The sequence below is a fragment of the Gossypium hirsutum genome, chromosome A04 (genome assembly GCF_007990345.1).
Source record: "Gossypium hirsutum isolate 1008001.06 chromosome A04, Gossypium_hirsutum_v2.1, whole genome shotgun sequence".
NCBI lineage: Eukaryota > Viridiplantae > Streptophyta > Magnoliopsida > Malvales > Malvaceae > Gossypium > Gossypium hirsutum.
The window spans coordinates 4,268,759-4,340,847 of NC_053427.1; the positions used below are offsets into that span (position 1 = coordinate 4,268,759).

Below are 72,089 nucleotides of genomic sequence, written 5' to 3' on the forward strand. Positions count from 1 at the left end.
GTTACTAATAATGATATGTCCAACTCGAAAAAAACAAGGCGAAAAAAAAATTCTATGTTTTTCATGTTTTGAAAGATTTTGCATTTCATTGTTTCCTCTATTTGAATATTAGGTATTTGTACATGTTTTAAATAAGAAAAACATAGAAATAATTATTTTGTAATTTTTTAAAGAATTTTTAATTTTTTTTAGAGGAATTGATTCTAAGGTGATATGATATTAATCTAAGATATGACACCAGATAGTTGGATTTAAGCCAACTTGATTTTTTACCATATTAAAAAAGGTGATATTAATTTAAAATGAGCACAATACAAATAGTTTTAAACACTCTTCTTGTTTAGTATATTTTGGAGGTACATTAAAGAATATTTAAAAAAATTTAAATACTTTCCAATTCTTTATTGAATTTTTTAGAATTAGAACTAAACTGACAAATTTTGTGATGGCTAAATTTATTGATTTTTTTAGAATTCGAACTAAAATGAAAAATTTTGTAAACATTGAGGCTAATTTTGTTGATTTTGTTTTAGATTTAGGATCAAATTAATAGGATGTATAAATATTAGAGGCTAAATTTGTTATTAGATAAAAAAAGGGCTCACCGAGCTTTCCGTCGCTCATCTAACAACAACTAATGACAGAGTGATTAAAATATTAAATTTCAAAAAATTGAGTGGAAAAATGGAAAAAAACTAATTGTTAGGTGACCAAATAGAACCGAAGGCATAATTGGTGACTATTATTGTAGTTTACCCTTTTAGTTATTAAAATTAATTTCTTTTGATAAGTTCAAATAATGGAAAATATTTGATAATTAAATGAAGAGTAAATTACATTGGTAGTCACTCAACTATTAGTTTTTTTTTTGTCATGCAACTATAAAAAGTTATAAAAATGGTCAACAATTATTCAACTTTTTTCTATTTGGTCAACCAACTACTAGCCATTAATTTATACGTTGTGTCAATTTAGTCTTGATTCAAAACAAATTAACCCTCAACATTTACACAATGTGTATTTTTTTTTTGCAGTTTTACTTTTATTTGTGACATTGAGGGTTGATTTTAAAAGAACCAGAAAATATCAAAATTATTATCTTGGACTTTTGGGTGTTTTCATTTTTGATATATTTCCGATTAAATTTAGTTGATAGATTGTTTTTCTTCGCTTATTAGGTGAAAGGGTCACAAAGAAAAACAAAGAAAACAAAAAGACCAACTTACATAATGTGTAAACATTGAGGGTCACAATGTATAAATGTTGAGTGCTAAAGTTGCTATTATACTAATTTTAAAAGTTATACGTCACCTTTTATTCAACCATTCAATGACTAGTGACCAAAAAAGAAAAAAACCAAATAGTTGAGTGACCACTTCATAACTTTTCATAATTGGGTGGCTAAAAAAGAAAATTACTAAAAGTTGGATGACTTGAAATGTAATTTACCCTTAAATAAAAAAATGGATAATTTGTGATTGGTGTCCAAAAATTCCGAAAAAAGAAACTATATTTGCTATATAGTGGACATTAATTGACGTACCATAAAAAATAAAAAGAAAAGAACAAACAAATCAAAAACCGATATATATATATAAATATATATATTATTTAAAGGTTGTATTCTTTTGACTTAAAAAGAATAATTGAGGCTAAAGAGATTGTAATGATTTAAGCATGTTATTCATATATATAATGTTTTGGAAAAATATATAATATTTTACTTTTAGTAAAATCATAAATATAGGAAGGTTAGGAATTAACAAGTGTCCTATAAAAATATAGTAAAATTTTTAAAAAAATATACATTACAATTTTTAAGAATGTTTGTGAAATTTTAAAAAATACACTATCAATGTACAAAATACACATTATATATATATGTAATATAAACCAATGCGTAAAAAAAATTCTTATCCTTCTGGCTTTCTTTATATGAGTAGTTAAATTTTAGTTTTAATTCGTATACTTGGCTCAAATTTTAGATTTAATTTATATACTTTAATTTTTTATAATTTGACTTTTTATTTTTTAATATAATTAGTTAATTTAAATATTTTATTCTCAAAACTTGAAATATAATAATTTAATTAAAAGAATAAATAATCAGCACGAAGCATGGGTGAGAATCATAAATCATGCATGACTTCTATCATTAAGTATCCTTACAGTCTTTTTAAGCTGTTATTATTATATTATTGTTTTATTCGTGCACTGAAATTAAACCAAATGCAAATATAATACATAATTTCTTTTTGACTGGTCCAAGATTAAGTTTAGTAAAAACTATTTGCTGTATATTTATTATTAAGAAACATTATTGGTCTTAGTACGTCTCCTTTAGAATATTTACACTTAATTCGCAATAAATATAAAAATGAATATAATTATTTAAATTCTTTTGTTTGGAAAGGATAAAATATGAATATTTACACTTGAAAAGTACTTTGTTTAATAGGTTGGTTTGTCTTAATTTTGAATATGGAAATTAAGTTTATCTTGGAAAAGAAAGTTACATGAGAGAAAAACTTGTTAATCCTCAAAATTTTCAACATTTTTATAGTAATTTTGAAGGAGTTAATATTAATGTTAAGTATGACTCATATTTCAGTCAAATTCAAGAGATAATCTCTTAGTTAAACTCTGTTTATTTGTTTCAGTTGAACTTTGGTTAGTCTCGATTATTTTATTATTATTTGACTTACGAATTTAGTATATAAATAGGATCTTTTGCAATTCATAACACTTCTGGAGAATTTTGTGTTTACGTTTTCAGGATTCTTTGGTTTTGGGCTTTAGGGTTTAGTTTTTATCTTCATCTTTTGTACTTTTCGCTCTTTTTCCATTATAGTAAAATTATCTTTGCCCGTGGTTTTTTATTCTCTTTAGATGGATTTTTCCACATTAAATTTGTGTGTTCAATTTCTCAATTTCTTCTGCCATTTTTTTACTTGTTTATTGCTTAATCGGGCCGATCCCCAACAATCATCATATAATATTTTTATGTGTCACTAGTGAATTGATGATATATTTCTAAAATTTAAATGAAATTATTTTTAATTTTTCTGTATTCTTTATATTCGTTTTACGATAATGCATCACACATAAATCTATTTTAAATTGAAATCCATGTTTTAACATTTACATTAGCTTATATTATTTTGAGTTAATTCAATCAATCGTCTCTAAACTATTGTCAATATTTTTAAGGTATAATTTCAAATTGTTTACATCTTTTTTCAGGGTTCTTATTCTTTTTTGAGTTTTAAATTTGGCCCTCAGTTTAAAATAAAATGTCAAATCACTTTTTAATGAAAATCTTGACTAGAACTTTAATTTTTAACAGTGATAGTATGTCAACATGTGTGGTAATCTACGTGTACTTCATGTTAACATGATACTTTATCTTATATGCCACACCAACAAATAATTTAAATTATAAAAAAATCTAAAAAAATGAGAGCGTGAAGTACACGCGGATTGCTATACGAGCTGCCATGTCTAAAAACCTAATGTTTAGCTAATATTTCCTTTAAAAAAACAACAATTCAACTTTTTTTGAAAGGTTGGTGATCAAAAATGATTTTTTTAAAGGTTGTGAACCAAATTTAGCTGAAAAAAGAATAAGAGACAAATTGATAAAAAAATGTAAACATTAAGGGCTAAATTTGACATTATGCCAATTCTTAATTAGTTTTAAACTTCAAAATATGTTATTGACATGGTATCAAATAGGTTTTCCATTAGCATAGTAGTTAATTTAAGTGTTAAATGTCAATTAGGATATAATGTGGAGCATACTTAAAACATGCATTAAATTGTAAATTCGAGTATTTCCACATCCCAACAATAATGCTAGAAGAAATATGGATAAAATTTAGATTTTATTTTTTTAAGTATAGGGTAAAAGAATTTAGAATGACTTAAAATTAATTTTTGATAAGAAATTAACAAGATTTAGTCTACTAGTTCCTTGATAAGGCCTTAACTTTCCCTTGGGTCTCAAGTTTGAAACCTCTTGCGCACCTTTTAAGCAAAATATTTTATTTTCTTATTTTTACCCCATAACGTGCCGAATTTTCAAACTAGCCTAACCCAGTTTTTTTTTAAATTTAGTCCTTAATTTAGAATAGTCATGCTTCTACATGGATTCCTAAAACCTATTTTAATTAGGGAAAAAGAGTTCTATAAATAGGAAATATTTTCAAAACCCTAGAAATTTTATCTAGTGAATTTTTAAGGAAAACTCTGAACTTCATCATTTCTCCATCATTACCAAATCAATTTTCAAGAAAATGAATCCAAGATTTTCAAAATCGTCTCTCTCCTCCCAAGTAGACTGTCATTTTCCTCATCCAAATTAAGGCTTTTGTATCTTCGAATCAGGTGTGGAATCTAAACATAAATCATTATATATGATTAATTATAGTGTTACGAAGTAATAAGTCTACTATGTAACCCCTCATGTTATGCGAACCCCTTTGCAGGTGCGAACGCCCTTGCATGTGCGAGCCCTGTATGCGAGCCCCGTGTGCAAAACCCCCTATGTGTGAGCTTGTGAGCAAACCCCTATAGACGAACTATAGCTTGTATATAAATATGTGAACCCTCACGATTTTTCGTATAGGATTTAAGTTGCGAACCCTATATATATATATTACGCGAGGCATATATATCATGCACACCCTAAACATACTTTGTGAGCTTTATATAAAATGCAAACCCTAGGTAATATGTGAACCGAGTATATCATACGAACCCTAGGTACTATACGAGCTATATATATCATGTGAACCTTAGGTAATATGCAACGCCTGTATATCATGCAAATCCTAGGTACTATGTGAACCCCCTTGTGTTATGAACCCTCTGTATGTGCGACCTTTGTTAGGCGAACTGTAGCATATGTGTAGCACCCCAAACCCGGCCCAGACGTTATGGCCGGATCCGACATGCCACATCGAAGCGTTCAAAACATTTTATATTGTTGATCTAGAAAAAACCTACTTAGTGTTTTAAAAGATAATTTCATTATAGGTTAAAGTGAATGGAAGCTGTGCACCAGGTAGGAAACCGAAAAAGAGGAGGTGAGTCTATCAGACTACTTAAGTACCAAGCTCCCTTCGGATCCAATCCTAGACATGCACACCGCCATTGCCACACCTTAACGTCATGTATATTTCTAGGAAACCGATTTGATTAAGTCATTTTTAGGAAAAGTGATTAATTTTGGAAAATACTTTCATTGCGGAAGCTTTGCTTGTTGTCGTGTTATTTTGAAATCAATTGTTGTTTTTTTTTGAAAACGCGCCCTAAAGCTATCCAATTTCAACAGTTAAAATAAGTAATACCTATATTAGTAATACATATTAAAACCATAAAAAATAATTAAGCGGCCTTATTACATTTAAAAACCTAAAACTTCAAACGTAAAAAAAAAGATGTCTAGTTCACCAGAAGAAAATCAAACTTTCAAAACGGGTGGCCACTCCGAATTCCCTCACAGCTCCAAGCCCACTATGGTTGGGGATTTCCTGCGTGGATGAAAATAAAAGGGGTGAGTTTGGGGAAACTCAGTGTGTAAGGAAAACCCATTCAAAGCCCAAGTCAGCTCAAGCCTATTGGGCCTAAGCCCATTCAGGTAACAGTGGTACTAGACCAGAGCCCTTTTCAGATTACAATAAACTGGGCCTTAGCCCCTTATTCAGATAACAGTATGGCCCATAGGCCCATTTCAAAATACATGCAACATCAATAACATATGCAAGCCCATTTGGGGAGACTACTCAACCCACCAACCACTACACTCCACCCGTACCAGCCCTACACTCCATGTGGGGAATAGCTCAACCCACCCAGCCCAACACTCCACAGTTGCAGCCTTGCTGCTCAGTTAACAGTAAATTGAGGCAAAGCCTCCAGTACGTGGACAAACCACTTTCAGTACTTCCTTCGTCAATATCCCAATCCCATGCATCAGATAATAACAACATGGCATGCAGTAAATAACAACAGTCAAACATGCATTTAGGTCAATTTAACCCTAGGGGTATTTCAGTAATTTATCTACTAGGGGTAAAACTGTAAATTTTCCACTTTCAAAGGTATTTCAGTAATTTATCTATTTTAGGGTTTTTCATGCATATTCCTACCTTTCACGTACTAACAGAATCACTACCGAGGGTTCTTACCGAATTGGGCCCGTTGGCCCATCATTCCAATTTTGGCCCATTAAGCCCAAAAATATCGAGGGCACAAAAATCATGCACTTTGCAGTCCAAACATTGCAGCTTACCAAAAACAGTAATCGATTTACCTCACGAGCATTCGCACACTCGCAAATCTACAAAATACTGGTTTTCGGCATTTTGGCTTTTCGACTTTTTCCGATCCAGACTAAGAAAGAGGGTGTTAGTTACACACCTGTTTGCGACGATATGCTGACGAGATCCACACACGAACTGCCTACAATTGGATTACTAACACGTTAATCTAACTATTCAAATACGAACTACGTATTAACCCCTTACAATATTCGGCCAACCACACCTACAGATCATAGTAAGCTTATAAGAAATCAATAAGCAACTCATTAACAAATTTTTGACAATGTTTACCACATAATCATAATTTCACTGCAAGCTGTCTTCCTGAGCAACAGTTACTAAATCATTTATAACTGGAGCTACGAAACTCCAAATCAAGTGCTGTTAATTTTCCCTGAAAATATACTCATATATATTATATCTATAAAATTTTTATAATTTTTGGTATGGCCAATCAATACCATATTTTTCTTAAAGTTTCCCATGTTTCACTGTTTGACTAATCTGACCACTCTTCATTACGAATCAAATTTCTCATTGTACAGAATTCAAAATATGTTCTCATTTATTCCATTTGAAACTAGACTCATTAAGCTTTAATTACATAATTTATGCAACTTCTAACTCATCTCCCACAATTTATGGTGATTTTCCAAAGTCACGTTACTGCTGCTGTCCCAAGCAGATTTATTACCAAATCACTCTTTCACACCTAACTTGCATGCTTGTTATTTAAACATGTATATCACCAATCAATCATCACATATCTATGATTTTACTTAAGTATAATCTCCATTCCATCATTTTAAAGCACAACATGTTAGCCGATTTTTCCCCTTAGCATCTAAGGCACATGCATGCTCATTTGTTTGGCTCAACTTCACATATCTTCCATTTTTCATCAAAAGAACATGAAACAACAACCATTTCCTTCATTTTAATTCATGACTAAATGCTCACAACACAAGTAAAAACCAAAATATGCTTCAAGAGTTAAGGTAGAATCAAGAAGAACTCATGAACCTCAAAATAGAAGCAAGGTACCAAAAACTTACCTTCAATTTTCTTCCCCAAGTGACCGAACATTCAAGAGCTTTCTCATTTCCTTTCTCTTCTCTAACTTTAGGCTATGATGAACAAAGATGGACAAAAATTTGTTCTTTTCACCCTTTTTTTTTAAAATAAAATTTCATATTTCATCCATTTGATTCTTTAATACAAAAGACATGAAATGCCCATCATGGAACATTTACCTAACCCATTATCATGGAACATTTACCTAACCCATTATCATGGAATATTTACCTAATCCATTATCATGGAACATTTACCTAACCCGTTATCAATTTGTACCATGAATTATGGATATCAAGTGCTCATATTGTCTACAACAACATGATGGCTGGCCACTTCATGTAAAATGGGAGATTTGTCATGCAAATCCTCCTATTTTGCACTCCTATTTATTTGGCCACTTCAATTTAGCCTATAGCATTTTCAAACATTTTCACATAGGTCCTATTTCATAATTTCACTCACAAATAACAAAATTAAAGCATGAAATTTTGCCAACATTCACAGAATTCCCGAAAATTAGGGCGTTACAATATGTGTGACCCTACATGTACGAACCCTAGGTGTGAACCCTATATGTGCGAACTCCTAGGTGCAAACCCTACATGCGTGAACCCATATGTGCAAACATATATGTGCGAACCCTGTATGTGCAAACCCTGCTTATGTATGTGTTAGCCGAACTAAAAATGTTAATACGCATGAAGGTATTGTATATATGAAATTGTTTTAGATCGCTTAAATTAATTGTATATGTGAAATTGATGTGAATGAATGAATGATCACATGCCATTAAATGATAGTATGAAATATTGAATGAAGCATCGAATGATGATAAATAGCATAATATGCTAATTATATGTGCATAATTACATGAGTTTAGGTATGAAGGTCAAAGGAGTTCCATAGGAGATAGTGTTAATTCAAGTCCACACCGAAAGTCAGTACTGCACGAAGTAGGTGACAATGTCATCAAAACCGGATCAAGATGATAGTTTAAAAATCCATAAAAATGGGGTAACTGAGATGGAAAGTTATTGTAGTAAAAGTCATCGTCACAGATGACAAGTAAACGACCATCGTCATCAAAAATCAAATCCGAGATGGTTAGTTTTTATTATGTGTTTTGGTGTGTCGAGCGATGCTCGCAGACAGTTAAGATGGATTGGTTGGAAATTAAATTTATAATTGCATTTGCATCATGATTAAACTATATATGCATTGAATCACTACATGTTCCTTACATTAGCTTAACTTGTATTATGCCTGGTTTGTTATTATGCTATAAATTAAATTCTATACTGTTTGAATGATTTTATATAATGGTTTAAAAATTAGACTCACACTGAGCTATCATAAGCTTACCCATATTTCTTTACCTCTCAGGTAATACAGGAAACTAGGACTTTGGATTAGCAACTTATTTTTCTTTTATTTAAAAGTTTCATTATTAAAAGTTTTCCTTAATCATTTATTTTTGGGTTTGTAATTATTAAGTATTTTCTCGTTTTTATATCTTAGGTTTGGGATTTGTTTAGCTTATTTATTTTAAGCATGTCATTTAAGTATTACTCAAATATTTGCATGCTATTTAGTATAAGAAACTATTCTTCTAAATGTTTTCTGTTTCTTTACAAAATACTTAAAGTTTTGATAGATCTTTTCTTAAAAGCCTAAAAGTCGTTTTCTCAAAACTTCATATCAATTATACTGTAGATGAACTAATAAGTCAAACTGGTTTAATGAATGAATGTTTTTTCTAAAAACAAAAGAGCATTTCCATACAAATCAAACGCATCTAAAAAGAATGGTTTTACAGGATCACTTTGGTGATCAAATGTAACTGTAACACCCCTTGCCCGTATCCGATGCCGGGACAGGGCTCGAGGTGCTACCGGACTTAGGCGAATACTTCCATACTAAAATCGGCCATGAAATTTTGTTCGAATTTAAAAATTTCCATTGCCCATACATTTTGTCCCTTAAATGGCCTTACGAGGCCCAAACCATACATTTGGGGCGGTCCGAGACTAAACCAAGAATTCAAGAAAAACTTGGAAAATTTCATGCTTTAAGGCTCCACATGCCCGTTTGGGTATAGGGCACACGCCAGTGTGGAATTAATTTCTAATTCACACGTACAAGTATTTTCACATGGCCAGACACACGCCCGTGTCATTGGCCCGTGTCCCTCACACGGCCACGACACGCCCGTGTCTTAGTCCGTGTGCAAAAACTTGGGTATTCTGTTTCTGACGTCAGCAGCCCCAAATTGTCACATGACCATGGCGCACGCTCGTGTGCCTACCCGTGTGGACAAATACAAGGCTATTTTCCAAGCCATTTTGTCACCCTCACAACATACGCATACATACTTATACAATAGCATACAACAAGGCATACATGGGAACTTAAACATCCAAAAACATGTTATGATCATGTCAATTTCTCATGCAATAGATATCATAGATTTTACTCATATCTTTACCACATTCATGCCATAATCATTATAAACTCATCACATAAGACCATAGCACATGCATGCATATATTAATAGATTTACAATCTCAATATCTAATGTAAGCCAATACATTTGGCTAAAACAAATGTCACACACTCAAGTATCTAAACTCCTATACATACCATAGACTCAATGTACTTGGAATCACTTACACCAGTAGCGATAGCTTGACAGTGTGATAATATCTCCGACGAACTCCAACCTGAGCTAACCTGGCAACATTAGAGAACATGAGAAAGGAAGGGGGGGTAAGCTTTACGCTTAGTAAGTTCATATGAAAACAGTAAGCAACTCATTAACATGTTTTTATCAAGGTTCCCAACATATTCTTAAGTTCATGATAAACAACAGTCAATAAAATAATTATATCTGAAGCTATGAAAATTTTCCTTGAAACTAGACTCATTTACCTTTCTACCATAAAATTTCTAGAATTTTTGGTTTAGCCAATTAGTACATTTTATTCCTCAAAGTTATCCCTGATTCACTGTCTGACAGTTCCTGCCCTTCTATACTAAAGTTCAATTGTCTCATAGAACAAACTCGAATAATGTTCCCATCTATTTCTCTTGAAAATAGACTCATTAAGGATTCTAAAAATATAAATTATAACTCATAACTATTTTTGTACAATTTATAATGATTTTCTCAAATCAGAACAAGGGATTTCGAAGTCATTCTGCTCTGTCTCACACAACTTCAAATATATCATTATAGGAAATTCTTTTTCTTACATGGTTTCTTTTATAAAAAACTAGACTCAATAAGCTTTAATCCTGTATTTTATTTAGCCTCTAACTCATTTTCAACCATTTTTAGTTTATTTTCAAAATTACACCACTGCAGTTGTCCAAAACTGTCCAGGCTAATTTTACTCATTCACAAGTATTATTCACCAAATTAATACATCATATCATCTATCATGGTAAGAACACATAGCTCTACATCATAAGCATGGACCCATAATCTCAATGTCATCAAGTATCAAAGGTTTATTCCAAATCATGCCATTTTCATAGTGTCGAAACCATCATTTTATTTAAAATTTTAAATTTAATAAAAAAACGGGGAAATCGATTTTTTTGAAAATAAAATATGGAGTCGCCACCGATCCTTTTGTTTTGGTGTGATCGGATCACCTAAGGATAAGGTTATTTTAATAACACATTTTTGGTTTACTAAAACAACGATTTTGGTCTACGAATTTTTTGAGAAAACGGGTTCGGGAGTCAGTTACGCATGAGGAAGGATTAGCACCCTCACTACGCCTAAAATTGGTACCAAATCGATTAAATACTATCCTTATGTCTAAAATTAAAAGTGTTTTTGAAAAGTGGTTCCTTTTTTAATAACATTTGAATAACCCGAGTTGGTTGCCAAAAAAACCTTCTTGTTTCGAGTTCCGAAAGTTTATAATTCGAAAATTACAAAAGGGTGCCCAACTATTTGGTTTGACGAAAAATCGAAACCCAACACAGTAGGGCACGATTCCTCGAATTTCCAAACATTGAACATTGCCTCGCCTTAGAAAATACGAGTGAAATTTCGAAGAGATATTCGACTATTTGGTACAAACGGGAGATTGCAACCCAGCATGATAGGGCACTACTCCCCGAATTTCCAAACATCGAGTATTTCCTTTGTTTTAAAGAGTTTCTAGAAAACGTGAGTGAGGTTCCGAAGGAATCTTCGATTGTTTTGAACAAATGAAAAACGCGCAACCCAGCACGATAGGGCACGATTCTCAAATCACCAAACATCGAACATTTCCTTCATTTCAAAGAGTTTTTAGAAACAATGAGTGAAATTCAAAAGGGACGTTCGATTATTTTGAGCAAATAAGAAATTGCAACCCAACACGTTAGGGCACGATTCCACGAATTGTCAAATATCGAATATCGCCTTCGTTTTAAAGAATTCTTAAATAATTGTGAAACTAGCTTAAAACGTATTAATTCGACTCAAAATAAGATGAAATTAATCTTAAAAATTTGGATTCTATAAAACAACATTTCGAAAATCAAGTGGAAAACGATGATATGGGGTGATAGGCACATATGAGGTATAATGCTTGATGAATAAGAATATTAATCAACTAGCAGAATAAGCAATTAAATATAATCAATCTAAAAATTATAACCTAATTTCAATCACGTATGAATAATAATTGACATATCAATAAGATGAATACCATGCAATAATAACGTATATGCTACAATAAGAACCACCAACAAAATATATGCAAAACAAAATAGAATTTAAAAGTCAAAGTAGTATAAGACGATGGCGAAACAAAGACGATCTAATGAACCAATAATTTATACGACATGCGAATTAATGAATTGGTGCATTTTAGAATCTATTTGTGAAAAAACTAGGGATATATACTTAATCATTTAAAATACATATTATAAAATGAATGTTTTAATCAAATATCATACCAAAACATTAAATAATATTGATTTTAAAAAATGAGGATTTATATAGTATGAAAATTTAAATTATGTGTAAAATATATTAAAAGTAATAACCATAAAAATGTATAATAAGATATAATCTTTAAAAACAAAATGGATCTACAAATTGTATGTATATATATGTATATAAATAAAATTAGAAATGATTGTTTATAAAAAATAACATAGTAATGTGTACACGATTAAATTATTTTACTATATACGTACGAATATATACATAATAAAACACTTCAATGACATACTATTTAATAGACCAAAAGAATACAACATCAAGAATTTTAGCATGATAATTTTATAAAAAAACAAGAGTTTTAAAATAATGATTTAACCATTAAAATAGTATACGTAAAAGAATTTGAACGAGACAATATATATAATAGTTAAAATAATGCAAATACGAATCTCAAGATAATGATTTTATAAAGTATGGAATTAAAATAGCTTGACACACATGTAGAAACCAAATGGACCCTCAAAATTTATAACGAGTATAACAATACCAAAATAATATGAATATATGAATATATATACACAAAATTTGAACCAAATACCATGTCAAAAGAAAATTTCGGTATAATCATACAAAATAAAAGAATTAATATACAAACAAAATGTTAAATGAACGTCAAAATAATAAGGTTTACTAATAAAAACTTAATTAAAATCAAATTAAAATAAAAAGAGAAATTTAAAAATGAAACAGTTTACTTAAAAGAAAAAGGACCGATAGGTAAAATGCGCAAATGCGCAGCGGCTCAAACTGGAAATATTCCAGGCTCCAAAAACGCAGTGCATGTCCATGGACTAGAATGCAAACGCATGCAAATTATGAGGGCCGAATTTAAAAGAAATAAATCTGGAGTAAGCCTAATCGAACAACGATATGAAGGGAAGGGACCAATCTTGAAAATAACCCTTCACCGTGAAAACACGCGGGTCTTGAGGGTACCCGAGAACGGGTCAGGTCGATTTCTCTAAACGGTGTCGTTTTAAGGCTACAAATCATGCCTCAAAAGGCACCGTTTCGCATCGCTGATTAAAAGAGCACACAGCCCCTGAAAACCCTAGACATTTCAGTGGAAAAAATGGGGAGAGGGGAACCCTAAAGGTTCTGCGCCGTTCGGCCATCATTTCATCACTACAACGATGAGTGATGTCCTTTAGTAACCCCCCTTTTCGTTCTTCCATTCACTCTAGCGTGGAGTTCATCGATTTAAGCCCCGAAATCCCATCTCTGACTTCGATTTCAGCAAAGGAGACGAGGTCTCCAATGGCTCGTATGTGAAGGTAAGTCCTTTCCCCTTCCCTTTATTTACTTTCGAATAAAAAAATGACACAAAACAAAGAACAATAAAAAAGGAACGCCCGCAAATCTAAATCGAAAAATTACCTTCAAATATTGGTGGCCTTTTCTTTTTATTTTGATATGCGAATAGCATTTTTTTTGTATTGCCTATTGCGCGTTCATAACCCTTACAAAGATTAAAGACTATTGCTTTATAGCCGAAAAAAATCAAAAGAGAAAAATACAAACAATTTCCTATTGGTTGCCATTCTCGCTGCTATTTTTTGTTTCCTTTCGCAGGTACAGGTGTGTGGCGTGTGTACGAGGCTGTACTGGCGTACGAGGGTTGTTGACGTGGAGGCACGATCGGCGTTGGGGCTGTACGGTGGCTGAAGGCTGCGGCGCGAAGAGAGAAAACCCTAGGGTTCTAACGTTGTAATTAATTTTTTTGGGCCTATCGGGCATGTATTTGGGTCTTGGGTCATTGGGGTCAATTTGGTTTTAGGATATTTGATTTTAGGTTGTAATTGGACAGATAATGGACTATTATAGTTTATTTGGGTTTTAGGTTTATGGTTTTTTTGGTTTATTTATTTATTTTGTATATAGTTTGGTTTCTAGTGGGCCCGGGCAAATTGGCCCATTTACAGCTGCCCCTCTTTGCTCATTGTTGTGTAACGAGAATAGATCAAAGACTTCAAAGAGGGCCAATTTTGCCTGGTTTCGCGGAATAATGACTTCTTTGGTGCTTCTTTTCTTCAAGTCACTTCAATATGCCCCACTGCAACTTTAGGGAGACCTGGTTCGTGTGTTTTTATCCTGCTCTATTGCAACTTCAGAGGGATAAGGATTGTGACTTCGATCTGCTTCACTGCAACTTCAGGGAGACAAGATCTTGCAATCTTTGGCCTGTTACCCTACAAATTAGGGGGTTAAGGTTTGTTTTCTTCGATCTGATCCACTGGAGACGAGACCTGCAATCTTCAGCCTACTCCACTACAACTTTAGGGAGATAGGACAATGGCTTAAATCTACTTCGCTGTAACTTCAGGAAGACAAGATTCACCATTGTCAATCTGCTCCACTGCAATTTCAGGGAGACAAGATCTGTAGGATTCGCCAACGCCACTACACTGTCTTCAAAAGACATGATTTGTAGAGTTGGTTTCTGTAACTATCTTTATGCCCAATAATTAGGGTGCCATGATCAAAATGAATCAAATGTCCCTAACTAGATGTGGTGCTTATGTCAAATAATTAGAATGTTATGATCGAAATGAATCAAGTACTCCTAACTAAATGAATGATTATGAATGTAGAAATTTCATGAGAGTAATTTATTTTTATAAACGCTTAAGGTATCATTGCCCATAGTTCATCCGGGTTCTATCATGGATGTGCTATCGCGTCTTATTGCTTAGCCGTTATCTTTGACAGAAAGTTTGAAGAAATAGTCCCAACTTGGACTACCCTTTTTCCAGTGTTTCCAACTTTTGAACTTGGTTAGTCCTGACTAGTGACCCTGTTTTAGGTCCTTGTACTATTTAGAGACTTCCCAGAGTAATATGCATAACTTCTTTTGTGTGAATATTATAAAAAATCGTGATTTCAGCAAAAATGCTTGAAAGAGATTATCATAATGGACAGAATGAAATTTTATTGAGTGAAACTCGAAGTGAATACATTAAACAGGATAGTAAATCTGCTAAGGCACAAAATAAAATGAAAAAAGAGGTGCCCCAAATATTGCAGCACGAGTTTCTCTATTCTAATTTCTCAAAGGCTCCTTCGAACCAAATGTGTGTTCAGGAGATCCCGCATATTTTGTTGATGTTCCAAGATGTACTGTTATTCCCTCTTGTTAATTTTGGGAGGACAAGACTACCACATGCCCCACATTTAAAATTTGAGCTGCCCGTTTTCGGGTTTTTAACTCAAAAACCCCTTTGGTCTTAAAGTGCCTTTTGCGGGTTTTCACCTTGTCCTCTCCATCTTTTTTTTTGGTCTCAGAGCGCCCTTTGCGGGTTCACTCTGGCCTCTCTTTCTTTAGGTAAAATACTTCTTAACTAAATCCGAATTTACAGGATTGGACAAGTTTCTACCATCCATCTCGGCTAGAATCAATGCTCCTCCGGAGAAAGCTTTTTTCACCACGTAAGGCCCCTCCCAATTAGGCATCCATTTTCCTCTAAAATCCTTCTGTATGGGAAGGATCTTTTTCAAGACCAGGTCCCCCTCATGAAACTCTCTTGGGCGGACCTTCTTGTCGTATGCCCGTATCATTCGTTTTTGGTACATCTGACCATGACGGATAGCTCTTAGCCTCTTTTCCTCAATTAAGTTCAATTGATCATATCAAGACTGGATCCATTCTGCTTAATCCAACTTTAGTTCTGACAACACTCGGAGGGATGGGATCTCGACTTCGATGGGCAAAACTACTTCCATTCTGTAGACCAAAGAGAAAGGCGTTGCCCTAGTTGAGGTTCTGATTGATGTTCGATAAGCAAATAGGGCAAATGGTAATTTCTTATGCCAATCTTTGTAGGTCTCAGTCATCTTCCCCACAATCTTCTTAATGTTTTTATTGGCTGCTTCCACTGCCCCATTCATTTTCGGGCAATATGGTGACGAGTTGTGGTGTCTAATCCTGAATTGACTGCAAACTTCCGCTATCGTATTATTGTTTAGGTTTACTACATTGTCAGATATGATCCTCTCCGGCATTCCATATCGGCATATGATCTCTTTTTTCATGAATTTTCTCACTGCCGATTTTGTAACATTGGCATATAAAGCGGTTTCTACCCATTTGGTGAAGTAGTCTATAACCACAAAGATGAATCGATACCCATTGAAAGCCTTCGACGATATTGGTCCAATCACATCCATACCCCACATAGAGAATGGCCATGGGGAAACCATGACATGCAGTGGTGAAGGAGGTACATAAATTTTATCTCCGTAGATTTGGCACTTATGGTATCTCTTGGCGTAATTGACACAGTCTCCTTCCATAGTAGACCAATAGTACCCGAATCTCATAATTTGCCTGGCCATTGTAAAGCCATTAGCTTGTGTCCTACAGACGCCTTCATGGACTTCTTCCAAGATTTTCTTAGCTTCTACAGCGTCTACGCATCTTAGTAGCACTTGATCCTTTCTTCTTTTGTATAGGATCTCCTCATCTAAGACATAGCCGATGGCCAACCTTCTCAGTGTCCTTTTTTCATTCTCACTTGCCCGGTCTGGGTACTCACGAATCTTCACGTATTGCAATATATCGTGATACCAAGGGCTATCATCTTTTTCTTCATCCTCTTCAATATTATAACAGTGGGCCGGAGTTTCATAAATGCTCATCTGGATGGGTTTGACATCTTCTTGTTTGTTCACCTTGATCATGGAGGCTAAGGTAGCCAAAGCATCGGCCATCTGATTTTCATCCCGTGAAAGGTAGCAGAAGGTAATGTCATCGAACTCTTTGACCAATTCACAGACCAGTTTTCGATTGTCGATCAACTTGGGGTATCTAGTCTCCCATTCTTCCTTGAGTTGATAAATCACTAGCGCAGAATCCCCATACACCTCTAGCACTTTAATCTTGCGTTCTATGGCTACACGGATACCCATGATGTACGTTTCGTATTCCGCCATGTTATTCGTACAATTAAAATCTAATTTACTAGTAAATGGATAATGATCTTCGTTTAGGGATACCAAGACTGCCCTGATTCCATTACCCACATCATTTGACGCCCCATCGAAGTTCAGTTTCCAGGGAAGTTCTTCCGGATCACCTTCTTCAGTGGTTGTAACACACATCAGGTCTTCATTCGGGAAATCGAAGTTCAAAGGCTCGTAGTCTTCCAAAGCTCTACTAGCCAGAAAATCTACTATTGTACTCCCTTTTACTGCTTTCTGGTTCACATAGACTATGTCAAATTCGGAGAGTAGAATCTGCCATCGTGCCATCCTTCCATTCAAAGCTGTTGACTCCATCTCGTACTTTAAAGGATCCAATTTTGAGATGAGCCAAGTGGTGTGATACAACATATACTGCCTCAGCCTTCGGGTTGTCCAAATTAAGGCACAACACAACTTCTCTATCGGCAGGTACCTTGTTTCACAGTCAGTGAACTTCTTACTAAGGTAGTAAATAGCTCTTTCTTTCCTTCCTAACTCATCACGCTGACCCAATATGCACCCCATGGAATTCTCAAATATTGCCAAATACAGTATCAATGGCTTATCGGGGTTAGGTGGCATCAGCACCGGAGCGTTGGATAAGTACTGTTTGACCTTGTCGAAAGCCCTTTGGCATTCTTCATCTCATTCACCAGGGTTGTGTTTCTTGAGGAGGCGAAAGATAAGGTCACATTTCTCGGTCAGTTGTGAAATGAACCGAGCAATGTAATTTAATCTTCCTAGAAAGCCTCGAACCTCTTTCTGGGTACGCGGCGGAGATAGCTCTTGTATGGCTTTGAATTTGTCTGGATCAATCTCGATCCCTTTCTCGCTAACCACGAATCCGAGCAACTTTCCAGACTTGGCTCCGAAGGTACATTTAGCGGGATTAAGTTTTAGCTGGAACTTCCTCAGCCTCAAAAAGAATTTTCTCAGGACTTGTATGTGCTCCTTCTCTGTTCGATACTTTTCAATCATATCATCGACATAAACCTCGATTTCTTTATGCATCATGTCGTGAAACAGTGTTACCATGGCTCTTTGATATGTTGCCCCCGCATTCTTTAGTCCAAACGGTATCACCTTGTACTAGAACGTGCCCCACATGGTTACAAATGTGGTCTTCTCCATGTCTTCAGGATGCATTTTGATCTGGTTATATCTGGAGAAACCGTCCATAAATGAAAACAGTGAGTGTCTTGCCGTGTTGTCCACTAGGATGTCAATATGAGGTAGTGGGAAATATCTTTGTAGTTCACACACATTCGCACTTTTCCATCTTTCTTAGGGACGGGGACGACGTTGGCTACCCAATCTGAGTATTTTACAACCTTCAGGAATCTAGCGTCGAACTACTTTCGAACTTCTTCTTTTATTTTTAGCAAGACGTCGGGCCTCATTCTTCGGAGTTTTTGCTAAACTTGCTTACATTCTTCCTTTATGGGGAGTCGGTGCACCATGATATCAAAGTCCAACTCGGCATATCTTGGTATGACCATGCAAAGACATCTTTGAATTCTTGAAGTAATTCAATAAGGTCCCGCTTCATTTCCATGGTGATACAAGTTCTGATTTTCACCTCTTGTCCTTTTCCTAAGCTCACAATTTCTACTGATTCCTTGTGAGGTAGGATTTGTTTCTCATCTTGTTCTACCATTCTCAACAAATCAGGAGATAGGTTACAGCCTTGGTCATCTTCAAAATCCTGAGAATCCTCCGTACACACATCTCACTCAAAAGGATATTTTGAGCCATTGACAATGTCACTCGTATCATTGATATCTGGGGACCTGTTATGAGGATGAAAGAAGAGACAAAGAATCAAAAGAATTCAAGAACACTTGTTTGCATGGTATGATTATGAATGAAGAATGAAAGAATATTTAAAAGAATGTTTAAAGAACAAAAGAATCTGAAAGTAATCGTTTGTATAATATGATTATGAGTGAAATTTAAAGAATGAGAGAACATCTGCTCAAAATGATAATAATAGTGCATTTTATTGAAATAACGTTTTTAAACATCAGCCTATTTCACAAAAGATTCTTATTACTCCTAGGCGTAGAGCAATAAGTGTGTTTTGGACATTACTCTGAGTCAGTTCTAAAAACTACAGGAATCTCTTCCGCAGTCTAGTTATCCAGAACACTTCCAGGTAGGTAGGGGCAAATGCCCGACAAATTTTCTCTTCCAATCTCTTTGTCGTATGTGGCGTTGATGTCCAAGCTTTCCAACCTCTCCTCTATTGCTTCTTTTCTTAGCGTGCCCCTCTCAGGATGAATGATTCCTCCGGACACAAAAGTTTTTGATATATGGGGAATATCATTGGTTCCCATTTGATTTCCTCCATCGTTAACCGTACTCTCCTTCTTTCTTGCTTCTTTTCCAGCTCCCTTCTTCTTTGTCTCGCATTCAGCTTAAATCTTAAGTTGAAGCGGTCTCTCTTCTCCTTTAATACCGGTGTTTCAACCCTTTCTTGGAGGTGTCTTCCAAGTCCTCTTCTGGGTAGGGCCCCTTTTCTAACTATCAACTGCAGGCTCACCCTTGTAGTTTTGGACAGTTTTGGCACCAGAATCTTGCTTCCCTCGGCGATGAACGTCTCATTAACAAATTCCAAATATCGAAATGAGCATTCAATTGCTTCGTCATCTGTCTCCAAATAGGGCGCATTATTGCTTACAGTTGCAATGATATCCTCTTCAGCATTGATTGTTATCAACCGCCCCTCTGATACCAGCTTCAACTTTTGATGCAACGATGAAGGCACTGCCCTAGCTGAATGTATCCAGGGCCTCCCCAATAAGAAATTATATGAGGGCTTAATATTCATTACTAGGAAATCCACCTCATATGTGTTTGGCCCGATTTGAAGAGGGACCTCGATTCTGCCCATCACCCTTCTCTCCGTGCCATCAAATGCTTTCACCATATTCTGGCGCTCCTTTATGTGAGAGCTGTCTATAGGTAATCTATTAAGCGTAGTTAATGGTAGGACGTTCAAGGCCTACCCATTGTCAATCAGTACGCCTAGCAGCGTATACTCCTTACAGTGCGTGGTAATGCGCAAAGCTTTAGTCGACCTCATGCCACCGGGTGGTATCTCATCGTTATTGAAGAAGATATAGTTGTCGGCACTTATGTTGCTAACTAAGCGGTCCAGCTTGTTAACGGAGATATCATTGGCAACATATGTTTCATTCAAGACTTTCATCAGCGCGCTGCGGTGGACTTCTGAACTCAGGAGTAAAGTCAGCATCAAGATACGGGCTGGTTGTTTACGTAGCTGTTCCACCACACTGTATTCGCTGTGCTTTAGGAATTTTAAAAACTCCTTAGCCTCCTCCTCGTTAACTGGCTCATTGACAAGAAGTTCAGATTTGGTCGCTTTTTCCTTTAGCCCTTTGACCATTGGGGCTTTTCCTTTTACAGGTTGTGCCTTCTCACTTGCTGTATCGTAATGTCTCCCGCTACGCGTATAGGAGCCTCTATCTTGGTCCTCTTTTGAGGCGTCAACCAGGCTTTCCTTTCCTTGAATCGTCACGTTGCAATCATAATTCCATGGGACCCTTTTACTGTCTTTGTAGGGGAAGACTGCAGGTCTCTGGATTATGACCCTCGGTGGTATTTGAACTCCAGCTTCATTATTTTTGGGTCTCGATATGATAACCACGGGTTAGTTAACTGTCTGATTCTATGTCGTCGATTCTCGCTTCGACGCGCATATATCTCCCACTACGGGGTCTTCGGTCTCTTCATAGAATTTCATTTCCTTATTATCCATCATGTTCTGTACTAGGGCCCTGAATTCCACACACTCTTGGATTTCATGCCCCACCTCATTGTGGAACTCATAGTAGTTCCTCTCTTCTATAGATTCTTCCCTCGAATCCAACGCAATCAATCCTCTCTTGGCCATCTCCTTCCACACCCGCCTTAATGGGGTCCCGACTTCTCCAACCTCGCTTTTAACCTTCTTTTTCTTGCCTTCACTTATCCCATTTACTCCTTGGTTGGAATGATTAGGGAGTGGGTTTCCTGCTATGTTGGGTATGCCTGGGTCGTCAAACCTTACGATCCCCATCTTAATGAGTCTTTCGACTACTTTCTTGAACGCAGTGCAGTTTTCGATTGAGTGCCCGGTAATTCCCGCGTGGTATTCACATTGGGTGTTTGTGTCATGCCATTTGGGATACGGAGGCTGTAAAGGCTTCAGGTAAAAAGGGGACACTACATGAGCGTTGAATAGATTCTGGTATAGCTCCCTATACGTCATAGGTATAGTGGTGAACTGTGACCTTTCTGTGTTCTCCCTTGCGTTGGATTCTTTTCTAACAGAGCTTTGTTGATTGGTGGTCACCGTCTTGGGTTGATTTACGGTGAATGACTTAGATTGACCCTTGTTGAATGTGCTCATGTTGTTCACTTCATTATCTCTTTTCCTCGGGGTCGAATTCCTGGCACTCTCTCCTGATTATATCTTATCGCTCCTCACAGCATTTTCGATCATTTCCCCAGTCATCACTATGTCAGAGAAGCTCTTGGTGGCGCTTCCCAACATATGAGTGATAAAAGGGGCCTTCAAGGTGTTGATTAAGAGCATCGTCATTTCCTTTTCTAGAAGCAGCGGCTGAACCTGTATGACCACTTCTCTCCACCTTTGTGCGTACTGTCTGAAACTTTCATTGGATTTCTTTTCCATATTCTGGAGAGTGATTCTGTCGGGGGTCATGTCCGTCACGTGATTGTATTGTTTCATAAAGGCCTGAACCAGGTCCTTCCATGAGTTAATTTTAGCGCGGCTTAATTGGTTATACCACTTAGATGCCACCCCGACCAGACTATCTTGAAAGTAGTGGATTAAAAGCTGGTCATTGTTAACGTATCCCGCCATTCGCCTGCAAAACATAGTGATGTGGGCTTCAGGGCAGCTCGTTCCATTGTATTTCTCGAATTTGGGCATTTTGAATTTAGGGGGAAGGACCAAATCTGGGACCAAACTCAGGTCTTTGGCATCAATCCCTTGATGATGATCAGCGCTTTCCATGGCTTTGAATTTCTCCTCGAGCCATCTACACTGTTCTTCTAATTGTTTTTACGAATCTATTCTCGCCTTTTCTTTTTCAGCAACTTCATCCAAATCGGGAACGGGAGGACAGTTCGGGTTGTGGACAAAGTTAGAGCCTGAGCCGGTTTGGAAATTCAGCGGTATTGAAGCTCCAGCCTGAACCAACTGGGGCATGATCGTGATAGATGGTTTTTATAGATTAATCTCAGGCTTCATCGGTGCATGTGTCAGAGTGAAGCCAGTGGGGTATTAGGGATCCTCATTAGTTTCCTCAACTTTGTCCTTGGGGCCCTTTCCCTTCCTCCCAACAACAATTGGGATAACTGACTCATCATTTCTCTCTGGGATTCCATCATTTGCTCCTTCATCTCTCGCTGAATCTTGGCTAGCTACTCTTGCATCTGAGATTGCATCTGTTCCTGCATGTCCTTTTGCATTTGCTCCAATTTCTCGAGCCTTTTATCCATTAACTTTTTCCTTGTATCGTAGGGGTGCGTGGTTGGTTGGTTTTTGTTGGTTTCCAAGTTACTGAAATAATTTTTTAATTAATTAATTAGAAACCTCTTATGACTTTTAATGCATAATGATATGATGTAATGCAAATGCATGAATGCAAAGGAGGCATCAATTTTGATTCAATTAATCTTAGAAAACTCCACTAGAAAATAAAAGTCTTTTACATAAAGTTGAGTTACAGATAAAATTTCGCTCTAATGCTTAAAGTCTTAATTTTTCTAAGCAACGAGGCCAGCTCCTGTCCACGATCTGACTCCAACTCATACTTCATGCTCAGTGTGTTTACCTGTACCGCTAAAGCTTGCAAGTAGTCAGCTACCTCCCGAATCTGGGTTATGGCTTCCTCCATAAGGTAATCTCTGGTTCTGACTTGGTCTTGTGCATGGTGAAGATGCTCTCTCCAACGGTCCTCATTTGTCTTGAAAAACTAGATCTGTATCTCACAGTTTTACAGTGATGCCTCTAATTCTTCTATTTTCCTTTCATTTCTTCTATCTTGCTCAAGCTTGCCCTCAAATCCATTGCGGTGTTGCAGTTTCGGTACTGATGCAGAGACTTCTCGAGTTCTGCCACTCTAGCCTTTAATTCCTCTCGTTCATTTCTGCTTTCCGACAGACTCTTCTCTAAATCTTTGTTCCGTGCCTGAGCTTCTCGAAATTTTCTTTCCCATCGGTCGGCTTTGGTATTTTCTTCTCAAATTTCATGGCGTCATTGTTCGGAAGTCTTACCTAACCCCGCAGTCCTCATAGATAGACACAGCTTCTTATAGTCAGTCTTCAAGCTGTCTAGATCTTCTTTGGCCTTAGTTTTCCCTTTTCTCCACTTCTCAGCCTCTGATCTCTGGACATCAGCGTCTAATCTTAAGTGCATCTTCTCTTGCTCCAATTGTTCAATCTTTTTCCCAAGCTCTGAACTCTTCTTCTCGAAATCTTGCTTTATAATTTCCAACTCTGATGGGGCGACTTGTAATTGTTCCACCATAGGTCGAGTATTTTCCAAGTTTGGCCTAGGAACATTATCATTAACCCTATTCTTAAACCATCCATCATACTAGGGCGTTACCATGGAATCGAAGGGCAACCTCTTCATCCAACAAGTTTGCTTCCAAGCATCCGATAGCTCCCGAACTTTCTTCTTATAGTGAGCACCTTTAAAAGAGAATTCACTCTGAGCGATTCCATAGGTCGTGGGTACAAACTGCCTCGATTTATATTGTCTCAAGGCTAGCAATAGAGTATACCTGGTAGCTCCCCAAATTCTTATCAATGGCACCCAATCAAAGTTACCACATCGGTACATGATCTCATCAGGAACCATCCAATAAGCTCTCCACTCGATATCCCCGTCCTTGAGGTTTTGAAGAATTTCCATCCACTTCTCTTCCGAGATATCCTCTCTCCTTTGTACGGCTGCCTCTTCTTTTAATGGGGAATAACCTTCGGAAAAGACCTGATAAGAAACCTTGTCTACCTTCCAAAAGTGCCCATGAAACCATACCATCAATAATTGTGCACATCCAATAAACCATCCCTCGCCTGTCTTTCGACATGAGCTCAAAGATCTAAATGTCTCAGCCAATATCGCCGGTACCGGTGTGATTCCCTTCTCAAGGCGATTGAATAAGTCAATGACTGCCTCATCCACATGCCTCAAAGCCTTAGGAAAAATTACCAAGCCATAGATGCTTAAGGCAAAGATATCGACCCTCTTTCTTTCATCTGGATACGTCAAAATCAAATCTAGCAAATTCTCCCAAGGGATACATTTACTATCTTATTTTTGTTGAATTCGGGCAGTGACCCAAGGCTCGCTCATCTCAGAAATGCTCATCAATTTCTTCACGAAAGTCTGACCATAAAAACCTAGGCATAATTCTTTCGGACCTGAATCTTTGGACACCTGAGCAGAGTAGTGTATTCCTCCATGGTAGGTACCAAATCCACTTCTCCAAAAGTGAAACACTTGTAAGCAGAATTCCAAAACTGCACCATAACTCAGAACAGATGTTTATCCACTCTAATGTCTAGCAAGTAGGATATATCACCATAACTTTGATAAAACAACTGCTTGATCCCCTCATCCCAACTAGCCCAAATGTCTCTCAACTCTTGCAGCTCATTCTGTGCTACATTGACACGAATGAAATCCTGTAACTCTGATATATATCCTTCTGCCAAGCTATCCCTTTTTTTTGGTTTTAGCTTCTATGACCATGCACGAACGGTTGCATTATCCTCGACTTTACTAAGAAATTCATTCTCCATGTCAAACTTTCTAACTTAGTAATTGAATACAAATCAACACCTCCTTTAGTATGCAATGTCATTCAAAAAATAATCAAAACAAAACACAGGTTAGCATCAAATAATAGTGATAAAATGCAAGCACATAAACGATAATTACAACGCATATACGGGTAAATACTAAGGCTTGACGCGGCTCCACCCAAGGACAACTCCTAAGGTTCACTATATGTGGTTCGTTCTAGGGATAAGGTACCCGACCAGCAGATTCCTCAATCCTCACCCATTATAGGCTCATATAGATTGAGTTCGGTTCGGGGGGATACATTTCCCTATGACCATGCGGAGATGAAAATCTCACGAAATCATAGGTACGGATGTACCCCGAAAGCAATTCACTAGCCCATACGGAGGTGAAAACCTCATCAAAGCGTAGCTGTAACGCCCCAATTTTTGGGAATTCTGTGAATGTTGGCATAGGTTTAATTATGTTAGTGGGCCTCTAGAAGGCCCAAGCTTAAGATAGAACCCAGAAATTTTAGTTAATTTTTGTTCCATAAGAAAAAGAGGGTGAAATTATGAAATAGAACCTATGTGAAAATGTTTGAAAATGCTATAGGCTAAATTGAAGTGGCCAAATAAATAGGAGTGCAAAATAGGAGGATTTGCATGACAAACCTCCCATTTTACATGAAGTGGCCAGCCATCATGTTGTTGTAGACATTATGAGCACTTGATATCCATAATTCATGGTACAAATTGATAATGGGTTAGGTAAATGTTTCATGATAATGGATTAGGTAAATGCTCTATGATAATGGTTTAGGTAAATGTTCCATGATGGGCATTTCATGTCTTTTGTATTAAAGAATTAAATGGATGAAATATGAAATTTTATTAAAAGAAAAAGGGGTGAAAAGAAAAAAGTTTTGTCCATCTTTGTTCATCATAGCCTAAAGTTAGAGAACAGAAAGGAGAGGAGAAAGCTCTTGAATGTTAGGTCACTTGGGGAAGAAAATTGAAGGTAAGTTCATGGTAGTTTGCTTCTATCTTGATGTTCATGAGTTCTTCTTGATTCTACCTTAACTCTTGAAGCATATTTTGGTTTTTAGTTGTGTTGTGAGCATTTAGTCATGAATTAAAATGAAGGAAATGGTTGTTGTTTCATGTTCTTTTGATGAAAAATGGAAGATAGGTGAAGTTGAGCCAAACAAATGAGCATGCATGTGCCTTAGATGTTAAAGGGAAAAATCAGCTAACATGTTGTGCTTTAAAATGATGAAATGGAGATTATACTTAAGTAAAATCATAGATATGTGATGATTGATTGGTGATATACATGTTTAAATAACAAGCATGCAAGTTAGGTGTGAAAGAGTGATTTGGTAATAAATCTGCTTGGGACAGCAGCAGTAACGTGACTTTGGAAAATCACCATAAATTGTGGGAGATGAGTTAGAAGCTGCATAAATTATGTAATTAAATCTTAATGAGTCTAGTTTCAAATGGAATAAACTAGAACATATTTTGAATTCTGTACAATGAGAAATTTGATTCGTAATGAAGAGTGGTCAGATTAGTCAAACAGTGAAACATGGGAAACATGGGAAACTTTGAGAAAAATCTGGTATTGATTGGCCAAACCAAAAATTCTGAAAATTTTATGGATAGAAGATATATGAGTCTATTTTCAAGGAAAATTAACGAAACTTGATTTGGAGTTTCGTAGCTCCAGTTATAAATGATTTAGTGACTGTTTCTCAGGAAGACTGCTTGTAGTGAAATTATGATTATGTGGTAAACATTGACAAAAAATTGTTAATGATTTGCTTATTGTTTTCTTATAAGCTTACTATGATCTGTAGGTGTGGTTGGCCGAATATTGTAAGGGTTTAATACGTAGTTTGTATTTGAATAGTTAGATTAATGTGTTAGTAATCCAATTGTAGGCGGTTCGTGTGTGGATTTCGTCAGCATATCGTCGCAAACAGGTGTGTAACTAACACCCTCTTTCTTAGTCTGGATCGGCAAAAGTCGAAAAGACGAAATGCCAAAAACTTGTATTTTGTAGATTTGCGAGTGTGCGAATGCTCGTGAGGTAAATCGATTAATGTTTTTGGTAAGCTGCAAAATTTGGACTGCAAAGTGCATGATTTCTGTGCCCTCGATATTTTTGGGCTTAATGGGCCAAAAATGGAATGATAGGCCAACGGGCCAAATTCGGTAAGAACCCTCGGTACGTGATTCTGTAGTATGTGAAAGGTAGGAATATGCATGAAAAACCCTAAAATAGATAAATTACTGAAATACCTTTAAAAGTGGAAAATTTATAGTTTTACCCCTAGTAGATAAATTACCGAAATACCCCTAGGGTTAAATTGACCTAAATGCATGTTTGACTGTTGTTATTTACTGCATGCCATGTTATTATCTGATGCATGGGATTGGGATATTGACGGAGGAAGTACTGAAAGTGGTTTTTCCACGTACTGGAGGCTTTGCCTCAATTTACTGTTAACTGAGCAGCAATGCTGCAACTGTGGAGTGTTGGGCTGGATGGGTTGAGCTATTCCCCACATGGAGTGTATGGCTGGTACGGGTGGAGTGTAGTGGTTGGTGGGTTGAGTAGTCTCCCCAAATGGGCTTGCATATGTTTACTGATGTTGCATGTATTTTGAAATGGGCCTATGGGCCATACTGTTACCTGAATAAGGGGCTAAGGCCCAGTTTATTGTAATCTGAAAAGGGCTCTGGCCCAGTACAACTGTTACTTGGATGGGCTTAGGCCCAATAGGCTTGAGCTGACTTGGGCTTTGAATGGGTTTTCCTTACACACTGAGTTTCCCCAAACTCACCCCTTTTATTTTCATCCACGCAGGTAATCCCCAACCATAGTGGGCTTGGAGCTGTGAGGGAATTCGGAGTGGCCACCCGTTCTGAAAGTTTGATTTTATTCTGGTGAACTGGACATCCTTTTATTTACGTTTGAAGTTTTGGGTTTTTAAATGTAATAAGGCCGCTTAATTATTTTTGATGGTTTTAATATGTATTACTAAGATAGGTATTATTTATTTTAACTGTTGAAATTGGATAGCTTTAGGGCGCGTTTTCAAAAACAACAATTGATTTCAAAATAACAAGACAACAAGCAAAGCTTCCGCAATGAAAGTATTTTCCAAAATTAATCACTTTTCCTTAAAATGGCTTAATCAAATCGGTTTCCTAGAAATATCCATGACGTTAAGGTGTGGCAATGGCAGTATGCATGTCTAGGATTAGATCCGAAGGGAGCTTGGTACTTAAACAGTCCGATGGACTCACCACCTCTTTTCTGGTTTCCTACCTGATGCACAGCTTCAATTCACTTTAACCTATAATGAAATTATCTTTTAAAACACTAAGTAAGTTTTTCTGGATCAACAATATAAAATGTTCGATAGGGAACTACTCCCCGAATTTCCAAACATCGAGTATTTCCTTTGTTTTAAAGAGTTTTTAAAAAACGTGAGTGAGGTTCCGAAGGAATCTTCGATTGTTTTGAACAAATGAAAAAAGCGCAACCCAGCACGATAGGGCACGATTCTCAAATAACCAAACATCGAACATTTCCTTCATTTGAAAGAGTTTTAAGAAACCATGAGTGAAATTCTAAAGGGACGTTCGATTATTTTGAGCAAACGAGAAATTGCAACCCAACACGTTAGGGCAAGATTCCACGAATTGTCAAATATCGAATATCCCCTTCATTTTAAAAAATTCTTAAATAATTGTGAAACTAGCTTAAAACTTATTAATTTGACTCGAAATAAGACGAAATTAATTGTAAAAATTTGGATTCTATAAAACCACATTTCGAAAATCAAGTGGAAAACGATGATATGGGGTGATAGGCACATATGAGGTATAATGCTTGATGAATAAGAATATTAATCAACTAGCAGAATAAGCAATTAAATATAATCAATCTAAAAATTATAACCTAATTTCAATCATGTATGAATAATAATTGACATATCAATAAGATGAATACCATGCAATAATAACGTATATGCTACAATATAGAACCACCAACAAAATATATGCAAAACAAAATAGAATTTAAAAGTCAAAGTAGTATAAGACGATGGCGAAACAAAGACGATCTAATGAACCAATAATTTATACGACATGCGAATTAATGAATTGGTGCATTTTAGAATCTATTTGTGAAAAAACTAGGGATATATACTTAATCATTTAAAATACATATTATAAAATGAATGTTTTAATCGAATATCATACCAAAACATTAAATAATATTGGTTTTAAGAAATGAGGATTTATATAGTATGAAAATTTAAATTATGTGTAAAATATATTAAAAATAATAACCATAAAAATGTATAATAAGATATAATCCTTAAAAACATAATGGATCTACAAATTGTATGTATATATATGTATATAAATAAACTTAGAAATAATTGTTTATAAAAAATATCATAGTAATGTGTACACGATTAAATTATTTTACTATATACGTACAAATATATACATAATAAAACACTTCAATGAAATACTATTTAATATACCAAAAGAATACAACATCAAGAATTTTAGCACGATAATTTTATAAAAAAAAAAGAGTTTTAAAATAATGATTTAACCATTAAAATAGTATACGTAAAAGAATTTGAACGAGACAATATATATAATAGTTAAAATAATGCAAATACGAATCTCAAGATAATGATTTTATAAAGTATGGAATTAAAATAGCTTGACACACATGTAGAAACCAAATGGACCCTCAAAATTTATAACGAGTATAAAAATACCAAAATAATATGAATATATGAATATATATATATATAAAATTTGAACCAAATACTATGTCAAAAGAAAATTTCGGTATAATCATACAAAATAAAATAATTAATATACGAACAAAATGTTAAACGAACGTCAAAATAATAAGGTGTACTAATACAAACTTAATTAAAATCAAATTAAAATAAAAAGAGAAATTTAAAAATGAAACAGGTTACTTAAAAGTAAAAGGACAGATAGGTAAAATGCGCAAATGCGCAAGGGCTCAAACTGGAAATATTCCAAGCTTCCAAAACGCAGCGCATGTGCACGGACTAGAATGCAAACGCATGCAAATTATAAGGGCCAAATTTAAAAGAAATAAATCTGGACTAAGCCTAATCGAACAACGATATGAAGGGAAGGGACCAATCTTGAAAATAACCCTTCAGCGCGAAAACACGCGGGTCCTGAGGGTACCCGAGAATGGGTCGGGTCGATTTCTCTAAACGGTGTCATTTTAAGGCTACAAACCATGCCTCAAACAGCACTGTTTCGCATCGCTGATTAAAAGAAGGCACAGCCCCTGAAAACCCTAGACATTTCAGCCGAAGAAATGGGGAGAGGGGAACCCTAAAGGTTCTGCGCTGTTTGGCCATCATTTCATCACTACAACGATGACTGATGTCCTTCGGTAACCCCCCTTTTCGTTCTTCCGTTCACTCTAGCGTGGAGTTCGTCGATTTAAGCCTCGAAATCCCATCTCTGACTTTGATTTCAGCGAAGGAGACGAGGTCTCCGATGGCTCGTATGCGAAGGTAAGTCCTTTCCCCTTCCCTTTATTTGCTTTCAAATAAAAAATGACACAAAACAAAGAACAATCAAAAAAGGAATGCCCACAAATCGAAATCGAAAAATCACCTTCGAATATCGGTGGCCTTTTCTTTGTATTTTGATATGCGGATAGTGTTTTTTTTGTATTGCCTATTGCGCTTTTGTAACCCTTACAAAGATTAAAGACTATGGCTTTATAGCCGAAAAAAATCAAAAGAGAAAAATACAAAAAAATTCCTATTAGATGCCATTCTCGCTGCTGTTTTTTGTTTCCTTTCGCAGGTACAGGTGCGTTGTGTGTGTACGAGGCTGTACTGGCGTACGAGGGCTGTTGGCGTGGAGGCACGAGCGGCGTTGGGGCTGTACAGCAGCTGAAGGCTGCGGCGCGAAGAGAGAGAACCCTAGGGTTCTAAAGTTGTAATTAATTTTTTTTGGGCCTATCAGGCCTGTATTTGGGTCTTGGGTCATTGGGGTCAATTTGGTTTTAGGATATTTGATTTTGGGTTGTAATTGGACAGATAATGGACTGTTATAATTTATTTGGGTTTTAGGTTTATGGTTTTTTTGGTTTATTTATTTATTTTGTATATATTTTGGTTTCTAGTGGGCCCGGGTAAATTGGCCCATTTACACATAGTATTCACCAAATACCATATACATCATAGATAATTACATATCAAGGCATTTTTCATAAGTTTAGTGTACATACTTGTACAACTTGTAACATAACTCAAGTACATACTCACCAATGACTTACATCGTTGGAACCATTATCAACTCTTTCCTCGGATTTCCCATTGAATACTTGGAATATGAATGGATACACGAAAGATTGCACATAAGTGCTATATATACGTAGCTAGATCAATCAATAGCGCGTAATATATGTAGCCAAGGCTACCTCATAACATGTAACACATCCATAATGAACTAGGACCACTCAACGAGCTAGGATGTTATATGCATCGCATCCATCATGAACTCAGACCACTCAACGAGCTCAGATGCTCACACCCATAATGAACTCGGACCACTCAACGAGTTCGAATTTATAATTTCCTAGTGATATGTCACTTGTACCTTAAACTATTCCTTAAGTTCAAACGGGATTTTCCTTTCTTATACTTTGCATCTCTGTTATACTTAATCATAATGGCATATCACCATGTTCATAACATATTCATACTTTCATGGCAATAATTGACATTTAAGGCATGTATCATTAAACACATCACATGGTAACAATAAAGCATTTAATTTCACATATTTTGTATACCACATTTCATGTATCGTTATTTTCTTACATTTCATATAATATTCTCCATGTCATAATTCCACACATTAAACAACATTCCATCAACCTTTCCAATATGTTAAATCATATAATATATGCAATATTAATAAGGAATGTAATTCAAACATAACTTTGCATTATTATTATCATACGAACTTACCTCGACACCAAATTGGTAAAAGAGGCCTAAACATCAATTTCTCGTTTTTCCTTGTTCTAAGCCTGAATCTCGTTTTTCATCATGATAACATTACATTTAACTTATTAAGACAATATACTAATCAAATTAGTCCAATGACACATTTTGGCAAAATTTACAATTTGCCTCTATACTTTACCATAATTACCAAATTGCCCCTAAAATGATTTTTATTAAATTTATTAACTCTTTAAGCCTAGATGAACCATTTTCATAACTATAGCAACTTATAATTTCAACTATTTCATACATTTAAAACTTCTTTTACAACTTTGCAAAATATCCCATTTTAGGTGTTTTCATGCAAACTTCTTTCCCAAAAGTTGTTTATAACACTACCAAGACTCATATTCTTCCATAAAAACTCAAAAAAAAACATATGCTTTCCTGGAAAAACCCTAGACTCTTAATCATTTTGCAAAATAGTCCTCTCTTTTGAAAGCTCATGCTTTAGGGGTTCTAAAAATGCAAAAATTATCAAGAAAGACATTAAAAATCACTTACTAGCATGGGAGTTTCTTTTCTGAAATTTTCCATCCTCAATAACCTTTCTTTGTTGGTAATTTCGGTGGAGAGAAGATGAAGAAAAGAGGAGATTTTTCTTTTCTTTATTTTATTCTATTTTTAGTAAATTTAGTCACCTAAAAGCCACAAATTTTGGCTTTTTGACCATTTTGTCTCCCTTGGCCGGCCATGCTTTATTTAGGGGTCTTATTGCACTTTAAAGGCCCCCAATTTTAATTATCTAGCTATTAGACGCATTTAGGTACTAAAATACAACTTTTACCTTTTACGCGATTTAGTCCTTTTTTGAAATTAAGCTAGAAATCACGAAAATAAAATTACCAAAATTTTCATGCACCTTTATAAGCATGTTATATTACATAAAATAACATCAAAATAATTTTCTTTGGCCACAGAATAGTGGTTCCGAAACCACTATTCTGACTAGGCCTGAAATCGGGTTGTTACAGTAACTCCTTTGATTTAGCCGAAACTCCTAAGTCAAGTCAGGGATGTTACATATATGTCGCTACCATATGGAAAACCTGGATTTGACGTATTAAAAACTAGTATTAATTAAATTTTATCCATACAGTAGATATATATGTTTTTATAATTTGATCTACGTGTTTTAAATATACTTCATCTCAGATTTGAGAACCGAATTAAAACATTTTAAAAATTAAAGATGAATTTAAAATCCGCATTGTATAGGCCCAAATCTGCCCAGGCCTGTACAAACATAAACCAAAATAATAATAAAAACAAAATTTTTAATAGTTCAAGTCCCTTTATTACATCAGCCCAAATCTGCCAAAATAAAACAAAAACCCAAAACATAAATTGAAACAGTCCAAAATTAAGACCCAACTACACCCAAAACCTAAAACCTAGCCCAAAAGGTATACACAGCCCAACTGGCCCAAAACCCAAACACTAGGAAACCCTAGGTCACCCTTTTGCGCTGCAACAGCTTTGTATGATCGCCAGCCCTGCCACATATGCCTTCGTACCCTCCATACACGCACCATACACACCATGTACCTGCAAACAAACAAGAGAACAACACCAAATAGGAAAGAAAATAGAAAAAACTTGTATTTTTTTCTTTATTTTTTTTATTCTTTTGGCTATAAAGCCCAAAAACAAATCAATGTATTTTCTTTACATGCACATAGCAATAAAAAACAACAAGAAATCAAAAGAGGTGATTTGCTCTCTTTTTTAAAAACTTATCATAGCATTTCATTTTTTTTCTTGACTATTCTTCTATTTCTTTTTGTTTCTTCATTTACAAAGAAGAAAATAAAAAAAAGAAGAGGATAAAGGGGAAAGTTTCACCTGAACCATTAGTATACTGTCGGAGTTTCTTCTCTGTTAAAGCCCAAATCCAACGGAGGTGGAGACCTCCTTCTTTTGATTCCTTACGATTGAAGGTGCTATGAATACGAATTTAAACAAGTCCGAATGAGGTAATCTACCCTTCGTTTACCACCATTTGTGGTGGTTGTATGGCGGCTAGGGTTTGGCCTTTGAGAATCGACTAAAAGGAGGGGAATTATGGTTTTGAGGGGAATTATGGTTTTGTTTCAATGGTTTGAAGAAAATGGCAGATTGCCATTAAAATGCTTCTTTTAATTTTGGATGATAAATAAAACAGCACCATTTATGGGGAGGGGGGATCCGCGTGCCAACCCTCTCCATTACCCAGATCCGGGCCTTTGCGCTTTAAATGGGAAATTTCGCAGCAAGTCCTTCCTTTTTGCACTGGCTTTTAATTAGCCCTTATTCACATTTTATTTGTTTTAATTTTTTCCAGGAATTTGCGCGCCAATTCAATTGGGTCTGCGCCTAAACGTTGCGTTTTGAGATTTGGAACATTTGCACTTTTAATCCTCGGACATTTGTGCGCGTTGTGTTTTAATCCTTAATTATGTTTTATTACTTTCTTTATTTGTAAATTGTCCACTTGGTTTTATTTTTATTTCAATTGAGTTTTTATTATTATTTCAATTTATGTTTTTATTCTTTATGATTCTTTTATTTTTTTTAACAAATATTTGGTATTCATCTTTTAACATATTATCTTGGATTATTTTACTAATTTTGCATTGTTCTAGCTTGTTATTTTATAATTTTGTTCATATATATATTTAAAAAAAATTGTTTTATTTTATAATTTGTTTATTTTAAAATCCTCTTTTATATTTTTCTATGTTTTGAAGTTTTACATGATATTTAATTTAATGCTATTATACATACATATACATAATTATTTTTATTCTAAGTATATATTGTCGATTTCATATTATCTTATGTAAATATTTTTGTTTAAATTTATTTACGTATATATATATCTCTTCTTTTAAATCTATTTATGTATATAATTTGTTTCTTTAAAGGACCCTATTTTAAATTATATATTTTATTTATTTTAAACATTTTCATATATTGGAATTTTTATATATACATTATTTATATTGAGCTTTTCATTTCATGTATATTATTTATTTAGATGGACATATATTATTTCATAGATCTTATTTATTTATATATTATTTATTTTGAAATTTCATTTTTACATTAATATTTCATATATTATTTATGTTTATTTTCTACTTTTTGATCTATTTCAAACTTTCACATTTATAGCTTATTTTAAAAATAAATTATTATATGTATTATAATTTCAAATGTTTTATTTTTCATTATTAATTTCAAACTCATTTATCATCGTTTCAAAAATTGTTGCATTTTATTTGTATTAATCGACTTTATATTTCTTTTAAAATTGATTCTTTGATTCATAAGTCTTTGAATGTTAACGTTAGTATTTGCATAATGTGTGACGTGAACTCATTGTTATTGTGTGTATCTCAATTTGTTTTTTTTTCATACTATTGCCATTCATTTGTATAGCATTTTATTCATGTATATTGTTCCATGTTTATAATTTCGCCTTTCATTCAGGAGTGTCACATTGTAATTTTCTACTTATCAATCCAAAGTCAATTATTCCATTTTATTCCAAGTAAATCGACTAATGCGCTTTGAGACGGCTTTATAATAGTTCATTTGAAAATTTCCCCAAAACAAATGCAATATTGAGTGTTTGGAAATTCGGGAAATCGTGCCCTAACATGCTAGGTTTCGATTTTCTGTTTGTCCAAATAATCAAATATCCCTTTAAAATTTCGTCGGTGTTTTCTAACTTCAAAACAAGGCAATGTTCTATGTTTGGAAATCTGAGAAATCGTGCCCTAACGTATTGGGTTTCGATTTTTCGTTGGACCAAATAATTGAATACCCTTTCGTATTTTTTTAAATGTGTGAGTTGTTGGAAATCAAGAATTGACCATGGTATCGAGGGTTTAAAAGATCATGTCCTAACGTGATGGATGTTATATTGCATTTCTTCGAAACCAGAAATTTTTAACATCCAATTCAAATCCTCCTAATGTTTTAAAAGAAATCATATTTCAATTTTTTTTAAACCTTAGACATAAGGACATTATTTAATCAATTAGGTACCAATTTTGGGCGTAATGAGGGTGCTAACCCGTCCTCGTACGTAACCGACTCCTGGACTCATTTTCTTAAATTTCGTAGGCCAAAAGTAATATTTTAAAATAAAATGTTTTACTAGGTGATCCGATCACACCTAACAAAAAGGATTGGTGGTGACTCCATACCTTATTTTAACGTCGATCCCTATTTTTCAAAATAATAAAATGATTTCGATAGCTTGGCGACTCCACTGGGGAATAATAAGAGAGTCAAACCATAAAATTGATTTTTTTTGTCCTTTTGTCTAAAATTGAAAATTTGATTTGAAAATCATAATTCTTTGGTACATTTGTTTGTATGATTGTTGTGGTTTAAGTCTTGTAGAATAATATTACATTGCATTGCATGATCGTTGTGGTTACACCTTTAAGTGCGAGTAAGAAGCTATGCCTTCGTAAGGTTTTCACCTCCGCATGGGTTAGTCGATTGCTTACGGGATACATCCATACCTATGTTTTCGTGAGATTTTCATCTCCGCATGGTCATAGGGAAATGTATTCCCCTGAACTGAACTTGATCCATATGAGCCTATAATGGGTGAGGATTGAGGACTTTGCTGGTTCAGGTACCCTTTTCTTTAGAACCGCACCTCATATAGTAAACCCTAGGAGCTCACCCTAGGTAGTGTGATGCTAAATTTTAGCGATTATCCAGATAGTTGTTTGATTATTTTCTGTTTGCTTTGAATTTTATTATTTGATATTGACTTATGTGTTTTGTTCTGGCTGTCATTGCATGACATTGCATATTTAAAGAGATGTCGATTCGTGTTCAGTTACTAAGTTAGAAGACTTAGTATGGAGAATGAATTTCTTGATAAAGTCGAGGATAATACGGTCATCCGTACATTGTTAGAGAAGTTACAATTAGAGAAAGGGGATAGGCTAGCAGAGGGATATACATCAGAGTTGTGGGACTTCACCCGCAACAATGTGACACAAAATGAGCTACAAGAATTGAGAGACATATAGGCCCATTGGGATAAGGGAACTAAGCATTTGTTTTACCAAAATTATGGCGATATACCCTACTTGCTCGATATCAAGGTAGACAAGCATTTGTTTCGGGCTATGGCTCAGTTTTGGAACCCTGCTTATAGTTGTTTCACTTACGGGGAGGTAGATTTGGTGCCCACTGTGGAAGAGTATACTACCTTGTTGTGTTGTCCAAGGATTCAAGTCAACAAAACTTACTTTAGGGCTACTAATGTCCCAACTTTTGTAAAGAAGTTAATGAGCATTACCGGGATGAGTGAGCCTTAGGTTACGACTCAAATTCAGCAAAAATGGGATGGTAAATGTATTCCTTGGGCAAATTTGAGAGACTTAATTTTAGCACATCCGAATGTAAAGAAGAAAGTTGATATCTTCGCTTTGAGCATTTATGGTTCGATGATTTTTCCTAAAGCTTTAAGGCATATAAATGAAACATTCATTGGTTTATTCGATCATCTTAATAAAAGAGTCACACCGGTACCTGCAATTCTAGCTGAGATGTTCAGATCTTTGAGCATGTGTCGGAGGGCAAGAGAAGGTAGATTTATTGGATGCGCGCAGCTGTTATTGGTATGGTTTTATGGACATTTCTGGAAGGTGGACAAGGTTTCTTACGAGTCTTCTCTAAGAGTTATTCCCCATTAAAGGAGGAAGCAGCTACGCAAAGGAGAGACGACATCTCAGAAGAAAGGTGGATGACAATTCTTCAAAATCTCAAAGAGGAGAATATTGAATAGAGAGCCTTCTGGATGGTCCCCGATGAGATCCTTTATCGATGTGGGAGTTTTGATTGGGTACCTTTGTACGGAATCTGGGGAGCCATTGGATACACCTCTTTGCTTGTATTAAGGTAGTTTAAGTCAAGGCAGTTTATATCGATGACTTACAGGCTTACTCAATGCGAGTTCTCATATAAATGGGACAATTATAAGAAAAGGGTTCGAGAGATTTCTGATGCTTGGAAGCAAACTCACTGGATGAAGAGGTTGGTTGTTGGTTCAGTGACGACCCCTAAATATAATCGATAGTTTAGCAAAAGGATTAATGATAATATTCCTAGGCCAAGTTTAGAAAGTGTTCAATCAAAGGAGGAATACTTACAAGTTGTCCCGTCAGAGTTAAAGATTATAAAACAAGGCTTCAAAAAGAAGAGTTCTGAGCTTGGGAGGAGGATTGAGCAGTTGGAGGAAGAAAAAATGAGCTTGAGATTGGACGTGGATGTTCAGAAGCCAGAGGCTGAGAAGTTAAAAAAAGGGAAAAATAAGGCCGAGGAGGATCTGGATAGTTTAAAGACAGATTATAAGAAGCTACGTCTATCAATGAGGACTACTGGGTTAGGGATAACTTCAGAACAGTGGCGTCAGGAGATTCGAGAGGAAAAGACTAAAGTTGATCAATGGGAAAGGAAATTTTAAGAGGCTCAAGCATGAAATGAAAACCTAGAGAAAAGTTTGTTAAAAAGCAGAAGTGAACGAGGTAAATTAAAGGCTACAGTAGTGGAACTCGAGAAATCTCTTCATCAGTATCGAAATCGTAATTCTGTAATAGAGTTGAGTGCAAGTTTGAGCACGATAGAGGAAATGAAAGGAAAAATAGAAAAATTAAAAGCATCATTACCGAGCTATGAAATACGGATTGAGTTTTTCGAAGTAAGTGAGAAGTGTTGGAAGGAGTAGCTTCACCATTTGCAAAATCAAGTTAGAAGCCAGGATTAAATTATGGGAGAAGCCATAACCCAGATTCGGAAGGTAGCCGATTACTTGTAAACTTTGGCGGTACAAGCGAATATACTGAGTTGGAGTCAGACCGAAGTCAGGAGCTAGCTTCACTGCTTAGGAAAATTAAAACTTTGAGCATTAGGGCAAAGCCTTATTTGTAACCCGTTTATGTAAAGAATTTTATTTTCTAGTAAAGTTTTCTAAATGGAATTGAATTAGAATCGACACATTTTTTGCATTCATTCATGCATCTGCATTACATTATATTACATGCATTAAAATCCATCAAAAGATCCTAATTAATTAAAAATTATTTCAGTAATCTGGAAACTGACAAAAACTTACCAAGTACTCATCTCTACGACACAAGAAAAAAGACCAAGTCAATGGAAAAAAGACTAGAAAAATTGGGGAAAATGCAAAAGGATATGCAGGAACAAATCTAGGCACAGATGTAAGAGCATCTAGCTAAGATCTAGCAAGAGATGAGGGATCAAATGATGGAGTCCCAAAGAAACATGATGGCTCAATTGTCCCAACTGCTGGTAGGGAAAATGGACAAAAGGAAAGGCCCCATGGACAATGTTGGGGAGAATAATGAAGACCTTCAATATCCTCCTGGTTTTACTCCAACACATGTATAGACGCAACCTGAGATAAACCCACAGAGACCATCTGTTACGATTAGGCCTCAATAGATTCAGGCCGGGGCTTCAATACTAATGAATTTTCAAGCTGGCTCAGGCTCTAACCCTGGTAATAACTCAAATAATCTAGTTGTTCTTGATTTGGATGAAGTTGCAGAAGAGGAAAGGGCAATGATAGAATCACAAAAGTAATTAGAGGAACGGTGTAAATGGCTAGACGAAAAGTTCCAGGCAATGGAAAGTGCTGATAGTTGTCATGGAATCGATGCTAAAGATTTGAGTTTGGTCCCAGACTTAGTACTTCCCTACAAGTTCAAAATGTTAGAATTCGAGAAGTACAACGGAACGAGCTGCCCTGAAGCTCATATTACCATGTTTTGCAGAAGAAAGACTGGGTATGTTAACAACGATCAATTACTGATCCATTGCTTCCAAGACAGTTTGGTGGGGGCAGCATCCAAATGCTACAATCAGCTGAGTCGTACCAAGATTAGTTCATGGAGAGATTTGGCACAAGCACTCATGAGGCAGTACATCCATGTGACGGATATGACTCCTGACAAGATTACTCTGAAGAATATAGAGAAGAAACCAAATGAGAGTTTCAGACAATATGCGCAAATATGGAGAGAAGTTGCCATACATGTTCAGCCGCCACTTTTAGAAAAAAAACCACGATACTCTTTATCAATACTTTAAAGGCCCCATTCATTACTCACATGCTCGGAAGCACCATAAAAAGCTTCTCAGATGTGGTAATGACTAGAGAAATAATAAGCAAAAGGATAAAGGCAGGGGAGAATACCAAAAGGTCAGCCCCACGGAAAAAGAAAAACAAGGTGAATAATACATATATGGGGTACACAAAATCGTTTACCATTAATCAGCTGAGAGCAATGACTACTGGGCATCAAGGTTAGTGAAGACAAGAATCTGGCACAAAGAAAAATACTGAGAAGCTTCAATTTACGCCTATCCCAATGTCATATAGGGAGTTATATCAAAGTTTATTTGATGCGCATGTGGTAGCCCTTTTTTACTTAAAGCCATTACAGCCCCCATATCCCAAATAGTACAATGCAAATGCTCAATGTGACTACTATGCAGGAATTCTGGGGCATTCAATAGAAAACTGCACTACCTTTAAGAAAGTAGTTGAAAGACTTATTAAAGTGGGCATTGTGCAGTTTGATAATGTACCCACTGTAGAAAATCTGTTACCTAGCCATACCGATAGCGGGGTAAACGCAATAAGTGAAAATATGGGGAAAAAGATCAAGGCAGACATTACAGAAGTAAAAACTTATTTGAAATGGGTATGGAAGGATATGAAAAAGGGGATTAGTTATTCCGACTCCAGAAAGGATCGACAAAGAGATAGGGAACTACTACGAACTCCACCATAGAGAGGGGCACGAAATTCAAGAATGTGAGGAGTTCAGAGCTTTAATTCAGGGCGAGATGGACAACAAGGAGATAGAATTTATGAAGAGGCTAAAGAGGAGAGGTGTATATGCATGTCAGAATCAACAACGAAAGGCCCAAAACTCAATTATCTTGTGGTCATTATTTCATGTCCTAAAAATGAAGCAGGGGTTTAGATGACCCCGAAGATTATAATTCAGAAACCAACAGTTTTTTCTTACAAGGATAACAAAAGGGTCTCTTGGAATTATGATTGTAATGTGACAGTCTCGGGAAAAGAGAGTTCAGCTAAGGTGGATCAAGATATAGGTTCTCACACGCGTAGTGGAAGACACTATGATTTGGTAAATGCCCAAACAGAACCTGTAAAAGGAAAAGCTCCAATAGCGGAACAAAAGAAAGGAAAAACTGTTGCGTCTGGGTTGCCCATTAATGAACCAGTAAAAAAAGAGGAAGCTAAGGTGTAATAGGCCTATTTCACCCGGGCCCATACAAAAAAACAAAAACAAAAAAAAAGAAAAAACTAAATAAACTAAAATAAAAAAAGACCCAAAATCAAAGTCCAAATACAGTCTTTATACAAATTATAGCCTAAATTATAATCCATTTTAGAAATAAACCCAAAGCCCAATTATTAAATTAGCCTAACCCAACCCAATTTCAGTGGTTCAATCATGTTCAGCAAGCCCTAGTTTTACGCCTCTGCCCATGAACGGCCTCCGTCACTGTATCTTTCATGCATACGTAGCCTGCATGCTCCATGCCAGCATGCCCACAAACAGCTTCGCTCTACACCATACACACCTGCAAAACGAACTAACAACTACAACAAATAACAACAATGATAATCAACAGAAAGAGATAACAGAAAAAAGGAATGATGATAGTTTCAATTTCTTTTCATTTTTTTGGGGGTTTTTCGGCTATAAAAAGCCATTTGTAAACAATGTCAAGGAGGATTTACGAAACAAAAAGGCAACCAAAAATTTTGAAAGTAATCAGAGAGTCTCAACGTTTTCCTCTAATTTTTAGATCGGATTTCTTTTCTAAATGTTTTAGTTTTTTCTCTTTCGACTGAAAAGTAAGATGGGAATGATGCTTACCACTGGCCTCTCATCGCATTCCTTCTACGTGCGATCGTCCACCAAGATTGATGGTGGTGCGACGATGCTCCATCATCTACTTTAGGCTGCATCGAAACCCTAGCAAGGGGTTATTCGGTTTTTGGCTTACAAAAATGGCAGATAGCCATTCACTTTTCTGTGATTTTGACAACAAACAAAACGACGCCTTTTGGTAAAACAAGGATCCGAGCGTTGACCCGTTTGGACGCCCGGATCCGCGCCTTTCACCTTAAAAGATCAATTTGCGTGACGAGTCCCTCCTATCCTGCATTGATCTGTTTTTCGGCCTTGATTCAGTTTATTTGTTTTTACATTTTCCCTGTGATTTACGCATTGCTGCAACTTGGTCCTTGTTTAAATGCCGCGTTTCGAAGCATGGGATATTTGTATTTTAGATCCTTGACCATTGGTGAATGTTTCATCTTAGTCTAATCTTTGATTTCATTAATTTTATTTGCTTATAGATTGTCCTCTTAATCTTATTTTTATTTCAATCAAGTTTCTTAAATTTATGTTTTTATTCATTTTTATTTAAGATTTTATTATTTATTTTTTAAAATTATCTTAACATATTTTTCAAATATTGCTTTAATTTGTTATTTCATTCATTTGTATAATTGTTTTTTTTAAATTGTTCTATTATGTAAAATTTCTATTTTAAAATTTTCATTATACATGTATTTTTTTTTCAAAATTTATACATTATACATTATATATTATTTTAAAATTTTTATTATACATTATTTTTTTATATATTGTTGATTTCATATTTTTTTATGTATATATCACTTCTTGAATTTATTCACATACATATATTTTTTATATATATTTATACATAAGCTAGCTTTTTTAAAACGCCTATTTTATTATTATTATTATTATATATATATTCAACACTTTCATCTGTTATTTTTATACATATATATATTATTAAGTTTTGCACTTTATGTGTGTTATCAATTTTAATTCAGATTGTTTTGTATTTCATTGATTTCTCTCATATGTTGCCTATTTTTTAAAACTTTTTTACATATAATTTAGTTTAAAATTATATACTTGGTTTCGAAGTTTCTTTTCTTCATTTATTTTAAATTATTTTATTATCCTTCAAACTTTATTTTACATTTTATTAATTTGCCATGTAAATATATATTTTCGAAAAAGGAAGTTCATCGGGCTTTGATTGTTAATATCGCTTCAATATGAAAGGATGGAAGATCATTATTGTATATGTCATGTTCGCATTGTTATCTTCGTTATTCTATAGTGTAATGTTATGTTGAATTCACATATATTTGTTCTATGCTTGATACCATGTTTTTGTCTCCTACGTATTTGGGCCCGATTTTTAATTGTTTTGTTCTTTTATATCCCAAAAGAACTAAATAAATGCATTTTGAGCCGGTTTCATAATTGTTTATTGGAAAATTCTAAAACAAGGCAATGTTCAGTGTTTGGAAATTCGGGGAATCGTGCCCTACCGTGCTGGGTTTCGATTTTTCCGTTGGACTAAATAATTGGACATCCTTTTGTAATTTTCAACATAGGAGCTTTTGAAGTCAAAAATCAATCATGTTTTCAAAGGTATAAAGGACCGTATCCTATCGTGTTGGATGTGATGCTGTATTCCTTTGAAACGAGAGAATTTTGATGACCAACTTGAACCACTCAAATGTTTTAAAAGGAACCATATTTCAAAATCTTTTTAAATCTTAGACATAAGGGCAGTACTTAATCAATTTCGTACCAATTTTGGGCGTAGTGAGGGTGTTGGTCCTTCCTCATATGTAATCAGCTCCCAAACCCATTTTTTTTATGTAAGCCAAAATTGATTTAAATGGAATAAAATGTTTTGTTAGGTGATCCAATCACACCTGAATAAAAGGATTGGTGGCGGCTCTACACTTTATTTTAAAAGTCGATCCCTATTTTCAAATAAAAAAATGGTTTCGACATAAGGAATTCCTAAAATTTCTGAAGCATAGTAAGTATAGCGTGGTGGAACAGTTGCATAAACAACCAACTCGCATATCTATACTAGCTTTGCTCCTAAGTTTAGAGGTACACCGAAGTGCATTGATGAAAGTGCTAAATGAGATGTACGTCACTAATGATATCTCTATCAATAAGTTGGATCAACTGGTGAATAACATAAGTGCTGATAATTTCATCTCCTTCAACGATGACGAAATACCACCAGGAGGTATGGGGTCCACTAAAGCTCTGCACATTACTACCAAATGTAAAGGATACACATTGCTAAGAGTCTTGATAGACAATGGGTCGGCGTTGAATGCATTGCCTTTGGCTACATTAAATAGATTACTTGTGGATAGCTCACACATGAAAGGATGTTAGAAATAGTGAGAGCATTTGATGGTACGGAAAGCAGAGTCATGGGGAGAATAGATATAACTTTGTTGATTGGCCCAACTATATATGAGGTAGACTTCTTAGTGATGGATATTAAGCCTTCTTACAATTGCCTGTTAGGGAGACCTTGGATACATTCGGCAGGGACAGTGCCTTCATCATTACATCAGAAGTTAAAACTAGTATCAAAAGGTCAGCTGGTAACGATAAATGCTTAAGAAGATATTATTGTAGCTGTAAGCAGTGATGCACCATATTTGGAGATAGATGATGAAGCAATCAAATGTTATTTTTGGTCCTTGGAGTTTGTAAATACAACATTCATTGCTGAAGGGAGCAAGATTTCGACACCAAAAATATCCAAAACTACGAGGATGGGTCTACAGTTGATGGTAGGAAAGGGAGCTTTACCAGGAAAGGGACTTGGAAGACGTCTCCAGGGACGAATTGAAGTTTTGATGTTGAAAGAAAAATATAACCATTTTGGTTTGATGTTCAAGCTATATACAAGACAAGAAAAAGAGAATTTGAAAAAAGGCTGGAAAAAAAGAAGGGCACGTTTGAGTGGTGAAGAAATCAAGGGGGAACCGATGATAATCCCTCACATATATAAGAGTTTTGAATCTAGAGGGATTATTCATCCTAAACGAAGGACGCCAAAGAAAGAAGACATTGAGAAATGTTGAAAAATATTCACATCAATGCCATATTCGAAGAAGCAACTAAAAAGGGGACCTTGTCAGATATTCGTCCTTATGAAACTGGGAGTGTTCTAGGCAACTGAACTGTAGAAAACATTCCTGTAGTTTTTAGAGCTTACTTAGAGTAATGTTCAAAACAAACTTGTTGCTTTAAGCTTAGAGGCAATAAGGATTTCTTTGTGAAATAGGCTCATGTTCAAAAATCATTATTTCAATGAAGTAAATTTTTGCTATCATTTTGAGTAAATATTCTTTCATTCTTTCCACAAGTAATTGTTTTATTCTTTCCATTGGAGTAATTGTCTTGGTCCTTTTTAGACTTTCTTCAATCATTCTTTAATTTCACTCATAATCATACAAAACAAACAATAATTCTTAAATTCATTCATTCTTTGTATATTTTTGTACCAATAATAGGTACCTAGATATCAATGTCATGAGTGATGCTGTTACTGACTCAAAATCTCTTTTTGAGCAAGACATGTGTTTAGAGGGATCTCAGGACTTTGAAGATGACAGAGATTGTGACTTATCTCTGGAATTGTTAAGGATGGTAGAACAAGAGGAAATTAAAATTCTGCCTCGTAAAGAGACAGTGGAGGTGGTGACTTTAGAAGAAAGAAAAGTTGTAAAAATTGGAACGTGCATAATTGAAGAAACAAATTGAGACCTTGTTGGGTTGCTTCAAGAATTTAAAGATGTCTTCGCATAGTCATACCAGGATATGCCCGGGTTGAGCACCGATATTGTAGTACATCGCCTTCCCATAAAAGAAGATTGCAAGACAATTCAGTAGAAACTTCGAAGGATGAGGCCAGACATTGTGCTAAAAATAAAAGAGGAAGTCAAGAAGCAATTTGATGCTGGATTCCTGCAGGTGGTCAAATACTCAGAATGGGTAGCCAACATTGTATCTGTTCCTAAGAAAGATGGAAAAGTACGAATGTGTGTTAATTATAGAGACTTAAATAAGGCTAGCCTAAAAGAAAACTTCCCCTTGCATGACATTGATACTCTAGTGGATAATACGGCTTGCTACTCATTGTTCTTCTTCATAGATGGCTTCTCGAGGTACAATCAGATAAGGGTGCATCCTGAGGACATAGGAAAGACTACTTTCATAACCTTGTGGGGCACGTTCTGTAATAAGGTGATGCCGTTTGGGCTGAAGAATGCTGGAGCGACATATCAAAGGGCCATGGTGACCTTATTTCATGATATGATACATAAAGAGATCGAAGTTTATGTAGATAATATGATTGCCAAATCCCGAACTGAAGAGGAACACATTAAAGTGTTGAGAAAGTTGTTCATGAGATTGAGAAAATTTCAGCTAAACCTTAATCCAAAGAAATGTACTTTTGGAGCTAGATCAGGAAAGCTGCTAGGCTTTGTAGTTAGTGAAAGGAGACTTGAGATTAACTCAGACAAAGTTTGGGCTATACAAGAATTGCCTCCACCACATACTTAGAAAGAAGTTCGAGGCTTCTTAGGAAGACTAAATTACATTGCTCGGTTCATTTCACAATTAACTGAGAAATGAAACCCCATATTTCGTCTTCTTAAAAAGCACAACCCAGGAGAATGGGGTGATGAATGCCAGAGAGCTTTTGATAAGGTTAAAAAGTACTTGTCAAGTCCTCTAGTGCTGTCACCTCCAAGCTCAGGTAGGCCGTTAATATTGTATTTAACGATGTTTGATAACTCTATGGGATGTGTGTTTGGTCAGCATGATGAGTCAAGAAGAAAAGAAAAGGTGATATATTACCTCAGTAAGAAACTCACTGAGTGTGAGTTGAGATATTCGCCAATCGAAAAATTGTGTTACGCTTTAATTTAGAGAGCTCGGAGGTTGAGGCAATACAGGTTGTACCATACAACCTAGTTAATCTCAAAGTTGGACCCTCTAAAATTTATGATAGAGTCAAATGCCTTAAATAGAAGGAAGGCTAGGTAGCGAATTCTGCTTTCCAAATTTAACATAGTCTACGTGAGCCAAAAGGCCATGAAAGGGAGCGCAATAGTAGAATCTCTAGCTAGTAGAGCTCTAGAAGATTATGAGCCCTTGAATTTTGATTTCCCCAATGAAGAATTAATGTATGTGGTAGCTACTGGAGAGGACGTTACAAAAGGTCACCCATGGAAATTGAACTTTAATGGAGCCTCAAACGCTGTGGGTAATGGAATTAGGGCAGTTTTGGTATCCCCAAATGGAGATCATTATCCATTCACATGTAAATTGGATTTTGATTGCACAAATAATATGGCAGAATATGAAGCATGCATCATGGGACTCCGCGTAGCCATAGAATGCAATATTAAGGCATTGGAAGTATACGAAGATTCCACGCTAGTGATCTACCAGCTTAAAGGCGAATGAGAGACAAGAGACTCCAAATTGATTAATTATCGAAGGATAGTGCTGGGGTTAATTGAGGAGTTTAATGATATTACTTTCAATTATCTCCCGCGAGATGAGAACTAGATGGCAGATACTTTGGCTACTTTGGCTTCCATGATCAAAGTGAGCAAGCAAGAAGATGTAAAACCCATTCAGATTAGTATTTGCGAAGCCCCATGTTATTATTACAACATAGAGGAAGAGGAGAAATATTACCACCCTTATTATCAAGATATATTGCGATACGTGAGATTTTGTGAGTATCCTGATTAGGCAACTAAGAATGATAAAAGGATGTTAAGAAGACTAGCCTATGATTATGTCTTAAATAGGGAGATCCTGTACAAAAGAAGAAAGGATCAACTACTATTGAGATGTGTGGATGCTGTAGAAGCCAAGAAAATTTTGGAAGAAGTTCACGAAGGTGTTTGTGGAACACATGCTAACGGTTTCACAATGGCTAGAAAAATTGTGATATTTGGATATTACTGGTCTACCATGGAAGGAGACTGCATCAATTATGCCAAGAAGTGTCACAAATGTCAAATTTATGGTGATAAAATTCATGTACCTCCTTCACCTTTGCATGTTATGACTTCCCCATGGCCGTTTTCCATGTGGGGCATGGATGTCATAGGGCCAATCTCGCTGAAGGCTACAAATGGGCATCATTTCATCTTTGTGGTCATTGACTATTTCACCAAGTAGGTAGAAGTGGCCTCATATGCCAATGTGACTAAATCGGCAGTCAGCAGATTTTTAAAGAAGGAAATCATATGTTGATATGGAATGCCTGAAAGGATTATATCTGACAACGCATTAAATTTGAATAACAGCACAATAGTGGAGGTCTGTAGTCAGTTCAAGATTAGATGCCATAACTCATCACTGAATCGCCCAAAAATGAATGGTGCAGTGGAAGCAACCAATAAAAATATTAAGAAGATTGTGGGGAAAATGACCAAAACTTATAGAGATTGGCACGAGAAATTACCATTTGCTCTCTATGCTTATCGAACATCTGTCAGAACTTCTACTAGGGCAACACCTTTCTCATTGGTTTATGGAATAGAGGCAGATTTACCAATTGAAGTAGAGATACCTTGCCTTAAAGTTTTATCAGAACTAAAATTAGATGAAGTAGAATGGATACAGGCTCGATATGATCAATTTAACTTCATTGAGGAAAAGCGGTTAAGGGCTATCCAGCATGGTTAGATGTATCAAAAATGAATGATGCGACTTATGACAAAAAGGTTCGCCCAAGAGAATTTCATAAGGGAGACTTGGTTTTGGAAAAGACTCTTTTTATACAAAAGGATTTCAGAGGGAAATGGATGCCAAATTGGGAGGGGCCTTACGTGGTGAAGAAAGCTTTCTCCGGAGGAGCATTAATTCTGGTTGAAATGGATGGAAAAAACCTGCCCAACCCTGCGAACTCGAATTTAGTCAAAAAGTACTATGCTTACAGAGGAAAAGAGGCCAAAGTGAAAACCCAGAAAGGGTGCTTTGAGACATTCTTAAAAAAAAGGAGAGGCGAAGGTGAAAACCCGAAAAGGGCTCCTTGAGAGCAAAACGGGTTTAAGTTGAAAACCAGAAAAGGGTGGCCCAGATGTTGATCAAAGATGGGGAAGGCGATGACCTTGCTATACTTGAATTAACAAGGGAAAGGGTATGCTACATACTGGGGCATTGACAAAGTACTTGTGATCTCTTAAACACATGTCAACTCTAAATTGGTCTTCAAGAAGTTCATACAGAGAAACTCAGGTTGCGATATCAGGGGTACCTAGTCTTCATCTTATTCATAATAAATTGGCTATCTTTGAAATATTTTACCTTTTCAAGATATGCATCCCCAATAGAATTCCATTTTTATCTTCGATAATTTATTTTCGAGCTATGTTCTAATTCAATTCCATTCTTATCCATTGCTATGATTTGTTGCAAGCATGCATGTTTCTTTGAAATAATGATTAATGGACTAATAATATTTTCACAAAAGGAGTTTCGTATATTACTTTGGAAAGCTTCTAAATAATACAAGAACCTGAAACATGACTATTGTTTAGCACTCACCAAACTTAAGAAAATATTTGAGTAGGAAGGGTTTAAGTTGAGACCATCTCTTTGGATTTCTGGTCCAAAATAGTGATTGAACAAAAAGACGAGATATTGCATCAATGATACAATTTCGACAAAAAATGATCAGTATAAAAGGAGGTCACTCTCGAGAAAAGAAAAATGATATTTTACATTCAGGCATACATGTCTAGCCATGACACCCGAGGAGTGGTGTAACAGACCGAATTGATGGGGGAAAATTCAGATCCTACACCCCTGAGTTACAGTGGGATGGGTAGAAGAAACCACAAGTTCTATCTCCCTAAAGATGCAGTAGAGCAAACCAGTTGAGCAAATGGTGATTATTTTTGGAGTTTCTGCCAAAGATACCAGCCGAGCAAAGAAGACAGGATAACACATAAGTGACAGAACCTTGATGAACAACGAGCAATGACGACCCAAATATTAAAAAGATGAAAATATCATACAGACCTAGTTAGGAGTATTCGATTCATTTTGATCAAAGCATCCTAATCATTTGGCATAAGCATAGGCCCATAAAATTGATTCTACACGTCATGTTCCCTAGAGAGCAGCGTAACAGACCAGTGAAACCAAAAATCCTATACCTCTGAAATTGCAGTAGGCCAAATTAAGTCATCATGGTGAATCTTATCTCCCTAAAGTGGCCGTGGAGTAGATTGAAGCCATAAGTCTTATCTCCCTGAAGTTGCAGTGGAGCAGACTAAAGATAGCGAATCTTATTTCCCTAAAGTTGTAGTGGAACAGATTAAAGCTATAAATAAAACAGATCTTATCTCTCTTAAGTTGTAGTAGAGCAGAGTGAAGATAACATGTCTTATCTCCCTGAAGTTGTAGTGGAGCAGATTGAAGCCACCATCCTTATCTCTCTGAAGTTGCAATAGAGCAGGATAAAAATACACAAACCTTATCCCCTGGAAGTTGCAGTGGAGTAGGTTGAAATTACCAAATCTTATCTCCTTTAAGTTCAAGCGAAGTAAATCAGAGCTATAAATCTCTTCTCCCTGAAATTACACTGGAATAAATCAAAGCTACATGTCTAATCTCCTTGAGGTTGTAGTGGGGCAGATTAAAGCTATGAGTCTAGTCTTTCTGAAGTTACAGTGGAGTAGATTGACGCAATAAATCCTATACCTCTGAAGTTGCAATGGGTTGGAACGAGTTTACTTGAACAAGATAAATACCCAAAGAAGTCGAAATTCAGAGGCTGAGCATGATTGGCCCTTTTTAAAAGTCTTTACTTCATCCCCGTTACATGACAATGAGCAAAGAGGGCAGCTGTATAGGCCCAAATCTGCCCGGGCCCATACAAACATAAACCAAAATAATAATAAACCAAAATTTTTAATAGTCCAAGTCCCTTTATTACATCAGCCTAAATCTACCAAAATAAAACAAAAACCCAAAACATAAATTTAAACAGTCCAAAATTAAGACCCAACTACACCCAAAACCTAAAACCTAGCCCAAAAGGTATACTGATAAGTCATAAATTATACATATTTTATCCTATGCTTAAGCACATTTTTGGATGAATTATCATTATATTTGTGAAATTTGATGCTCCTAATCCTTTAATTTCATGTTTTATACTTAGGTGAGCATAGGAGGGTAAAAAGAGCGAGAAACGGGCCAAAAACGGAGAAAAATGGGCCAACGTGAGAAAAAAACACGGCCTGGACTTTCTCACACGAGCGTGTCCCACGGCCTATCAATTTGGCAGGATTGAAGCATGACTTACACGGGCAGACCACACGCCCTTGCCTATTTAACAGCCTTTACCACGGGCTAGAATAATCGCATACAGGCGTGTCACACGGGCGTGTTGCTGCCGAGCCCAAGTATAGTTCTATTTGGAAAATTCCAATTGTGAGAGTTCTTAGGCATTCTAAATCCTATTTAAACACCTAAGGAGGCACTGAGAAAAAAGACACAGAGTAGGAGGCAAGGAATTACTCCAAGGAAGCCGATTGATCCATCTTAGAAACCAGATTCATCGTCAAGACTGAAGATCTCCCTTCAACTTCCAATCAGGGGTTTTGGGTTTTCTTTATGTTTTGTTATCTTTATTCTTTTAAGATGTTTTCTTTTATAATTCTGAACTAAACCCCCTAAAATACCTAAGGGGAATGAAACCTAAGACAGATCTTGTTATTATTATCTGAATTGTATGATAAATATTTGACTTGTTCTTAATTATGTATTCTTAATTCTTGTTTTAATATTCCAGGATATTGATTCAAGTTAACGCTCTTGTTCAGAGGAGGAATAGACCCTGTTTAAGAGTAAATTTGTCATAATTAAGCAGAGTTGATTGCACGCCTAGAAATAGGGTGATAAGATTTTTCCGGATTAGGGTGAAACCTAATAAGGAAATCCATAGATTGAGTTAATGCAACACTAGGGCGTTAATTAGAAAGAATATTTCAATTAATCAACCTAGGGTTAGACATTGTTAGTCTCAAAAGGGATAATAATATAAGTTAGAGATTTCTACGGAGCAAATTGAATGAATAAATCATCTAATTTAGAGTCAAATAACGAGTGAAGTCTAGGTGGATTTTTCCTTGGGTATTGTCTTAATCAAGTAAGTTTTCCCAACAGTTTTTTCCCAGTTCTTTCTATGTGCACTCTTAGTTTAGTTAATTAGATTAGACAAACAAATCCCTTAATTTTTAGGGTAGATAATAAAAAGAAGGTAATTACTAGTACTCTTGGTTCCTTTGGGTTCGACAATCTGGTCTTGCTAAAGCTGTACTACTGTTCGATAGGTACACTTGCCTTCATCGTGATAATAGTTAGTTTCAAGTACGATTAAATATAAATATTAAAACTTATCATGCACGAATCATATACACAGCCCAACTGGCCTAAAACCCAAACACTAGAAACCCTAGGTCACCCTTTTGTGCCGCAACAGCTTCGTACAACCGCCAACCCCGCCACGCACACCTTCGTACCCTCCGTACACGCGCCACGCACACCACATACCTGCAAACAGACAAGAGAACAACAACAAATAGGAAAGAAAATAGAAAAAAACTTGTATTTTCTTTACGCGCACATAGCAATCAAAAACAACAAGAAATCAAAAAAGGTGATTTGCTCTTTTTTTTAAAAACTTATCATAGCATTTCATTTTTTTTCTTGGCTGTTCTTTTATTTCTTTTTGTTTCTTCATTTACAAAGAAGAAAATAAAAAAGGAAGAGGATAAAGGGGAAAGTTTCACCTGAACTGTTGGTATACTATCGGAGTTTCTTCTCTGTTAAAGCCCAAATCCAACGGTGGTGGAGACCTCCTTCTTTTGATTCCTTGCGATTGAAGGTGCTATTAATATAGTTTTAAACAAGTCCAAATGAGGTAATCTACCCTCCATCGACCACCGTTTGTGGTGGTTGTAAGGCCGTTAGCGATTGGCCTTTGAGAAAAGGCTAAAAGGGGGGAATTATGGATTTGTTTCAGTGGTTTGAAGAAAATGGCAGATTGCCATTAAAATGTTTCTTTTAATTTTGGGTGATAAATAAAACGGTGCCGTTTAAAGGGGAGGGGGGATCCACGTGTCAACAAGCTACGTTGCCCGGATCCGCTCCTTTGCGCTTTAAATGGGAAATTTGTGCGGCAAGTGCTTCCTTTTCGCGCCGGCTTTTAATTAGCCCTTATTCGCATTTTATTTGTTTTTTTTTAACTTTTCCTGGAATTTGCGCCCCAATTCAATTAGGCCTATGCCTAAACGTTGCGTTTTGAGATTTGGAGCATTTGCACTTTTAATCCTCGGACATTTGCGCACGTTGTGTTTTAATCCTTAATTCTATTTTATTACTTTCTTTATTTGTAAATTGTCCACTTGGTTTTTTTATTTCAATTGAGTTTTTTTTTATTTCAATTTATGTTTTTATTCTTTATGATTCTTCTATTTTTTTAAAAAAAATTATTTGTTATTCATCTTTTAACATATCATCTTGGATTATTTTACTAATTTTGCATTGTTCTAGCTTGTTATTTTATACTTTTGTTCATATATATAAAGATTTTTTTATTTTATAATTTGTTTATTTTAAAATCCTCTTTTATATTTTTCTATGTTTTAAAGATTTGCATGATATTTAATTTAATGCTATTATACATACATATACATAATTATTTTTATTCTAAGTATATATTGTCGATTTCATATTATCTTATGTAAATATTTTTGTTTAAATTTATTTGCGTGTATATATATATATATCTTTCTTTTAAATTTATTTATGTATATAATTTGTTTCTTTAAAGGACCCTTTCTTAAACTATATATTTCATTTATTTTAAACATTTTCATATATTGGTATTTCTATATATACATTACTTATATTGAGCTTTTCATTTCATGTATATTATTTATTTAGATGGACATATATTATTTCATAGATCTTATTTATATATATTATTTATTTTGAAATTTCATTTGTAAATTAATATTTCATATATTATTTATGTTTATTTTTTACTTCTTGATCTATTTCAAACTTTCACGTTTATAACTTATTTTTAAATTAAATTATTATATGTATTATAATTTCAAATGTCTTATTTTTCATTATTAATTTCAAACTCATTTATCATCGTTTCAAAACTTGTTGCATTTTATTTATGTTAATCGGCTTTATATTTCTTTTAAAATCGATCCTTTGATTCATAAGTCTTTGAATGTTAACGTTAGTATTTGCATAATGTATGACGTGAACTTATTGCTATTGTGTGTATCTTAATTTGTTTTTTTTCATACTATTGCCATTTATTTGTATAGCATTTTATCCATGTATATTGTTTCATGTTTATAATTTCACCTTTCATTCACGAGTGTCACATTGTAATTTTCAACTTATCAATCCAAAGTCAATTATTCCATTTTATTCCAAGTAAATCGACTAATTCATTTGCATAGTTCATTTGAAAATTTCCCCAAGGCAAAGGCAATTTTGGTGTTTGGAAATTCGGGAAATCGTGCCCTAACTTGCTGGGTTTCGATTTTTTGTTTGTCCAAATAATCAAATATCCCTTTAAAATTTCGTCGGTGTTTTCTAACTTCAAAACAATGCAATGTTCTATGTTTGGGTTTCGGTTTTTCTTTGGACCAAATAATTGAATACCCTTTCGTAATTTTTTTTAAATGTGTGAGTTGTTGGAAATCAAAAATTGATCATGGTATCAAGGGTTTAAAAGATCATGTCCTAATGTGCTGGATGTGACATTGCATTCCTTCAAAACAAGAAATTTTTAACATCCAATTCAAATCCTCCAAATGTTTTAAAAGAAATCATATTTCAATTTTTTTTTAAATCTTAGACATAAGGACATTATTTAATCAATTAGGTACCAATTTTGGGCGTAATAAGGGTGCTAACCCATCCTCGTACGTAACCGACTCCTAGACCCATTTTCTCAAATTTCGTAGACCAAAAGTAATATTTTAAAATAAAATGTTTTACTAGGTGATCCGATCACACCTAACAAAAAGGATTGGTGGCGACTCCATACCTTGTTTTAAAGTCGATCCCTATTTTTAAAAATAATAAAATGGTTTCGACAGCTTGGCGACTCCATTGGGAAATAATAAGAGAGTCGAGCCATAAAATTGATTATTTTCTGTCCTTTTGTCTAAAATTAAAAATTTGATTTGAAAATCATAATTCTTTGGTACATTTGTTTGTATGATTGTTGTGGTTTGAGTCTTGTAGAATAATATTACATTGCATTGCATGACCGTTGTGATTACACCTTTAAGTAGGAGTAAAAAGCTATGCCTTCGTGAGCTTTTCACCTCCGCATGGGCTAGTCGATTGGTTCCGGGATACATCCGTACCTATGTCTTCGTGAGATTTTCATCTTTGCATGGTCATAGGGAAATGTATTCCCCTGAACTAAACTCGATCCATATGAGTATATAATGGGCGAGGATTGAGGACTTTGCTGGTTTAGGTACCCTTTTCTTTAGAACTGCACCTCATGTAGTAAACCCTAGGAGCTCACCCTTGGTAGTTTGATGCTAAATTTTAGCGATTATCCAGATAGGTGTTTGATTATTTTTTGTTTGTTTTGAATTTTATTATTTGATACTGACTTGTGTGTTTTGTTTTGGCTGTGATTGCATGACATTGCATATTTAAACAGGTTTCGATTCGTGTTCAGTTACTAAGTTATAAAACTTAGCATAGAGAATGAATTTCTTGATAAAGTCAAGGATAATACGGTTGTCCGTACATGGTTAGAGAAGTTACAATTAGAGAAAGGGGATAGTCTAGCTGAGGGATATACATTAGAGTTGTGGGACTTCACCCGTATCAGTGTGACACAAAATGAACTGCAGGAGTTGAGAGACATATGGGCCCATTGGGATAAGGGAACTAAGCAATTATTTTACCAAAATTATGGCTATATACCCTACTTGCTCGATATCAAGGTAGACAAGCATTTGTTTCGGGCTATGGCTCAGTTTTGGAACCCTGCTTATAGTTGTTTCACTTTCGGAGAGGTAAATTTGGTGCCTACTATGGAGGAGTATACTACCTTGCTACGTTGTCCAAGGATTCAAGTCGACAAAACTTACTCTAGGGTTGCTAATGTCCTAACTTTTGTAAAGAAGTTAATGAGCATTACCGAGATGAGTGAGCCTTGGGTTACGGCTCAAGTTCAGCAAAAGGGGGATGGTAAATGTATTCCTTAGGTGAATTTGAGAGACCTAATTTTAGCAGATCTGGATGTAAAGAAGAAAGTTGGTTTCTTCGCTTTGAGCATTTATGGTTTGGTGATTTTTCTTAAAGCTTTAAGGCATATAAATGAAGCAGTCACTAATTTATTCGATCGTCTTGATAAAAGAGTCACACTGGTACCTGCAATTCTAACTAAGATGTTCAGATCTTTGAGCATGTGTCGGAGGGCAGGAGAAGGAAGATTTATTGGATGCGCACAGCTGTTATTAGTATGGTTTCATGGACATTTTTGGAATAAAGATAAGGTTTCTTATCGGGTCTTCTCTGAGAGTTATTCCCTATTAAAAGAGGAAGCAGCTAGGAAAAGGAGAGACGACATATCAGAAGAAAGGTGGATGACAATTCTTCAAAATCTCAAAGAGGAGGATACTGAATGGAGAGCCTTTTCGATGGTCCCCGACGAGATCCTTTATCGATGTGGGAGTTTTGATTCGGTACCTTTACTTGGAATTAGGGAGCCATTGGATATACTCCTTTGCTTGTATTAAGGCAGTATAAGTCAAGGAAGTTTATACCGGTGACTTACTGGCTTGCTCAATGCGAGTTCTTATATAAAGGGGACAATTATAAGAAAAGGGTTCAAGAGATTTATAATGCTTGGAAGCAAACATGCTGGATGAAGAGGTTGACTGTTGGTTCAATGATGAAGCCTGAATACAATGGATGGTTTAGCAAAAGGATTAATGATAATATTCCTAGGCCAAGTTTAGAAAGCATTCAATCAATGGAGGAATACTTACAAGTTCTCCCGTCAGAGTTAAAGATTATAAGACAGGACTTCGAAAAGAAGAGTTCTGAGCTCGAGAGGAGGATTGAGCAGTTGGAGGAAGAAAAAAAGAGCTTGAGATTGGACATGGATGCTCAGAAGTCAGAGGCTGAGAAGTTAAGAAAAGGGAAAAATAAGGCTGAGGAGGATCTGGATAGTTTTAAGACATATTATAAGAAGCTACGTCTATCGATGAGGACTGCTGGGTTAGGGATAACTTCAGAACAGTGGCGTCAGGAGATTCGAGAGGAAAAACTAAAGCTGATCAATGGGAAAGGAAATTTTAGGAGCCTCAACCACAAAATGAAGCCCTAGAGAAAAGTTTGTCAAAAAGCAGAAGTGAACGAGGTGAATTAACGACTAGAGTAGTGGAACTCAAGAAATCTCTTCATCAATATTGAAATCGTAATTCTGTAATGGAGTTGAGAGAAAGTTTAAGCAAGATAGAGGAAATGAAAGGAAAAATAGAAAAATTAGAAGCATCATTATAGAGCTGTGAAATGCGGATTGAGTTTTTCGAAGCAAGTGAGGAGCGTTGGAAGGAGCAGCTTCACCATTTGCAAAATTAAATTAGAAGTCGAGATTACATTATAGGAGAAGTCGTAACCTAGATTCAGGAGGTAGTCGATTACTTGCAAACTTTTACGGTACAAGTGAACATACTGAGTTGGAGTCAAACCGGGGGCAGGAGCTATCTTCACTGCTTAGGAAAATTAAAACTTGGAGCATTAGGGCAAAGCCTTATTTGTAACCCATTTATGTAAAGAATTTTATTTTCTAGTAAAGTTTTCTAAATGGAATTGAATCAGAATTGACGTCTTTTTTGCACTCCTTTCATGCATCTTCATTACATTATATTATATACATTAAAATCCATCAAAAGATCCTAATTAATTAAAAATTATTTCAGTAATCTGGAAACTGGAAAAAAACCTACCAAGTACTCATCCCTACGGTATAAGGAAAAAGACCAAGTCAATTGACAAAAGAATAGAAAAATTGGAGCAAATACAAAAGGATATGCAAGAACAAATGCAAGCACAGATGCAAGAGTAGCTAGCTAAGATCAAGCAAGAGATGAGGGATCAAATGATAGAGTCCCAAAAAAACATGATGGCTCAATTGTCCCAACTACTGGTAGGGAGAATGGACAAAGGGAAAGGCCCCATGGACAATGTTGGAGAGAATAATGAAGACCTTCAATATCTTTTTGGTTTTACTCCAACAGATGTATAGGCACAACCTGAGATAAACCCACAGAGACCATCTGTTACGATCAGGCCTCAATAGATTCAGGCCGAGGCTTCAATACCAATGAATTTCCAAGCTGGCTCAGGCTTTAACCCTGGTAATAACTCGAATAATCCAGTTGTTCCTGATTTGGATGAAGTTGCAAAAGAGGAAAGGACAAGGACAAAATCACAAAAGCAATTCGAGGAATGGTGTAAATGGATGGAGGAAAAGTTCAAGGCTATGGAAAGTGCTGATAGTCATTATGGAGTCGATGCTAAGTATCTAAGTTTGGTCCCAGACTTAGTACATCCCTACAAGTTCAAAATGCTAGAATTCGAAAAGTACAATAGAACGAGCTGCCATGAAGCTCATATTACCATATTTTGCAGAAGAATGACTGGGTATGTTAATAACGATCAACTACTGATCTTTTGCTTCCAAGACAGTTTGGTGGGGGCAGCATCCAAATGGTACAATCAGTTTAGTCGTACTAAGATTAGTTCATGGAGAGATTTGACACAAGCACTCATGAAGCAGTACAGCCATGTGACAGATATGACTCTTGACAAAATTACTCTGAAGAATATGGAGAAGAAACCAAATGAGAGTTTCAAACAATATGCGCAAATATGGGGTGAAGTTGCCATACAAGTTCAGCCACCGCTTTTAGAAAAAAAAAACCACAATACTCACATGCTGGGAAGCGCCACAAAATGCTTTTTAAACGTGGTAATGACTGGAGAAATGATTGAGAATGCAATAAAAAGCGAAAGGATAGAGGCAAGGGAGAATACCAGAAGGTTAGCCCTGCGGATAAAGGAAAACGAGGTGAATAATACAAACATGGGGTACACAAAATGGTTTACCATTAATCAGCCGAGAGCGGTGATACTGGGCATCAAGGTTTGTTAAGACAAGAATCTGGCACAAAGAAAAATACTAAAAAGCTTCAATTTACGCCTACCCCAATGTCATATAGGGAGTTATATCAAAGTTTATTTGATGCGCATGTGATGGCCCTTTTTTTTACTTAAAGCCATTACAGCCCCCATATCCCAAATTGTACGATGCAAACGCTCAATATGACTACTATGCAGGAATTCTGGGGCATTCAATAGAAAACTGCTGCCTTTAAGAAAGTATTTGAAAGACTTATTAAAGTAATCATTGTGAAGTTTGATAATGCACCCAGTACAGAAAAACCATTACCTAATAATACCGATAGCGGGGTAAACGCGATAAGTGAAAATAAGGGGAGAAAGATCAAGGAAGATATTACAGAAGTAAAAACTCATTTGAAATGTGTCTGGAAGGAAATGGAAAAAAGGGGATTAGTTATTTCAAATCCAGAAAGGAGTGAAAAAAAGATAGAGAACTACTGCAAATTCTACCATGGAGAGGGGCACGAAATTCAAGAATGTGAGGAGTTCAGAGCTTTAATTCAGAGGCCTGATGGACAACAAGGAGATAGAATTTTATGAAAAGGCTAAAGAGGAGGGGTGTATATGCACGTTAGAATCAATGACGAAAGGCCCAAAATTAAATTATCCTGTGGTCATTATTTCACGTCCTAAAAATGAAACAAGGATTCAGATGACCCCGAAGATTATAATTCAGAAACCAGCAGTTTTTCTTACAATGATAACAAAAGGGTCCCTTGGAATTATGATTATAATGTAACAGTCCCAGGAAAGGAGAGTTCAGCTAAGGAGGATCAAGATATAGGTTCTTACATGCGGAGTGGAAGACGCTATGATTTGGTAAATGCCTGAATAGAACCTGTAAAAGGAAAAGCTCCGATAGCGAAACAAAAGAAAAGAAAAGATGTTGAGTCTGAGTTCCCCGTTAATGAACCAGTAAAAGAGGAGGAAGCTAAGGAATTCATGAAATTTTTGAAGCATAGTGAGTATAGCGTGGTGGAACAGTTGCATAAACAACCCGCTCGCATATCTATACTAGCTTTGCTCCTAATTTCAGAGGTACACCAAAGTGCATTGATGAAAGTGCTAAATGAGACATACGTGACTAATGATATCTATGTCACAAAGTTGGATCAGCTGGTTAATAACATAAGTGCTGATAATTTCATCTCCTCTAACGATGACAAAATACCACCAGGAGGTATGGGGTCCACTAAAGCTCTGCACATTACTACTAGATGCAAATGATACACATTGCTAGGAGTCTTGATAGACAATAGGTCGACATTGAATGCATTACCCTTGGCTACGTTAAATAGATTACATGTAGATAGCTCACACATGAATGGATGTCAGAAATAGTGCGAGCATTTGATGGTACGAAAAGGAGAGCCATAGGGAGAATAGAAATACCTTTGTTGATTGGCCTAAATACATATGAGGTAGACTTCTTAGTGATGGATATTAAGCCCTCTTACAATTTCCTGTTAGGGAAACCTTCGATACATTCGGCAGGGGCAGTGCCTTTGTCATTACATCAGAAGTTAAAGTTATTATCAGAAGGTCGGTTGGTAATGATAAATGCTAAAGAAGATATTATTGCAGCTGTAAGCAGTGATGCACCATATTTGGAGACAGATAATGAAGCAATCAAATGTTTTTTTCGGTCCTTGGAGTTTGTAAATACAATATTAATCATTGAAAAGAGCAAGATTCCGATGCCGAAAATATCCAAAACTATGAGGATGGGTCTACAGTTGATGGTAGAAAAAGAAGCTTTACCAAGAAAGGGACTTGGAAGACGTCTCCAGGGAAGAATTGAAGTTTCGATGTTGAAAGAAAAATATGACTGTTTTGGTTTGGAGTTCAAGCTAGATACAAGACAAAGAAAAGAGAATTTGAAAAAAGGCAAGAAAAAAGAAGGGCACATTTGAGTGGTAAGGAAATCAAGTGAAAACCCATGATAATCCCTTACATATCTAAGACTTTTGTATCTAGAGGGATTATTCATCCTGAACAAAGGACGCTAGAGAAAGAAGACATTAAAGAAATATTGAAAAATATTCACATCAATGCCATATTCGAAGAAGCAACTGAAGAGGGGACCTTGTCAGATATTCGTCCTTATGAACCTGGGAGTGTTCTAGGCAATTGGACTGCAGAAGACATTCCTGTAATTTTTAGAGCTTACTCGGAGTAGTGTTTACAACAAACTTGTTACTTTAAGCCTAGAGGCAATAAGGATTTCTTTGTGATATAGGCTCATGTTCAAACTTCATTTCAATGAAGTACATTTTTGCTATCATTTTGAGTAAATATTCTTTTATTCTTTCCAAAAATAATTGTTTTATTCTTTCCATTGGAGTAATTATCTTGTTCCTTTTTAGACTTTCTTCAATTATTCTTTCATTTCACTCATAATCATACCATACAAACAATAATTCTTAAATTTATTCATTTTTTGTATATTTTTGTACCTATAATAGGTCTCTACATATCAATGTCATGAGTGATGCTGTTACTGACTTAGAATCACTTTTTGAGCAAGACATGTGTTTAAAGGGATCTCAGGACTTTGAAGATGAAAGAGATTGTGACTTATCTCCAGACTTATTAAGGATGGTAGAATAAGCGGAAAAGAAAATTCTGCCTCATAAGGAGACAATGGAGGTGTTGACTTTGGAAGAAGGAAAATTGTAAAAATTGGAACATGCATAACTAAAGAAACAAAGCGAGACCTTGTTGGGTTGCTTTAAGAATTTAAAGATGTCTTCCCATGGTCATACCAGGATATGCGCAGGTTGAGCACCGATATTGTAGTACATCGCCTTCCCATAAAAGAAGATTGCAAGCCAATTTAGCAGAAACTTCAAAGGATGAGGCCAGACATTATGCTAAAAATAACGGAGGAAGTCAAGAAGCAATTTGATGCTGGATTCCTGTGGGTGGTCAAATACTCAGAATGGGTAGCTAACATTTTACCTGTTCCTAAGAAAGATGGAACAGTACGAATGTGTGTTAATTATAGAAACTTAAATAAGGCTAGCCCAAAAGAAAACTTCCCCTTGCATGATATTTGTACTCTAGTGGATAATACGGTTGGTATTGTTCTTCTTCATGGATGGCTTCTTGGGGTACGATCAGATAAGGATGCATCCTAAGGACATGGGAAATACTACTTTCATTACCTTGTGAGGCACGTTCTGTTATAAGGTGATGCCGTTTGGGCTGAAGAATGCTGAAGCGACATATCGAAGGGCCATGGTGACCTTATTTCTTGATATGATACATAAAGAGATCAAAGTTTATGTAGATAATATGATTTCCAAATCCCGAACTGAAGAGGAACACATCAAAGTATTGAGAAGGTTGTTCATGAGATTGAGAAAATTTCAGCTAAACCTTAATCCAACGAAATGTAGTTTTGGAGCTAGATCAGGATAGCTGTTAGGCTTTGTAATCAGTAAAATGGGACTTGAGATTGACTCAGACAAAGTTTGGGCTATACAAGAATTGTCCCCACCACGTACTCAGAAAGAAGTTCGAGGCTTCTTAGGAAGACTAAATTACATTACTCGGTTCATTTCACAATTAACGGAGAAATGCGACCCCATATTTTGTCTTCTTAAAAAGCACAACCAGGAGAATGGGATGATAAATGCCAGAGAGCTCTTGATAAGGTTAAAAAGTACTTGTCAAGTCCTCTAGTGCTGTCACCTCCAAGCTCAGATAGGCTGTTAATACTTTATTTAGCAATGTTTGATAACTCTATGGGATGTGTGCTTGGTCAGCATGATGAGTCGGGAAGAAAAAAAAGGTGATATATTACCTCAGTAAGAAATTCACTGAGTGTGAGTTGAGATATTCGCCAATTACAAAATTGTACTGCTATTTGATTTGGACAGCTCGGAGGTTAAGGCAATACATGTTGTACCATACGACCTACTTAATCTCGAAGTTAGACCCTCTAAAATATACGATAGAGTCAAATACCTTGAATGGAAGGATGGCTAGGTGGCAAATTCTGCTTTCTGAATTTAACATAGTCTACGTAAGCCAAAAGGTCATGAAAGGGAGCGTAATAGCAGAATTTCTAGCCAATAGAACTCTAGAAGATTATGAGCCCTTGAATTTTGATTTCCCCAATGAAGAATTAATGTATGTGGCAACTACTGAAGAGGACGTTACAAAAGGTCACCCTTGGAAATTGAACTTTCATGGAGCCTCAAATGCTGTGGGTAATGGAATCGGGGCAGTTTTGGTATCCCCAAATGGAGATCATTATCCATTCACATGTAAATTGGATTTTGATTGCACAAATAATATGACAGAATATGAAGCATGCATCATAGGACTCCACGCAGCCATAGAATGTAGGATCAATGCATTAGAAGTATATGAAGATTTCGCATTAGTGATCTACCAACTTAAAGGTGAATGGGAGACAAGAGACTCCAAATTGATTAATTATGGAAGGATAGTGCTGGGGTTAATTGAGGAGTTTGATGATATTACTTTCAATTATCTCCTGTGAGATGAGAACCAGATAGCGAATGCTTTGGCTACTTTGGTTTCCATGATCAAAGTGAGAAAACAAGAAGATGTAAAACTCATTCAGATGAGTATTTACGAAGCCCCATCTTATTGTTACAACATAAAGGAAGATTAGAGAGATGACCACCCCTAGTATCAAGATTTATTACGATACGTGAGAAATCGTGACAATCCTGATCAGGCAACTAAGAATGATAAAAGGACGTTGAAAAGGCTAGCCTATGATTATGTCTTAGATGGGGAGATCCTGTACAAAAGAAGAAAGGATCAAGTACTATTGAGATGTATGAATGCTGTTGAAGCTAAAAAAAGTTTGGAAGAAGTTCACGAAGGTGTTTGTGGAACACATGCTAACGATTTCACAATGGCTAGACAAATTGTGAGATTTGGATATTACTGGTCTACCATGGAAGGAGACTGCATCAATTATGCCAAGAAGTGTCACAAATGTCAAATTTATGGTGATAAAATTCATGCACCTCCTTCACCTTTACATGTTATGACTTCCCCATGGTCGTTTTCCATGTGGGGCATGGATGTCATAGGGCCAATCTCGCTGAAGGCTACAAATGGGCATCATTTCATCTTTGTGGTCATTGACTATTTCACCGAGTAGGTAGAAGTGGTCTTATATGCCAATGTGACTAAATCAGCAGTCAGCAGATTTTTAAAGAAGGAAATCATATGTTGATATGGAATGCCTGAAAGGATTATATCTGACAACGCATTAAATTTGAATAACAGCACAATAGTGGAGGTCTGTAGTCAGTTCAAGATTAGATGCCATAACTCATCATTGTATTGCCCAAAAATGAATGGTGCAGTGGAAGCAACCAATAAAAATATTAAGAAGATTGTGGGGAAAATAACTGAAACTTATAGAGATTGGTACGAGAAATTACCATTTGCTCTCTATGCTTATCGAACATTTGTCAGAACTTCTACTGGGGCAACACCTTTCTCATTGGTTTATGGAATGAAGGCAGTTTTATCAATTGAAGTAGAGATTCCTTCCCTTAGAGTTTTATCAGAACTAAAATTAGATGAAGTAGAATGGATACAGTCTCGATATGATCAGTTGAACTTAATTAAAGAAAAGAGGTTAAGGGCTATCCAGCATGGTCAAATGTATCAAAAATGAATGATGCAGGCTTATGACAAAAAGGTTCGCCCAAAAGGATTTCAGAGGGAAATAGATGCCAAATTGGGAGGGGCTTTACGTGGTGAAGAAAGCTTTCTCCGATGGAGCTTTAATTCTGGCTGAAATGGATGGAAAAAAATTACCCAACCCTGTAAACTCGAATTTACTCAAAAAGTGCTATGCTTAATGAGGAAAAGAGGCTAAAGTGAAAACCCGCAAAGGGCGCTTTGAGACCTTCCTAAAAAAAAGGAGAGGCGAAGGTGAAAACCCGAATAGGGTGCCTTAAGAGCAAAGGGGATTTAAGTTGAAAACCCGAAAAGGGTGGCTTAGATGTTGATCAAAGATGGGGAAGGCGATGATCTTGCTGTACCTGAATTAACAAGGGAAAAGGTATACTACATCTTGGGGCATTCACAAAGTACTTCTGATCTCCTAAACACATGTCAAGTCCAAATTGGTCTTCAAAAAGTTCATACAGGGAAACTGAGGTTGCGATATCAGGGGTACCTAGTCTTCATCTTATTCATAATAAATTGGCTATCTTTGAAATATTTTTCCTTCTCAAGATATGCATCCCCAATAAACTTCCATTTTTATCTTCAATAATTTATTTTTGAGCTATGCTCTAATTCAATTCCATTCTTATCCATTTCTATGATTTGTTGCAAGCATGTTGCATTGAAATAATAATTAATGGACTAATAATACTTTCACAAAAGGAGTTTCACGTATTACTTTGGAAAGCTTCTAAATAATACAAGAACCTGAAACAGGACTATTATTTAGAACTCACCAAGCTTAAGAAAATATCTGAGTAGGAAGGGTTTAACTTGAGACCATCTCTTTGGATTTTTGGTCAAAAATAGTGATTGAACAAAAAGACGAGATATTGCGTCAATGATACAATTTTGACGAAAAATGATCAATATAAAAGGAGGTCACTCTCGACAAAAGAAAAATGATATTTTACATTTAGGCATACGCGTCTGGCCATGACACCCGAGGAATGGTGTAATAGACCGAATTGATGGGTGAAAATTTTGATCTTACACCCTTAAGTTGAAGTGGGATGGGTAGAAGAAAACACAAGTTCTATCTCCCTAAAGATGCAGTAGAGCAAACCAGCTGAGCAAATGGTGATTATTTTTGGATTTTCTGCCAAAGATACCAGCCGAGCAAAGAAGACAGGATAACACATCAGTGACAGAACCTTGATGAACAACGAGCAATGACAACCCAAATATTAAAAAGAGACCATTCTCATGACATTCTGCATTCATGCAAATATCATACACACCTAGGTAGGAGCATTCGATTCATTCTGATCAAAGCATCCTAATCATTTAGCATAAGCATAGGCCCATAAAATCGATTCTACAGGTCATGTTCCCTAGAGAGCGACGTAATGACTAGTGAAACCACAAATCCTAAACCTCTAAAATTACAGTAGGCCGGATTAAGTCATCATGGCGAATCTTATCTCCCTAAAGTGGCAGTAGAGCAGAATGAAGCCATAAGTCTTATCTCCCTGAAGTTACAGCGGAGCAGACTAAAGATAACGACTCTTATTTCCCTGAAGTTGCAGGGGAACAGATTGAAACTATAAATAAACAGATCTTATCTCTCTGAAGTTGCTGTGGAACAGATTGAAGATAGCAGGTCTTATCTCCCTGAAGTTGCAGTGGAGCGGATCGAAGTCACCATCCTTATATCTCTAAAGTTGTAGTAGAGCAGGATAAAAATACACAAACCTTATCCCCTTGAAGTTGCAGTGGAGTAGGTTGAAATTACAAATTCTTATCTCCTTTAAGTTCAAGCGAAGTAAATCGAAGCTGCAAATCTCTTCTCCCTGAAATTACACTAGAATAAATTGAAGCTACAAGTCTAATCTCCCTGAGGTTGTAGTGGAGCAGATTAAAGCTCTGAGTCTAGTCTTTCTGAAGTTACAGTGGAGTAGATTGACGTAATAAATCTATACCTCTAACGTTGCAGTGGGTTGGAACGAGTCTACTTGAAGAAGAGAAGTACCCAAAGAAGTAGAAATTAAGAGACCGGGCATGATTGGCCCTTCTTAAAAGTCTTTACTTCATCCCCGTTACATGAAAATGAGCAAAGAAAGGCAGTTGTGCAGGCCCAAATCTGCCCGGGCCCGTACAAACATAAACCAAAATAATAATGAAACCAAAATTTTTAAGAGTCCAAGTCCCTTTATTACATCAGCCCAAATCTGCCAAAATAAAACAAAAACCCAAAACATAAATTGAAACAGTCCAAATTTAAGACCCAACTACACGCAAAACCTAAAACCAGCCCAAAAGGTATACGCGGTCCAACTGGCCCAAAACCCAAACACTAGGAAACCCTGGGTCATCCTTTTGTGCCACAATAGCTTCGTACGACTGCCAGCCCCGCCACGCACGCCTTCATACCCTCCGTACACACGCCATGCACACCACGTACCTGCAAACAGACAAGAGAACAACAACAAATAGGAAAGAAAATAGAAAAAAACTTGTATTTTTTTCTGTATTTTTTTTCTTCTTTCGACTATAAAGCCCAAAAAGGAATCAATGTATTTTCTTTACGCGCACATAGCAATCAAAAAAAGTAAGAAATCAAAAGAGGTGATTTGCTCTTTTTTAAAAAGCTTATCATAGCATTTCGTTTTTTTTCTTGACTGTTCTTCTATTTTTTTTTTGTTTCTTCATTTACAAAGAAGAAAATAATAAAGGAAGAAGATAAAGGGGAAATTTTCATCTGAACCGTTGGTATACTGTTGGAGTTTCTTCTCCGTTAAAGCCAAAATCCAACGGAGATGGAGACCTCCTTCTTTTGATTCCTTGCGATTGAAGGTGTTATGAATATGGCTTTAAACAAGTCCGAATGAGGTAGTCTACCCTCCATCGACCACTGTTTGTGGTGGTTGTATGGCTGCTAGGGTTTGGCTTTTGAAAATCGGCTAAAAGGGTGGGGAATTATGGTTTTGTTTCAATGGTTTAAAGAAAATGGTAGATTGCCATTAAAATATTTCTTTTAATTTTGGGTGATAAATAAAACAGCGCCATTTAAAGGGGAGGAAGGATCTACGTGTCAACCCGCTCCATTGCCCGGATCCTCGCCTTTGCGCTTTAAATGGGAAATTTGCGCGGGAAGTCCTTCCTTTTTGCGCCGGCTTTTAATTAGCCATTATTCGCATTTTATTTGTTTTTTTTAAATTTTTCCTAGAATTTGTGTGCCAATTCAATTGGGTCTGCGCCTAAACGTTGCGTTTTGAGATTTGGAACATTTGCACTTTTAATCCTTGGACATTTGTGGGCGTTGTGTTTTAATCCTTAATTCTGTTTTATTACTTTCTTTATTTATAATTGTCCACTTGGTTTTCTTTTTATTTCAATTGAGTTTTTTTTAATTTCAATTTATGTTTTTATTCTTTATGGTTCTTTTATTTTTTAAAATAAAATTATTTGTTATTCATCTTTTAACATATTATATTGGATTATTTTACTAATTTTGGATTGTTCTAGCTTGTTATTTTATACTTTTGTTCATATATATAAAGATTGTTTTATTTTATAATTTTTTTATTTTAAAATCCTCTTTTATATTTTTCTATGTTTTAAAGATTTACATGATATTTAATTTAATGCTATTATACATACATATACATAATTATTTTTATTCTAAGTATATATTGTCGATTTCATATTATCTTATGTAAATATATTTGTTTAAATTTATTTACATATATATATCTTCTTTTGAATCTATTTATGTATATAATTTGTTTCTTTAAAGGACCCTATTTTAAACTATATATTTCATTTATTTTAAACATTTTCATATTTTGGTATTTCTATATATACATTATTTATATTGAGCTTTTCATTTCATGTATATTATTTATTTAGATGGACATATATTATTTATTTAGAGGACGTTACAAAAGGTCACCCTTGGAAATTAAACTTTGATGGAGCCTCAAATGCTGTGGATAATGGAATCGGGGCAGTTTTGGTATCCCCAAATGGAGATCATTATCCATTCACATGTAAATTGGATTTTGATTGCACAAATAATATGACAGAATATGAAGCATGCATAATGGGACTCTACGCAGCCATAGAATGCAGGATCAAGGCGTTACAAGTATATGGAGATTCCCCGTTAGTGATCTACCAGCTTAAAGGTGAATGGGAGACAAGAGACTCCAAATTGATTAATTATGGAAGGATAGTGCTGGGGTTAATTGAGGAGTTTGATGACATTACTTTCAATTATCTCCTGCGAGATGAGAACCAGATAGCGGATGCTTTGGCTATTTTGGCTTCCATGATCAAAGTGAGAAAACAAGAAGATGTAAAACCCATTCAGATGAGTATTTATGAAGTCCCATCTTTTTGTTACAACATAGAGGAAGATGAGAGAGATGACCACCCTTGGTATCAAGATTTATTGCGATACGTGAGAAATCGTGACAATCCTGATCAGGCAACTGAGAATTATAAAAGGACGTTGAGCAGGCTAGCCTGTGATTATGTCTTAGATAGGGAGATCCTGTACAAAAGAAGAAAGGATCAAGTACTATTGAGATGTGTGAATGCTGTGGAAGCCAAAAAAAAATTGGAAGAAATTCATGAAGGTGTTTGTGGAACACATGCTAACAGTTTCACAATAGCTAGACAAATTGTGAGATTTGGATATTACTAGTCTACCATGGAAGGAGACTGCATCAATTATGCCAAGAAGTGTCACAAATGTCAAATTTATGGTGATAAAATTCATGTAGCTCCTTCGCTTTTGCATGTTATGACTTCCCCATGGCTGTTTTCCATGTTGGGCATTGATGTCATAGGGCCAATCGCGCTGAAAGTTTCCAATGGGCATCGTTTCATCTTTGTGGTCATTGACTATTTCACAAAGTGGGTAGAAGTGGCCTTATATGCCAATGTGACTAAATCGACAGTCAGCAGATTTTTAAAGAAGGAAATCATATGTCAATATGGAATGCCTGAAAGGATTATATCTAACAATGCATTAATTTGAATAACAGCATGATAGCAAAGGTCTGTAGTCAGTTCAAGAGCAAACACCATAACTCATCACGGTATCGCCCAAAAATGAATGGTGCAGTGGAAGCAGCCAATAAAAATATTAAGAAGATTGTGGAGAAAATGACATATGTCGAAACCATTTTTAAATCGAGTTTTGTAAAATGGGAATCAACTTTAAGAAAAACGAAAACGGGAGTCGCCACCAATCTTTTTAGGTGTGATTGGATCACCTTATAAAATGTTTTGTTTTAAAACATTAATTTTGGTCTACGAAAGTCGAGAAAACGGATTCGGGAGTTGGTTACGTACGAGGAAGGGTTATCACCCTCGTAACGCCCAAAAATTGGTACCTAATTGATTATCAAGTGTCTTTAATGTAGGAAATTTGAAAGTTTTAAGATACAAACCTCTTTTAATTAGAATGTCTCAATTTTAAAAATTAAGGCTCACTTATTTCAAACGAGTCAAAACATCACATCCAGTAAGTTAGGACGCAACATTTTAAAACCTTCGAAACTAAGCTCGTCTTTCGAAAATTTCTATCTCGAAACAGCAAAACGCCATATCCAGTAAGTTAGAACACTATGTTTTGAAATCTCGAAATAATTGTTTAAGTTTTGAAAACTCAAAATCACTTAGAAGGGTGCTTGACTATTCGAATTCAACGAGAAAAGTCGCAACCCAGTAAGTTAAGGCACTAACTTTCTCGAAGTTTCCAAACATCAAGCATTGCCTTTTAATTTTTTTTAAAAAAACCTTGGAATATTATTTTTAAATGACGTTTTAGGATGACATATTAATGCATCATGAAGCATAGATGTACAAAATATTCTAACATTTCCATACAAACATAAATAATATCATTATGACAAAACTAAATAACATGAACATACGTTTAATGAAAAAAACCATACTAGGGTAAATATAAGATAATAAACAAATAAAAACATGAGTAAACTAAAAGAAAAACATAATACATGCAAAAATTATACAACAATACATATCATAAAATAGCACATAAAAGAAATAATTAAACATAGCATATAAAAAAATGAAAGTATGCATAAATAAGATAAATGACATACGCAAAAAAAATGAATAAATAGAACATTTACAAATTATAAAAATATAATGCAATAGTTGAAAATACATGAAATGATAATATAATATATATATGCATAGAAAATATATATTTGAAAATAAACTATATAAAAAGGTTAAATATTATAATATATAAAATGCATAATCAAATGTATAAAAGATAGGAATAAATATGCATATTTGAAAAATGAAGAAATTAAAATAAAAAAAAAGGTTGAAAAACTAAGATAGACGAAGAATAAAATAAGAACAAACCACAGAGAGTAAGAACGCAAGAGGGAGAGAAACCTGAGTGAATGCTTTCAAGAATTCTTATTGCTTCCCAAAACTCAAGTGATTTACAATGAAGGGAGAGGCCTCTATTGATAGCTGAACCTCTCCAAATCCAACGGTACAGATCGATTACATCAACGGTTAAGATTAAAGGATATCTACAAATTAAATCTCCAAGATTACAAGATCATATCTTCAAGATTGCATATCATATCTAAGATTGCATATCATATCTAAGATTGTATCATATCTAATATTGCATATCATATCTAAGATTGTATATCCTTAAATATTATATTTCCATATGAGTCAAGCTCATAGATGGACCTTCAATCTTTTCAAGTAATGGGCCATTTCGATTGGGCCAAATTATATGTTTGTAATTTTGTACTGGACTTGGACTTGGTTTTTTTTTAACTTATTTCTGGGC

The 72,089-nt window shown here is 35.5% G+C and overlaps 2 protein-coding genes and 1 long non-coding RNA gene across 3 annotated transcripts; all 3 read right to left on the reverse strand.

Moving 5' to 3' along the window:
* Nucleotides 1–20,374: 20,374 nt before the first annotated feature.
* Nucleotides 20,375–21,784, reverse strand: LOC107919145 (uncharacterized). The gene is made up of 2 exons (XM_016848668.1): nucleotides 21,107–21,784; nucleotides 20,375–20,971 (listed from the first exon to the last, which is right to left on the reverse strand). Exons 1-2 carry the CDS (start codon nucleotides 21,782–21,784, stop codon nucleotides 20,375–20,377), a joined length of 1,275 nt encoding a protein of 424 aa, XP_016704157.1.
* A 57-nt stretch (nucleotides 21,785–21,841) lies between these two features.
* LOC107919146 (uncharacterized) lies at nucleotides 21,842–22,414 on the reverse strand. The gene has a single exon (XM_016848669.1). The coding sequence runs from the start codon at nucleotides 22,412–22,414 to the stop codon at nucleotides 21,842–21,844; it is 573 nt and encodes a 190-aa protein (XP_016704158.1).
* An 11,152-nt stretch (nucleotides 22,415–33,566) lies between these two features.
* On the reverse strand, nucleotides 33,567–34,808 carry LOC107918906 (uncharacterized). Its single transcript, XR_001690297.2, has 2 exons — nucleotides 34,155–34,808; nucleotides 33,567–33,857 (listed from the first exon to the last, which is right to left on the reverse strand). It is a non-coding gene; the product is annotated as an uncharacterized lncRNA (long non-coding RNA).
* Between the last annotated feature and the right edge of the window lie 37,281 nt (nucleotides 34,809–72,089).

Coding starts and splice junctions, on each gene's coding strand:
- LOC107919145 (XM_016848668.1), bottom strand. CDS start 21,784: ATGAGCACATTCAACAAGGGTCAATCTAAGTCATTCACCGTAAATCAA. Junction 20,972..21,106: donor ATGAAGAGACCGAAGACCCC/GTAGTGGGAGAT, acceptor GTCATAATCCAG/AGACCTGCAGTCTTCCCCTA.
- LOC107919146 (XM_016848669.1), bottom strand. CDS start 22,414: ATGGAAAGCGCTGATCATCATCAAGGGATTGATGCCAAAGACCTGAGT.